At 36.9% G+C, this 64,315-nt stretch overlaps 6 protein-coding genes across 6 annotated transcripts; 3 read left to right on the top strand and 3 right to left on the bottom strand.

The window, feature by feature from the left end:
• Positions 1–11,975: 11,975 nt before the first annotated feature.
• LOC130933790 (uncharacterized) lies at positions 11,976–12,891 on the bottom strand. Its single transcript, XM_057863403.1, has 2 exons — positions 12,104–12,891; positions 11,976–12,048 (listed from the first exon to the last, which is right to left on the bottom strand). The coding sequence occupies exons 1-2, from the start codon at positions 12,889–12,891 to the stop codon at positions 11,976–11,978; spliced, it is 861 nt and encodes a 286-aa protein (XP_057719386.1).
• Positions 12,892–13,968, bottom strand: LOC130933789 (uncharacterized). The gene has a single exon (XM_057863402.1). The coding sequence runs from the start codon at positions 13,966–13,968 to the stop codon at positions 12,892–12,894; it is 1,077 nt and encodes a 358-aa protein (XP_057719385.1).
• A 1,911-nt stretch (positions 13,969–15,879) lies between these two features.
• Positions 15,880–17,859, top strand: LOC130932667 (FCS-Like Zinc finger 8-like). Its single transcript, XM_057862056.1, has 3 exons — positions 15,880–16,383; positions 16,478–17,291; positions 17,453–17,859. Exons 2-3 carry the CDS (start codon positions 16,495–16,497, stop codon positions 17,523–17,525), a joined length of 870 nt encoding a protein of 289 aa, XP_057718039.1. The 5' UTR covers positions 15,880–16,383; positions 16,478–16,494; the 3' UTR covers positions 17,526–17,859.
• Positions 17,860–21,002: 3,143 nt separating this feature from the next.
• On the bottom strand, positions 21,003–23,788 carry LOC130935452 (uncharacterized). Its single transcript, XM_057865207.1, has 3 exons — positions 23,590–23,788; positions 21,352–23,374; positions 21,003–21,250 (listed from the first exon to the last, which is right to left on the bottom strand). Exon 2 carries the CDS (start codon positions 23,089–23,091, stop codon positions 22,456–22,458), a length of 636 nt encoding a protein of 211 aa, XP_057721190.1. The 5' UTR covers positions 23,092–23,374; positions 23,590–23,788; the 3' UTR covers positions 21,003–21,250; positions 21,352–22,455.
• A 32,106-nt stretch (positions 23,789–55,894) lies between these two features.
• On the top strand, positions 55,895–57,773 carry LOC130936487 (late embryogenesis abundant protein D-34-like). The gene is made up of 3 exons (XM_057866560.1): positions 55,895–56,308; positions 56,992–57,213; positions 57,306–57,773. The coding sequence occupies exons 1-3, from the start codon at positions 55,985–55,987 to the stop codon at positions 57,399–57,401; spliced, it is 642 nt and encodes a 213-aa protein (XP_057722543.1). The 5' UTR covers positions 55,895–55,984; the 3' UTR covers positions 57,402–57,773.
• A 4,430-nt stretch (positions 57,774–62,203) lies between these two features.
• On the top strand, positions 62,204–62,908 carry LOC130933788 (transcription repressor OFP16-like). Its single transcript, XM_057863401.1, has one exon. The coding sequence runs from the start codon at positions 62,204–62,206 to the stop codon at positions 62,906–62,908; it is 705 nt and encodes a 234-aa protein (XP_057719384.1).
• The last annotated feature ends 1,407 nt before the right edge of the window (positions 62,909–64,315 follow it).

Here is a 64,315-nt window from a genome sequence, read left to right as displayed (position 1 = left end):
TTGGTGCTTTCATTGTCTCCATGGCCGTGGCTGATAATACTAGGATGAAAGGGATGGAAGCGGATATCAAGCGACTCTTTCAATTGCTTGGGTCGGTAACGAAGGAACACCGAGCTGAGAGGGCCAGAACTTCTGAGGCTACGAATCTAAAGTTTGATGCGATTCAACACTCTATTGCTCAGCTCGCTCAGTCCAGAACTTGTAGCCGTTCTCCATCGCGCGAGCTTACGCATGGGTCAAACTCTGAGGGTGATCTCCAACCCCGATACGGGCATCCTCAACGAAAGGTGAATTTTGATTTACCAAAATTCGATGACGGTGATGCGCTCGGCTGGATCTTCTCGATGGACCAATACTTCGATTTTTTTCGGGTGCTTGAGGAGGAGAAGCTTTGTAGCTGGGATCCATATGACAGGACCGGCAATTTCTTGGTTTCAAATGTCTCAGTGCGCTGCTCAATTTCGTTCATGGGAGCAATTGAAGCGGGTAATAGAAATTGAATTTGGTCCGTCTCTCTATGAATTGCCACAGGAGCTTTTCTTCAAGCTGCAACAATCTGGGTCGGTGGGTGACTATTATTCCGAATTTGCAGCATTGGCGAATCATTCACGTATTGAACCACCTGAGGCTCTTTGCGATTTCTTCATCAGTAGTCTCAAGTCCGATATTCGCCGCGAAGTGAAGGCCCAGTGCCCCCCGTCACTTATGCACGTTGTCGCCCTCACCAGACTTTACGAGGATAAATTCTCTCCATCTCCACGTACCACCTCTAGCCCTTCAATTAGTCGTCCAGGGATTCCTACTGTGGCAGCGCCGCAACCACGTGTAAATAATCGTGGTCCTCTTCCGCCCTTGCTTCCAACACCGAATCAGCGTAACTCTCCTACTCCAACCAAAATCTCGATCCGAAAATTATCACCAGCGAAGATTCAGAATAGACGTGATAAAGACTTGTGTCACTGGTGTGATGAGAAGTTTTCAGCTAGCCACAGGTGTACAAATCACCAGTTTATGTTGCTGCAACTTGGATATGATGATTTGGAAGACATTGATCCATCAACTGGGGATATGCTGCCTGAGATGGAGATTTTACCACAATTAGAGCAGCAAGTCTTGAGCCACCATTTATCATTTAATGCCATGCTAGGTACCACTGGTCCTGCCATGATCCGTATCAGAGCTTCAATTAATGGGTTAGAAATTTCGGCATTGATCAATGGGGGGAGCTCTGATAGCTTTATACAGCCTCGAATTGCAAAGTTCTTGAATCTGCCCATTGAGCCTGCCCCGGGGGTCAAGGTCATGGTGGGTGATTTTGATGTGTTACTTGTGGAGGGCTACCTTACGGCCTTAAATGTTAATTTGTCAGGTTACTATGTGACAATTCCGGATGTCTTTGTGCTCTATATTGCAGGGGCGACTTGGTTATCGGTACAACCTGGTAAAAGACTCTAAAAGCTCACATTGTGGATTATGACTCTTCCTTTCTCAGATTTTTACACCGGGGCAAGTTTGTGACTGTGAATGGTGAAAAATCAGGGACCCCTGCTCAAGCTCAATTTAACCATATAAAGCGGTTGGTTAGTACTGACGCCATTGCAACGGCTTTCACTCTTGAGGTGCAACCAGCAGCGGAGGCTACTATGCCCCAGATTCAACTCCCTGTGACTATGAAACCTGAATTGGGGCAGCTTCTTTGTACCTATGAGGGGAGTTTTTGCTACACCATCAGGATTACCTCCACAACGCACTCATGATCATAGCATTCCGTTGGTTCAGGGTGCTGCACCAGCGAAGTCCAGACCTTATAGATATTCTCATAGTCAAAAGGCGCAGATTGAATTAATGGTTCAGGAGATGCTACATGAAGAAATTATCCAGCCTAGCAAGAGCCCATTTTCATCACCAATTTTATTGGTTAAGAAGAAGGATGACACATGGAGGTTTTGTACTGATTATAGGGCTCTCAATGATATCACCATCAAGGATAGCTTTTCAATTCCCACAGTTGATGAATTCTTAGATGAGCTTTTTGGTGCGACAGTGTTCTCAAAATTAGATTTGCGCTTGGGTTACCACCAGATATTGGTTAGGCCGGAGGATCATTTCAAGACTGCTTTTCGGACACATCAAGGGTTGTACGAATGGTTGGTGATGCAGTTCGGCTTAACCAATGCCCCAACGACATTTCAATGTTTGATGAATGATGCGTTTCATCCATTCTTAAGGCGGTTCGTGCTGGTATTTTTTAACGACATTCTCATCTATTGCCTGACGTGGGACCAGCATTTACACCATCTCGAATTAGTTTTGAAGCTATTACAGCAGGAACAGCTTTATGCCAGGCTTTCAAAGTACTCCTTCGGCTCGGCAGAGATAGATTATCTTGGCCATACTATATCTGGTAATGGGGTTCATATGGAAGATGCAAAGGTGCAAGCAGTTATGGAGTGGAAACAACCTCAGAACCTCAAGCAGCTGCGGGATTTTTTAGGCTTGTCAGGTTATTATGGACGCTTCATCAAAGGTTATGCCTCTATTGCTGCCCCGCTGACTGTTCTACTCAAGAAGGATGCATTCGACTGGAAAGAAGAGGCTGAATCTGCCTTTCTTCAACTCAAGATGGTCATTTCTTCACATCCTATTTTGGCTCTTCCTAATTTTGAGTTGCCCTTTGAGTTAGAGACAGATGCTTCAGGGTTGGGCATTGGAGCTGTATTGGCTCAAGAGAAGCACCCTATTGCTTACTTTTCAAAAAAAATTATCTTCCTCTATGCAGCAGCAGTCAGCTTACATCCGTGAATTCTACGCAATTACGGAGACAGTTGCCAAGTTCCGGCATTATTTACTGGGTAAGAGGTTCATCATACGCACTAACTACCAGAACTTAAAGACCCTCTTGAAACAGAATCTGCACACCCCAGAGCAGCATAAGTGGCTGCATAAGCTTTTCGGGTACGACTTTGAGATACAATATAAGCCGGGTAAGGAGAATCTTGCGGCCAATGCATTATCACGTTCCTTCTTTGCGGCTTGGTCCACTCCAAAATCTAAATAGCTACATATTCTAAAGGAAGAGATTGATAAGGATACATTCCTTCAAGATATTATCCTTCAGTGCTGTCACAACATGGTAGCTGATAAGAATTATTCATATCGCAATGGCATCTTGCTTTGGCGGGAGAGAGTAGTGGTACCCCAAAATAGCAAACTCATTGATCTCATCATGAAGGAATACCATGATAGTGCTGTAGGCAGTCATGCGGGTATTGCCAAGATCGTGGAGCGCATTTGTTCTACTTTTTATTGGTCGAATATGCAGCGGCAAATAAGGGGCTATGTGCTCTCTTGTGGCACTCTTCAAAAGAAAAAGATAGAATCCAAGTTACCCGCTGGAATGCTGCAACCTTAAATAAAATCCAAATTACCCGCTGGGATGCTGCAACCTCTTCCAATTCCCTCTCGAATTTGGGAGGACATATGCATGGATTTCATTGTGGCCTTGCCATCGGTTAATGGTTTTTCGGTGATCTTAGTTGTTATTGATCGTCTCACCAAATTTGCTCATTTCATTCCACTCAAGCCTGACTTTAGTAGTAAGAGTGTTGCTGAGACTTTTGTTAAGCATGTTGTGAAGCTTCATGGATTTCCTAAATCAATTGTATCGGATAGGGATAAGGTTTTGTAAGAAAATTTTGGCAACAGTTTTTTGAGATGCAAGGCACAACATTGGCCATGAGTTCTGCCTACCACCCTCAAACGGACGGTCAGAGTGAAGCGCTGAATAAGACTCTGAAAATGTATCTCCGTTTCTTCTGCTTTGATGCTCCTAGGAAGTGGCTCAAGATGCTTCCATGGGCGCAATTTTGGTATAACACTTCATGGCACCAGAGAATTAAGATGTCTCCTTTTAAGGCCTTATATGGTAGGGAACCGCCGTTCTTGGTGAAGTATAAATTCTGCCCAGATGATGAACCATCTCTTCAAGACATGCTGATAGCACGGGATCATATATTAGAGCAGCTAAAGCGTAATATGGCTTGCTCCCAACAATTCATAAAACACTTTGCAGACAAGCAGTGACGTTTGGTTGAATTTGAGGAGGGTGATTTCGTGTTGGTAAAGTTTCAACCTTATAGACAGCATTCAGTTGCTTTGAAGAAGCATAAAAAATTGGCGATGCGCTATTTCGGGCCATTTAAGATCTGTCATAAGCTTAGTGCCGTGGCTTATAAATTGGCACTGCCTCCTGAAGTCAAAATTCATAATGTGTTTCACATATCAACTTTAAAGAAATTTAAGGGTGAGAAGGTTGACCATTATCTTTCCCTTCCTCTATGTACAACAGAGTTGGGACCTTAACCGCAAGAGATTTTAGGTACGAGAACAGTAATCAAAGATGGTAAATAGATTCTTCAACTGCAGGTCAAATGGGGTCAGGGACCGAGTGCCGACACGTCATGGGAGAGTGCTGATGATCTGCGCCATACTTATCCTGATTTCAACCTTGAGGACAAGGTTGTTGTTGATGAGTGGGATAATGTAACGAATAGGAAGAAGAAATAGTAATAACAATCATGCCTTAGAATCACATATGTTGGAGGAGGAATTAGTTACAAACCAATGATAAATGACAAGCATAGGGGTAAATCAAGGTCCAAGAAAAAGTGCAAGAGTGAAAACTACTAATAGGCGGTTAGAGAAATACGTTCATTAGCGTGATGTGGTCATTCTTACTCCTTTTTATTATTTTCTCTAGTCTTTCTATTCTCTCTCCTTCTCTTTCCTTCTTTATGTCATAATGATTTCACCTTTCTAAAATTCTGTACAGGTCTTTGGATGAGTAGCGTGAAATTGTCTTTAATGCCATTCTTTCATAATTTTTTTTCTCTTTTTTATTATACTGATTCTATTCTTGTTATATTGTTATATTGAGACTTGAGTCTTCTATAATATGTTATACTTACTATTATTTTATTCAATAAAATTTATATTAGACCCTTCCAGATGACTTATTAAATTTTTATGCTTCAAATTATTACTTGTTGCTACGTATGTTAATTTATATTGAAATGGATTTACTTAAAAAGTGTTCTAAAGATATTGATTAAGAGAGTAAAAAGTTTTAACTCTTTTAATACATTTGTAATGCATTTAATGCATTAGAAAGTGTCTTTACGATGCTTATTAATATAAGACTCTATTTATTTTTATGACAATTTTTTTCGATGATTAAAGATGCAATTACACATTGACAATTACATTCAAATTTCAATTAGGCTTATATGTATATAAAAAATTAATAATTAAATTATTTATTAATATAAAATTATAACATATATATTTTATATACAAATACATGATTAATTTAGTAGCTAATATATGCATAATATACAGAGTAAAAAACCATATTAAGCCAAATGAGTCAAAAAATAACGTAAATACGCCAAAGCAAAAATCGTTTCAGCAATAAGCCAGAAGCTATTTTTATATAATTCGAACCAACTTGGTTCGAACTCCATTTCTACATAATTCGAACCAGCTTGGTTCGAATTATATACAAACACATACACACACATAATTCGAACCAGCTTGGTTCGAATTACACACAAACACACGCACACACTAATTCGAACCAGCTTGGTTCGAATTACACACAGTAATTCATGGTATAATTCGAATTATGCTGTTAAAAAATTACACACAGTAATTCATGGTTCGAATTATGTGTGTGTATGTGTTTGTATATAATTCGAACCAAGCTGGTTCGAATTATGTAGAAATGGAGTTCGAACCAAGCTGGTTCGAATTATATAAAAATAGCTTCTGGCTTATTGCTGAAACGATTTTTGCTTTGGCGTATTTACGTTATTTTTTGACTCATTTGGCTTAATATGGTTTTTTACCCTAATATACACATAATATTTTTAGTTAATAAAAAAATTATATGCATATAAAAAATAATTACTAAATATTTTATTTAATTTATTTTTAATCTATATTTTATATTATTACGTAATGTAGTAATTAATTTTTGGTGTACATTTAGTATATATAAGAAGGAAAACAGCACACATGCATTATAACGATAGATAGAGAGCTTAGTAATGTATAGATCATAGACCTTTTTGTTGTTGCATGCAACAGTGCGTTGATTGAATGCTAACAATGACATTTTATTGCAGCAAAAGACCAAACACCTTTAAGTTTTGGTTGAGTTTGGTAATGTTTTATCTTTTCAAAAGTTGTAACAAGAATGCTGGTAAATTAAAACTAAAATATTTTTAATAAGTCCAAATTACAAAAAAATATACTTGAGAAAATTATTTTTAAATATTAAAATAATTTTAGTAGATAGATATACATATAATAAAGAATTGTAAATGTAGATATTTATTAATATAAGTTATTTAGATTTTTGGTTTCACTATAATAAAAATTACTTTTGGTGACAAATTTTTAATGACAATAATATAATAGTCATTATATGTCTTATTTAATTTATATTTTTGTGACAATTATATATTTATCATTATTATTATAACATATAATATAAATTATATATTTTTTGCGGCTATTAAAAAGATCTTTTTACAATTATATAATTGTTGTTAAAATTTTTTATGGACAAAATATAAGATGACTAATATCTTATTACTGTTAAATATATTAGTGACTATTTTTATTACTACTAAAAATAAAATAAATAATAGCCACTAAAAATAATTTTTTTAATAGTGCTTTAAAAAGCATTTTTATAAATGCTTTCAAGATTACTTTTAAATTTTCAAAATTAAAAACATATATACATGATTCTTTTTGTTGATCAAATATAAAATAAAGTATTTGTATTTTTCAAAAATACAAAATACTTCTTAATAAAAAATTATACTAAATGGGAGTTTTCTCATCCATGGTGTTTCCTTACTAATTAATTGTTTCTTGCTCCATCTTCTGGTTTTTCCAATATCTAATTTTACACTTTGCCGCAATCGCAGACTTATAAGTGAAGAAACAGGGTTGTGGCATGATTGAATCATGATTTGAGAACAAATTATTTGCCCAAGTCATTAACATGCAAATATTTCACGCATTTATTTAAAAGATTACCTCAACTAATTAACTACCTTAAGAGATTCATTTATATATAATTTTATAAAAATATTATTTAGATACTAAAATTAGTTATTAAAATTAATTATTAATATATTTGTATATAATTTTGTGTATAATTTAATTTACTTTTAGTGTATTTATATTTTAATATATAATTTATATTAGTCATTAATTTTAATGATTGATTTTAATGTATACGTAATATAGTTATAGTTTTATACTCAGGTGTTTATTTTATTTATATTCTACGATATGAAAAGATGGAAATAATTTCATTTTTGTCTACTAGTTTAGTGTCAGCTGGAATATTTTGTAAGGTATTTAAGAGGTGACATATTATTCTTTCCATAAAAAAACTAGAAAGTTCAAGAAAAACATTTTATACATTTTAAAATAATAAATGTAATACGCGTTATTAAGATGAAATTGAAGAGTGTATATTATAAAGTGTAAACTATATAACTTGCTTCAAAAATAAACAACTCTAAGAAAATAACAAGTAATTGAAAGTTTGAAACTGATGGTAGGTGGAAGATAAAACCTGTACGACATTATGACGGCGATGACGATGATGCTCCGATCCATGTACTGAGGTTATGAAGAAGATAAAAACAAGACAGGTTTGGTTGACCTAAGTTTTCGGTTAAAATTGCGTGAGCTGCGTGTTTATATATAATTTTATTTTAATCTAATTAATCTAACTAACTAATTTCAAAGGAGGATGGATTTTTTTTTTTTTAGACAATTTGTAAATAAAGTCATGATAAGACACGTTGTCATGAATCATGTCATTTACTTTTACTTATCCATCCGGGACTAGCACCCAGATATTTTGTTCCTAGATCCAAAATTATTTTACTTATGAACAAATTTTAATTAAAAGAATCATATTTTTTTTTGCGAGACAGATTGAGCAGTCTCCAATCCAAAATATGACATCACAAACTCATATATTATTTACTCACACATAAAAAAAAAATTCTAATATGTCATCTCAACAGCAAAAATAATGCATATTTAATAAGTACTTGTGCAAACAAAATAATGTTCAATGAGAACATCTTTTTGAACTTTGAAGGAAAAAATGTACAAATAATCCATTAGATTTTAGTTTTGATGAATGCACTACTAATCGTGTGTTTATTTAGTGCTCTTCTATCTAGTATCTAGGCAAAAGTAGGATTTTTTATTTATAAATAAAATACATTTTTATTTATCAATATGTAATTTTTATATTATTTACAAATTTAAAATCTAATATACATTTTAGACGCAATACATATAAAATAAATATACATATAAGTCGGATACACTGAATTCGAGACATAAAAAGAATTTACACATTTTGTCAAAAGTAAATTCTTTTTATAAAAAAAAAACCTATAACTTTTAACGATGTGAAAATATGTTTAATTAGTTAGGTTTGGATGTAAATTTTTTTAACACGGATAAGTATATATATATATGATGAATTTAATTGTTATCTAATTTGATACTTATATTTTTATAGCTTTTTAAACATTCAATAATAGTGTTTAACTTTTTTATTAATATAATATAGATAATTCAATATCTACGTAGAACTTTTTAGGATAAAACTGTGTATACAAATTAAATCTTAATGGTAATGTTAATTAGAGTCGCTTAAATAAATTTAATGTTACATAAAGTACGTTGTTTATAAATAAATAAATAAATAAGGAGAACAGCTTTCGTTTCCGTTCCCTTGTCTTACGTCACTATTGAAGCGAATATGGACAAAATACATTCCATCAAATGAAGAAAGAATTAGAAAAAGACAAAAACTAGGCTGTTTAATGACACACTTATGATCACAAGAGAGAGAAAGAAATATAAAACAATTCAGATTGGAAATGGGAGATAAAGTTATGCCCATGCCACCCCTTTATATGTGCTAATTTATAATTAATCACCTTGTTATTATAAGGGCAATTTACTTAAATAAATAGAATGGGAGAGTTGTTTATCTAAATGTGCAAATCTGTTTGTTGTTATGTTTATGTGCAAAACCGGATTTATATGTAAACTGTGGCAACCTACCACGGTTTCTAAACATGCATAAACTGTGGGAGGTCACCACGGATTAGGAGCAAATGTATTTATATGTAAACCGTGGTAGGTCATCACGGTTTACGAAGAGAAATTGGCGTGCATAAACCGTGGGGAGTCACCACGGTTTATGAGGAAATATTGTTGAACGTAAAACCCGGTAATCCACCGCGGTTTACGTGTGTCTACATATATAAGTAATCCGCTGAAGGCAGGGACGGATTCATTAGGCACATCAGGAAAGATAGGAGGTTGGTGGGTTGTAGAGAGAATTTGGAAAAAGTTTGGAGGTGTGAAGGAGAAGTGGGTGGTGGGGCCAATAGAGGATGAGGATCGATTGTACCGACTAAATGACATCGCTCACGTGGCAGGATATATCGACGAAGAGGTTAGTTACTGTTATTGTTATTATTATTGTTATTAAATTTAATTCTAATATAGCAATTGATATTATTAGGAATATTGCTAGTAAAAATATTTTATTACGTTTATTTGTTTTGTGATTCTGATTAATATTATTTACATAAATATTAATGTTATTATCGGTACTGTTAGTAATGCATATTTTATTATGCTTATTTATCTTCTTAGTGTGGTTAATAGTATTTTTGTACAATATTTTATTATAAATATTAATATTTTATTCAAAGATATTTTTTCTGTATTTATATTGTTAATTTGTTGTAATGAGTGCATAGTTTTCTTAGCTTCAGTATTTAATACACAATAAGAGAATCAATGAATTTAATGTGAGCAGTCTAATAAATTCTACGAAAATTATGTTTGTTGTTGTTTGTAATGGTTGTATGTTAAGGGATTTTGTTACCGACATTTTGCAGCCTAGTAGGGTTATTACCGCCGTTAGGCGGCAGCAGAATATGCCCTTACATGACCGGATTATACCGTATCTGGAGACTGCGGGCTTGTATCATCTTGGTAGGCTAAACAGTCAATGGTTCTGGGTTGATGAGTCTCTGCTTAGCGCATTTATTGAGCGGTGGCGTCCGGAGACCCACACGTTCCATATGCCGTTTGGTGAGTGCACCATTACTTTACAGGATGTTGCGTATCAGCTGGGTTTGCCGATTGATGGTGCACCCGTTAGTGGGTGCTTGACTGAGTTTGAGAATCTGATGGAACACGGTAGACCAGCATGGGTGTGGTTCCGGGAGTTGTTCGGGGAGTTACCTCCACAGAGTAAAGTGAAGCAGATGACAGTGTGCTACACATGGTTCCACGAGAGGTTCCGAGTTCTCCCTGCAGATGCTACTGATGAGACCGTGCGTGTATACGCACGCGTTTATATCCTGATGCTGTTGTCGTCTCAGCTGTTTGCGGACAAGAATGCAAACAGGGTACACCTTCGCTGGTTGCCTTATTTGGCATCATTGGATGACTTGGGCAGATATAGCTGGGGCTCCGCTGCACTAGCCTGGTTGTATAGGTGTCTTTGTCGTGGTACAAACAGAAACGTCGTTAACTTGGCTGGGCCGCTACAGCTACTACAGTCTTGGATTTTCTGGAGGTTTCCCACTTTGAGGCCCACTGGTTTTGACCGGTTCGGTTTTCCGCTTGTTTCTAGGTATGGTTTAAAAATATGCGTTCATAAATTGTAAAAAATGCATGTGTTATGGTTTGTTTTGACATCATTTCAATTTAAATTGTAGGTGGGCCGAGTTTGTTCCGAGGAACGATGCAGGGGCACAGAGATTAGTTTCCGCACGCCTTGCACTTGATCGATTGCGTGTCCACGATGTGAGTGATTTATTTATTACTGATAGTTGTACTAGTTTTTCTTACATGCCACTGCCTCATGAAAGTCTTACTGTTTCTATGCAGTTTGTGTGGGAGCCTTATTCTTCTGCTGATGTTGCTGCTGTTATTCATCCGGAGATACTAGCTGACGAGCACCGACGGCTATGGACGGCCGTCACTAGCCTGATATATTTTGCTGCGATCGAGTGGCACCAGGTGGATAGGGTTCTACCCCAGTTCGGCGGTGTTCAGCATCTCCCAGATGTAGCTCTGAACATAGATTGGCTACATGCGAAGGATGGTAGGGGTGGGGACCGGTGGTTTCCTACATATTATCAGGAGTGGCACCAGTTTTGGGAGAACAGGCATCAGTCAGTCATATGGGTCGATCGAGTCCTCGACCCTGGTCCATCAGCAGATTACCTAGAGTGGTGGTGCCGTGTGGCGCACAGGTTCCTATCCCCAGATGTAGCATTTCAGGATCCGAGACCGATTGTGTTGACTGAGGAGGCGCGTCACAGAGGGTCGTCCCAGGCACCTCCTAGAGTGCACGTTTATGACAGACCAGATAACAGACGAGTCGATCGGCGTCGCCGTATTGGGACCCGGACCACCGATCGCGAGTGGAGAAAGTTTGTCAATCGATTGGAGCAGGACGTTCCTGGAGCTGAGGCTGGGGATCCAGTGGACTACCGTGTTCCTCGACGTAGAGGCAGACGGCCACCTGCGCGGCCTGACCGTCGAGGTGCGCCTGATGGAGGACCATCCGAGCAGGGCGGCGGCACTGGTCACGTGGCCGCTGAGGATGTAGTTGGATCAGCATCAGCTATGGATCAGCCGACGTTCGACGTGGGTTCTAGCTCACAGCTGTTTGGGAACGTGAGCCCATATGGTTTTGCCGAGTTTACTACCGCGGCTGTTGGGGTGGACATTGCTGATCCTGTTACTGAGTCCGAGTTTTACAGAGATATAGCTGACATGCTTAGGGATGATGATCAGACCCATTATAGGCACAGTGAAGCACCTAGAGTCTCTTAGGTTCTGACCAATAGCCTTGACCAATGCCTGACAGAATTCATGGCCGGATCCGAGTTGTGCCTCTGCTGTCTGTCCCCGGACCACAAATAGCTGAGCAAGCCTCCCGTAAGTTGACTTAACCAACGATGTGACCGGCAGGTTGCGAGTTCCCTTTAGCACGGAGTTCACACATTCACTGATGTTTGTGGTCATGTGACCGAACCGTCGACCAGCATCCTCATGTTGGGTCCATTTGTCATACTCCATACGGTTGGCCCAGTCACACATTGCTGGATTCTCAGTCCGCATGATGTCGAACCAGTAGTAAAACTCTGCCTCAGTCTTGGCGTAGGCAGCATTGACCAGTAACCGCCTTGAGTCCTTACCTTTGAACGTTAGGGCGAAATTCGCTGCCACATGCCTTATACAGTAGGCCCGGAATGCACGAGGAGGCAGCCATCCAGTCTCAGGTGCCTCGAGCGCTGCCTTGATCCCATTATGCCTGTTTGAGATAACAAGGATACCCTCCTGAGGAGTCACATGCTCTCGGAGATTGGACAAGAAGAATGACCACGACTCTGCATTTTCCCCTTCCACAAGGGCAAATGCTATCGGCAGGATGTTCGAGTTTCCGTCCTGAGCTATCGCCAACAGCAGCGTCCCTCCATACTTCCCATACAAGTGGGTACCATCAATACTGACGAGTGGCTTGCAATGCTGGAATGCCTCGATACAGGGTGGAAATGTCCAGAAAAGTCGGTGAAAGTACACCGTTGACTCATCAACTCCACCACCAATCTGAACAGGAGACGTCTTCAGCACCGTGATTGTTCCCGGCATTGTCGCCTGGATCCCTAGCATCCAACGGGGCAACTCCGCGTAAGACTCTTCCCAATCTCCATATATTTGTGCCACTGCCTTCTGCTTAGCCATCTAAACCTTCCTGTAACTAGGCCTGAATCCGTAATCAGCTTCTGTCGCTTGTTGAAGTACCTTTACCGTAACCGCAGCATCCGTCCTAACCATAGGAAGAATCCTCGCACATATAACGTTATAATCCAGCTGACGGTGATCACTTGAAATAGAAGTTGCGAGGCACGTGTGTGGCCCGTTGTACCTCCTAACCTCCCAAGTTCCCTTTCGTGCACGAAGCGCTACACGAATCAACCAAGTACAACCCTTGCCGAATTCCTTGCATTTTCCATGATACTTCAAATGATCCGATTCGATGACTCTGTACTCAACACCTCGCCGGATGCTATAGTCCTTCACACTGAGCACAGCTTCATCTTTACTCTGGAACGATTGCCCAATCTCAAATTCTGTAGAAGATCTACCCACTCTGTTACCACTGTCTTCCTGTTGACCAAGAGCTTCCAAGTTTAGTGTGGAGAAGTGTGGAGGGTATTGATGAGAACCAGAACTTGAAGGCCGATGCTGCGCATGTGGATTGCCGCCTGTGTTTTCGTCGCTGTCACCATCGATATGAACAGGCTCCTGGTCAGACTCATCGTCACGCATTGCATTCTCTACTTGATCAGGTCCACCAAATTCTTCGATATGAGGCACGAGGCCACCACCGGTGCCCACAACGTTGGGAGGCTCAATGACTGCTGCATGCTCCAAAGGGACAGAACCAACAACCTCCGTTTGGTCTAAATCAGCCGCAAAAGAAGGTGATTGAACCGGTGGAAGATACGGTCTGACCGCAGGCATCGAACTAGATGCACCACCCGCGGAAGCTGGGCAAGGAACTGGAGCGGATGCCCCAGAACTATCGACACCAACCTCCAACTTCGCGAACAACTCATGGATTCTGATCTCCGGAAAACTCCTTACACAGTAGAACAGAACCCTAATATCTTCATCAGCCTTAACCGCAAAGGTTTCATACTGAACACCGGTCGAGACAACCGCCATGGGAATCTTGTAGAATAGTTTCTTCACCCACTTGCAACCCAACATGCCAAGCTTCTCCAAGATGCTGTTCTTCAAGTCTGACAAACTCATCGACGAACTGATAAAAATACTTAGTGGTTCTCTGTCCGTGAACTTCACACCTTGGCTTTTGCTTTTTTTTATTTTTCCAGAGCAATGCACCAGAGCAAGAAAGCTCTCTTCCTCACTAGCCATTGTGAGAATGATCTCTTATGGTGCTTGAATCACCCACATATATATAGAATTCCCGTCATAGTAAACCGTGGAAACCTACCACGTTTTCTGCCCATTATTCTACATAAACCGTGGTAACCCACCGGGTTTTATGTGATTAAATGTTTTCTCATAAACCGTGGTGACTCCCCACGGTTTATGCTTGCCAAATTGCCTTCATAAACCGTGGTGACATACCACGGTTTACTCTTACAAATTTTTGCTCCTAATCCGTGGTGACCACCCACGGTTTATGCATGTTTAGAAACCGTGGTGGGTTGCCACGGTTTACATATAAATCCGTTTTGCACATAAACGTAACAACAAACAGATTTGCACATTTAGGTAAAGAAATCCCCCTTTTATTTATTTAAGTAAATTGCCCTTATTATAATATTGAGTGTATTTTTTAGTTATAATGTAATTTATATCCAACTCTATAGGACTTAGATAATAAATTTTTATTAAAATAATGCTAGATATACATTTAAATTAATATTTATTTGGAATATTAAGTTAAATATACAGTCTAATTATGAGAGACAGAAACTTAAAGGGTAAAATATTAAATTGGTCCTCTATATTTGGGCATAATTTTGTTTTAGTCCTTAAGATTTAAAGTGTCCTATTTGAATTCAAAAAAGTTTTATTTAGCATCAATTTAGTCCCACAGTGATGTCAAACTTAAATAATTAACGGAATGTCCTACATAACAATAGTACAAGAACAAAATCGATAATCTACAGAACAAGTACAAGCTTCAGAGACACAAAATCAACCGTTGATGCATCAATACATTTATTTATTATTTTTCTTATAATATAAATAAAATATTTTCTATAGAATTAAAGAGAATGATAAATAAATATATTAATGCATCAACGCTTGATTTTGTACCTCTAGAGCTTGTACTCGTTCTCCAAATTATCGATTTTGTTCTTGTACTATTGTTATGTAAGATATTCCGTTAATTATTTAACTTTGACCTCACTGTGGGACTAAATTAATGCTAAATGAAACTTTTTTAGATTCAAATAGGACACTTTAAACCTTAAGTATCAAAACAGTCTAAATATAAGGACCAATTTAATATTTTATCCGAAACTTAAATGTGTAAAAAAGTATTCTAGTCTTGTAGATATAGATAAACTTAAATTCAAGACTTCTTAATTAAAACATTATTATTTATATTTTAATTAATTTCGTATTTGTTATTATATATTTAATAATTAAAAATGTTAATTAATAGTATTAATTAATTAATTTACTAATATAAATAATGATGACAATTGTGCAGTTAAATACATAGGTGTACAATTAAAATATTTATAAAAATTAAAATATAGAGAAAAAATAACTATGGTAATATATATTAAAATTAATTATTATATATTTTTATATAAATATATAAGTTATTTAATTTATTTTTAATATATATTTTATATTTATAATTAATTTTAGTGGTTGAATTTAGTGTACAAATAATATTTTTATAAAAAAATAAGAAAAAGGTAAAAAGTAAAAATGTATGAATAATATTAAGGATGTATAAAATAAAACACTTATTTTAGAATCCATAAGAGATATTTTGTACTAAGAAAACAATATTATAGGGCTTATTAACAATAATTTCTCAGTTTAACCAGATCCGATTCGTGTTTAACAATTATTTTGATTTTCATGCACACGACTCTCTCTCTCTCTATCTCTCTCTTAAGCTCAAAGTTTCTCTCTTTTTTTCCTCTCTTTCTGTTTCTTCTCCATAAAGCTGCACACTTTCGCAGCATCAAAATTGAAACTCTTTTCTCTCTCTCTCTCTCTCTCTCTCTCTAAAAAAATAAACCATGAATTATGGCGATTCGTGAAATTGCACTTAGCTTAGCTAGGTAACAAAAACCAAACGAAAGGGTTCAATAATTTTGAGTATCCGTTTCATGGTGCCTTGTATCCATCAAAAACCGTTTCTTTATCTTCTTCTTATTCTGTGATCTACTATTGGTTCCTGAAAACACATGTCAATGGTGTTATGGTGCTTGAACTGTTCTTAGATCACATGTCTCACACTGTTTCCTCTCTTGTTCATTAACATTCACTAAAAACCAATACGCAATTCAGTTTCCCTGACACTACTCTCAGATCACATAACATAGCTTCTCTGTTAAGTCCCTTTTCTCTGTTCTTGACATTCTCATCAGTATTCAGTGCTCTATAGGATTCTCACAAAAAAGGACCCGACTTTGATCCTCAATCTCAAACTGAAAAGACCAATTTTGGGTGAGTCATGAGTGAGTTTCTTCATGGGGCATGGATGAATAATATCTTATTCAATTATTATTTATATAATTGTTATTGTTTTTGGGTTTTGTAGGACTGAGTTTGTTCCTTATGCTGCTGAGGAACAGATCAAGGGCAGTGACCAAGCCAAGTTTGATGGCTGATCACAGCTCTTCTTCACAGCAATCTTCTCAAAATCAAAGCTTTTCAAAGAGGACAATCCCTTCCCTTTTTGGGTCACCAAAGTTCATCAGAGATTTCACCTCAAAGTGTCTTTCTCTCTCACCACCACCGCCAACTGAATCCTTGAGGAGCCCAACTTCAATCCTTGATGCAAGGGCAGTGTCCCCTTTTGCCTTTGGGAACCCATTTTCACATGAAAACAACACCAAAAAAAAGTGCACACAAACTGTTCACCAAAATGCCTCATCGGAAAACACAGCCTCTGCTGATGATTCCAGAGGCATTGGCCTTGCTCTTGTAAAAAATTCTGCTGAACAAAACAAAGGGAATGTCCTCTTTGGGACACGTCTTAGAGTGAAGATCCCTCCCCTTCCACCACCCTCCACATTTTCCCCACAAACATGTGATGCTGATGATGTTCTGGTTGGAGGCAGAACCAGCAAGGATTCTCAAAATTCAGGAATCTATGCAAATGATTCTCCTCCTACCAAGGTTGTTTTTAAGGATGGTGTTCTGTCTCTGAGTGAGATGGAGCTTTCTGAGGAGTACACACGTGTCATATCCCATGGACCTAACCCAAGAACAACCCACATATTCAACAATTGCATTGTAGAAGGCTTTTTTTCCCTACCCAGAAAACCTCCACCTCCTTCCGGGAATTTCCTCAGCTTCTGTTACACTTGCAACAAACACCTTGATCATACACAAGACATTTTTATCTATAGGTATAAAAAATTCCACTTTATTTTCAGTTCTTAATAATGTTCTATATATATGTTTATCACTATCCCAAAATGAAAAATAATTGTGTATGTGATCTTCTATATTTTCTTCTATATATTGATTAGTTTTATTGATCTTAGATTATCTTTGTTACTTTTTGCAGAGGAGAGAAAGCTTTTTGCAGCCCTGAATGCCGCCACAAAGAGATGGTGTTAGATGGTGTAGAAAATATTTAGTAGGAGGATTTTGATAGTAACAGACGTTATTATTCTTGACTTCAACATCCTTTACATGCACCTTTGCCGCAAAGTCCTGCATTTTGAGGAGGATAAGAATAAGATAACCAACCAGCAGCAACAGCAGAAAAAGTCAAGTCAAAATTTTTCCCATTTCTTCATCATGGGTTTCATGACCTGTAGTATATATATGTTTCATCATGTAATCAGTGTATGATCTTTTACCCTTTTTTGAAGTCTTTTTTTAATCCTTTTTGCCTCTCCCTGCAAATAAAGAGATAAGAGAGGATGTAGAGTTCAATCCAAGTGAAGTAATGACCAATTTGATTGCTTCTGGTTTTTGCCCCCATTGTTTTCGGCTGAAGCAGATGATGATGTGTGATTGATGAAAACTGAAAACAGTGTCTTTTTTTCCCTTTCTTTTTTCCTTTTTTAATCTTTTTCTTCTGCTATAAGTTGATGATAATGATGATGCTGCCTATTATCTTAAGATGGGGACCGGTTAATTATTTCTCACAAAGATTCCCTCTTTGCATGAACTCTATTATTATCTTCCCTTTCCTCTCACTATTCATCTATGGGTTGAGAGAGAATTCAGCAAACTAATATAATACTCTAAATAACTCTGACATTGACAGAAAAATATACATTTTGTTATGAGTCCTTTTCCTTACCCATTACTTCATTATCCAATTATTTGAATATTAGGTTAATACTTAGAAACTTTGATACGTATATGACAGAGAGGATCCCCATATATTTTTCAAACTTGGGAGGGTTAAGAGTTAAGACTTAAAAAGCAGTTCCTGATTAATTAAATTATCCCTCACTCCTAACTCCTAAGCCATTATAAACAATGATGGGAATAATTACTGTGTGTTCTGATCAGGCATAGACAAGAAAAAGGTATAAAATAACTGGAGTCATCATTAAAGGGAACCATCATAGCAGAAGTAAATGGACTTGAAAATGCAAAAAGGGTTATGTACCACAAAAGCAAAAAGCCAAAAGAGTTATGGTTAAAGGTGTCTATACTCTATACCATGATAGGCCTTAATAAGCTTCTTCATTCATCTTTTTATTTGATTATTAGTTATGCTTTGATTGAATCATATTTGGCTTTGAATCTCGTGCAATATAAGTACATTTTGTAATTTGGATTTAAAGTTGATAACTGCTTAATTTAGAGCCTGCCACAAGTGAAACATAATGCACACTTGTTTTGAAATAATGATCACTACAATCAAATTGTTATACTCTTGAAATAAGTTAATATACAAACCATCATTCATTCTTTGACTTACATCCAATTCTAAACATATAAACAACACGTCTCATAAACACACACTCAAAATGGTATTAGTCCAAACCATGAGTTACCACACATGTGTCCAATAACTAAAGAAAAGGGACAACATATAATTATTATATAATAAGATTATTTAACTAACAAATGATCTTATAATACAGGTTATGAAAACAAGCAGCAACCTGTGAACACATTGGGATGGGGATGGGACCCATGGAAGCAAAAAAGCGCGCATGCTAATATGCCAAGATGCTCAGGAAAATGATGATAAAGAACAAGGCAAGCTAATAAGGAAAAGGAACCTTAGAGATGGCGACTCCTTTGGCATCTTTCAGTGTCCCTGACACACATCATGAGATTGATTGAGAAACAGTTAAATGCATGTCGTTCTGACATCTATGGACATGCTTCATGTATTTTCATAAGAGAAATCATCTCAAGGGTGGTGTGGTAACATAAATAAAACCAATCATTCAATTCAAAACCATCACTAGAGTAGTTGTAAGTTGAAGCTTTAAATTAAACAAGTGTCTATGCTCTAAATTTGTAAACATTAGGCGTAGTAGTAACTAACATAACCTCCAAAATCGGCTGAGTCAATAAGATAATTGCATTCAGACTTTGGCAAAGTCCGACAGGAAATCAAATCAGTGGGTGGGCCAAAGTTATTTTAGTTGATATGATGGATAAGACAAAGGAGGAAAAAGAAAGAGTTTTCTTAATCAGCTTTTAAGATGCTCATTAAATTTTTAATAATAAAAACTTTCAACAAGAAAATTCATTGATTTGATCCTTATGAAGAGTATCTATAAAAGCTATTCCAGATATAGTAGGACATGTTCTCTTCGAATGATTTCGTGTACTTTGAAACGGATAGAAATACATTAATTGAGTATGTATTTATTTTATCAACATTGCTAGGGAACCAACTCTATATAAGCCAAGAATCAGCCAACTGGTAAACCAGAGGCACCGGTGATTTTAACCGGATGTTGCTACTAATAGGCACACGGATGTTTCTTTTCTTGTAAATTGGATGGTTTTCGATATGATTTCTATGTTTCATGTGTTACGCATTAATAAAACATAATTAATTATATGGAACCAACTAATGAATGATCAAAGCATCTGTTCCGTGATTCTCTCCTATCACTAGCGTATCTTCCCTCATGTTTTGAACGTGGTCAACAATAATTTAAAAAACAAATTAAATTATAAATTAATAAAACTAATTATAATTAATTATGTTGTTCCATTCTTGGCTTATTATTAGTTGGTTCCATATACTTTTCCTTATTTTATTTCTAAGATATTTTATTCTTTAATTTACTCAATAAATTAACTCTTTATTAAATTATAAGATTAAATAAATTCAATTTTTTTTTCAAATGAATTGGACAATTCCCAATTTTAAAAATTAAAAAAAAAATTTTCAATCGATTACAAGTTCATTGGATTCAGGTCATTTAAAACGGATAAGACACTTGTTCCTACTAGGCCCAAGACTAAAGCCCAAAACTCCACTAAGTCTATCTATTACACTACCAACGACACCCCTTAAGGTATCAACTTAGGCCCAACGACACGTGTCACTTGGCTCAAAAATAAAATTGGATCGCATCAACACAATTGGGTTTTAGCTTGGATCCTCCTGACTCGACACCAAGACTCGTCATTTCTAATATTTTTTTCCTTTCAAAATCGTCCCTAGTCATTCCGTTAAGAAACCTTGATTTTTCAAGTCATTTACCATAGTAAATAAAGATTTAGTTAATTTGTACACTAAAAATACATTATAAAAATATAATAATAAAAACCTTTTAATACTTGATATTCAATGCATTAGAAATATGAAAACGTTCATTTTTTCAACTTTTATAAAACATTTTCTTATATGGTGTTCTTAACTCGTGCCCTTGTAGCACAAACTAGCAAAATCCAAAATCCATTAGTTAATTGTAGTGCGTGGTATTGTTCATCGGACTCCAATAAATTAATGAGATCAGAACCTTAATTGGCGTTCAGTTTCTATTGTTTTGTACCGTTTTTTATTTCCTCGTGCAGAAGGTATATACATCAATACCAGTCAGAGTTTATTTCGGTTTATCAACACCGAATCATAGCGATATAATTCCTTTATCAAAATGCTTAAGCCATGGTGTTATGGATTTCCAAGAAATGCTATATAAATAATAAGTACTTAATTCTGATAATAACATAGTAGAATTACAGATACCAACATAGTAGCATTATAGATATCATAGTCACAAACTCTATTTCCAAAGGATTATCGAACTATAAAGCACATAAATAGAACACAAAACAAAGAACTGAACTGATTTGCATTCTAACTAACAACTTTAGAAGGCCATGACCACACCTTCGAACAAAGCAGCATTGATGCCATTTCGCCAACCTGATTCACATATTGAAACGATTTATCATTAGCAGTGATGAATGAATAAATAGCAGGAACAATTAAAGCAGAATATAAATGATCACAAAGTAGGATCTTACCTTGATGTTGGGGCATGGTATGATCAACATTCTCCATGGAAGATAAGCCGAGTGAAGACTAAAGGAAAGAAGCATTTACCAAAGGCAGAATAATGGAAGAACATCAAGGGCTTACTATATTGCTAACAGGTAATGTAACATGGATTGACCCTAAAAAACTAAAGCAGTCAGCTATAGAAGATTATGACTAAAGTAGAAAACCCTTCCAACTTTTCTTTGAAAAAAAACCAGAAAAGATTGTGAAGGGGAAAAGTGAAAGATGACTAGAAGAGGAGGATCAGTAGGCAGGGGAATAAAACTAACTAGCAAGGTGAAATATGAGAGAGAGAGAGAGAGAGAGAGAGAGAATATTATCAGACAAGAAAGAGAGCAAGGTAGTAAAACACTAGCTTACTAAGACAAAGGAGAAGGAAGGAAAACACGATGAAATAAGGAGTAAGAAAGGCAGATAAAGTGATTAACTACTAGATATCTAAACATTAGATCACCTATGATATTGAAATATATGTTAGAAAAGGTTGAGAGGCCTAAAGGATTTCTGCAAGCTCGAGATTCTACAACCTACAATATGTACTAGTATAAAAAGGGTACTAAATCCTATGTCAATTTAGAAGTTAACCATTTCTACGAGGAGATTATGCCTTTAAGCATATCTAACATGAAACCATGAGTATGCTGGAATATATAATTTTCTTCAGGATCCGTATAACCAAAGTCTATTCCATTCCAAGCCACTCCAACCAGTTACCATCATTCAACTTCTATAATTTCCCAACCATTTTCATGGCAGCTTCTTCCCAACCATTTTGATGGAAGCTTCCATCCACATCACCTGAGTCACGAGTCATAGTAAACCCTGTGCCCCCCATAAGAGCCTTGATTACCTCTCTCCACTACTAAGCTTGATCCAATTCCCAAAAGTCTGGAGATTGTTGACCCACCACACCACAGCCATCGATCAACATTGTCATCACACCACTACTGAAAACTACACAAACTCAAAAGCTAAGTACTTTTATTTGGTCACTCTATATACATCTAACACTAACCCAGCTTCACTGAAAATAAAAACATATTTACAAGAAACCAGTTTCCCCTTCAACCTCATTCCCCATCCAAGTTAAGATTGAGAATTCGACACAGGGTCTTCGTGGCAGAATCAGCATTAGCAAAGATGCCTCTGGTGGAAGGGGAATGCTCCCTGCGTGGGGATGAGGGAGCAGACTTGGCAACCGGATGCAGCTCAATCTCAGGGGGCGACCGAGGCAGCTCAAGGGACACAGTCCTCTTTGGCCTAACTGAGAATTTCGGGATAGGCAATGAACTAGGTGGCGGCGAATTTGAATAGGTAGGTCCAGCCCAAAGCTCTGAGAGAGAAATGCATCTTCCCCCAGGAAAATGATGCCCTTCACTGAAATCAGCAACCTTTCTACACGGTTTGCCATTGATAGCAACTGGGGCACTCTTTGGTGTGGCAATTTTGCTGCGGGGTTTGTTATCTGGGACAATAGTAGATGGTGTTCTAGGGGAAGGTGATGGTGGAGATGCCATTTTGGTCACAGGTGAAGTAGTATCAGATTTCAATGGTGTTGGTAGAATACCAGTTCCAGTTTGAAAAGCTCTACAATTGATGCCCCTAAAATCCCTAGAAGGAGAAGAAGAACCAAACCTAGCATGGCCTTGGGTCTTAGACCTGTGGAATTGGTTCCTATGCTGTGCCACAACAACAAGCGTTTCCATGGTTCACAAAAGAGCACAAATTCACAGAGATTCAAAACTTATGTTTTTTCCACTAGATCTCACTGCTACAACAGCACCAACAAGAAATGAGTGTGTTTCACAAAACCAAACGTTGTCGCCACGATTACCAACACAAATCTTCTTCCACTAAGTGGATCCAAAACTGAACATGCAATTTATCCAAAACCCCGTTTGTTAAACCACCCTAGATTGTTACGAATCTCAGTGATCCAGATCTCCCAAGTAACGAATCGGAACCAGAGATAAAAAGCTTTTTCAGACACTGAAAACATAGAAACGAAAACAAAAAATTAAAAATGAACGAACAGTAAATCATCATCTAATAAAACAGTTGGGGAAAAAAGGGGCAAAAAACCCGGAAATGATTTAATCGGATAAAAAATCAGAACTTGGAATTTGGATATGAACAATTTTGTTTCGAAGTGAACGAAGCGAGAGAGAGAGAGAGAGAGAGAGAGAGAGAGAGAGAGAAATTACCTAATAGAAATGAAAGTTTAGAAGACTGAAAGAGAGAGTGTGACGGTAGATGTCGGTGATTGTTCCGTTTTGTTGGAGCTGGTCGTGTGTTTGTTTCAGATGGAACTGCCACGGCAAATCGGAGGAGGGGTTGGTGGTGTGGCCTTGAAGAAGAAGAAGAAGAAGAAGAAGAGGTACAGAGAGGGTTTGATAGGGATCTGAAGAGAACAGTGAATAGTGGTATTATATATATTGATATTTTTTTCAGTGTTTGCCAAATTGCACTTAGGTTTTGAGACTATTTACAAAACATGCCATTTTCTACTCTACTCACTCACTCATCATATAAAACGACCACTCTTTGCTATCCTATATTTGCCCCCCATACTTCCTTGTTTCTCGGCCAATAAAGTTAGATATTTTTTGTTTGCTTGTTTGAACTTTAATTTAATTTTGCTTTCAATGGAGATGATGTAACCAGGCGAACCAATGCCTAATGTCATGCCATCTTCTTGACCAAGCTTTTGTTTACTCATTCCTTTACCTTAAACCCTAAAAATAAAGAAGAAAATATCCAATTTATTAATTTGAATTTGATTTATGTATTCTATAATATTGTGTTAAATGGACTTTAGATAGTGGATACCAATGAGGAACAACAAAATAGGTCTTATGTGGATATATTGCTATATTATTGAAAAAATAAAATAAGTATCTAGCATTCATTATTTTTTACCTTCAATATTTCGTTTTTTTTTTTATTTTGATATTGGGATACATATGGAGTATAACAGAGTGCAGGAGACTTCACGAGGATATGAGTGAGCAAAAAATTGAACGGTCCAATTTAGATTATAGTAATTAGCCGGTCTGATTAAAAATATGATAGGTAGGGGTAGAAATAGGTCAGGTCAGACTTTATTCTTAACAAGCCTAACCTGTCATATAGTCAATTGGTTTAAGTCTGGCCTGTGGTCCTGACAAAAAAAAAAAGTCTGGTCTGTGACTTATTATAGGCTTATTTTAAAGTACTAAACCTAACCTGTTATTTAGACTGGTCTGGCCTAAAACCTGTTAAAAGATCTGTTAATTTTTTTTACAAAAATAAAAATATTATTTAAAAATATTATTTTTTAATAAATATATTTATATATAATATGTCATATTTAATATTTATAAAAAAGTTTAAATTTTAAAGTATTTAAAATATACAAAACTATTTATAATTAAATATAATAAATTTAAAATATCTTATAATTTTGTTAATAATAAAAAAATTATTTATATATGTAATTATGTATTAACAAGCTTAGGCAGGCTTGATAGGCCAATAATGCTAATTAGTGAACCTGGACCTAGTCTATTAATATAATAAGGTTTTTATAAGAGTTTGAACCTGTGTCTATTTTATAACAAGTCAGGTCAGGCCAAACATAGGCCAGGCTACAGGCCCCTGGCAGGCCGCCTGACCTTTTTCCATCCCTAATGATAGGTACATAAATCAAACGGTTCGATTTGCGCATCACAGCCACGTGTCAAACATGTATGCATCCCGAACCCTCCTGCTTGTATACTTCCTGCTGAATACCTCATCCCTTTCACTCTCGTTCCAACCTTCTCTCGCTCACCCCAAGTCCCCAACCCCACCTTCAACCCCACTTATTTCATTTTTCATTGTTGATGAAATCAGACCTTTGAACCAAAAAAAAAATTAGACCACCAGCCTTTAACAATGTAAAGGAGAAGGAGAATAAAAGACGTCATGAAACTCTACATTACTAATTATCTTTATCATCTTAATTATGTAAGTTTTTATTTTTAAATATTTTGATTTAATTAAAATAATAGTGATGTTACGTTGGGTAACCGAAGATTAATGGGTTGGACTTGTGAGGTTGGCTCAAACGTCTAGAGGAGGTGGTCTCCGACTCAGTTTGTGTCTGGGAGCCGCCGTCCGACTTGTGTCTATGAAGGAATGGGGGTGGTACCTGCAAAGACACTCTGATGCCTAAGTCAGCAAGGGATTTGAGCAGGTTTAGAGAGTATTGGAACTTAAATATACCTGAGGGGTGACAGTGTATTTATAGTGGTGAACCAATAACCACCGTTGGTGTAGCTCCACCTTTTAAGGTGGATAACTGTCATTTTATCTTAGGAAAGTTGGGATATGGCTCCTGGAAGTGGGTTGAAAGATTTTATGAGCAATTACTTATTTGAATAAGGGTTATTTGCCAGCTAATCATCAATCCCGACTTCCTTAAAGTGGAGTTTGTGTTGAATCTGACCTCTTCTGAGGAGGTCGATGAGTAGCGAAGGCCAATCTTTGGATTGGACCTTTTTGGCTCATTTGGACCTGGGACTTAATGTTGGGCCAGGGTATAAACAGTGCCCCTATTCGAGTCCGATCTTTTTTGCTTATGAGTTGGGCTCGAGTATTTGAACTCGGGCTTGTAGCCGACGTGATGTATATACCGACGTGATTTTTGAAACCGACGTGATTTAAATTTCTCAACAGTCGCGTCTAATCAAAATGTCGCATCCGTTAGAGGTTTCGTATTTACACGTGGGGAGCAATTACATTGGTAACGGCACGTTTCTTTAATGAACGTGCTGATTTTACCATTTTGCCCCTGGCGTGTTTATAAATTCTTTTCCCTCTCTTTCCTCTATTTTTTTTCGTCTTATGAAATTCTTTGCCTCGAATCCTTATTCTTTCTAAGGAGAAAAAGTTTCTTAGCCTCTCTTCACAGAGTGCTTCGTTGCTGCCGTTTTCTGCTTCCTCTTTGCTTTTATTAACAAAGGTTAGTCTCTTCTCTTCTCTTCTTCTGTCGCTTATGTTGATACTTTGTTCTGTGTTTAAAGAAGATTTCGCATGCTGTTTGTATTTTCTTGGTTTCCTTAGTGAGTATGTTGGTCAAGTGGTTTTTGTTTTTCTGGCCCTTGAGGGAAGTCGTCCTGTCTCTTAGAGGTTCTGTGTTTGATTCTTTTCTTATTTTTCTTTGTAGGTCTTTGCCTATTTCTTTTTATTTGGAAAGGATGACTTCTCACATTTCTGAGTGGGTAGATGTCACTGTTCTTGAGGAGGGTCCCCTAGTAGATACAGACTATCTTACCGACCTCCGTACCCACCATAGACTCTGTAGTGATGAGGCTGATGAGCCTAAGTATGAATTGGTTGCTCCGAGTCCTGAAGACCGGGTTTGATTTGGGAGGATTTCTGACTTTGACTCCCATTTCCTCTTTATATATGATTGTCTTTTTACCCGCCTGGGGGTTTCGTTCCCCTTTTTTGATTTTGAGATGGAGGTTTTGAATCACTGTCGAGTTGCCCCTACACAGATCCATCCCAATTCTTGGGGGGTTTATGAGGATTTACCAACTCGTAAGCCGAGAGCTAGACTTCCCATCTTTCTTAAAGATCTTTTTCTATCTTTTTCATCTGACTAAGCCCTTTAGTGGGCAAAATAATAAGTAACAGTGGGTGTCTTTCTGAGCTATTCAAGGTCGGAAAGTTTTCTCTATGTTTGACGAGTCTTTCCATGACTTCAAGAATTTCTTTTTTAAAGTTCTAGCACTAGAGGGTCACCATCCCTTCTTTCTTGATGAAGATTCCAAACCCATCTTTCCTCTGTACCGGCTGAAGGCTTCTCCTGTAGAAAAGTACAACCTTGACGATTTGGATGAAGTTGAGGAGGCCATAGTAGGGTTCTTCCAGAAAGCTTGGGGAAGAGCCCCTTATTTGGATACCAAAAAGTTTCTTCAGGGGTCTCCAAATTTTGTGCGGACCCAATTAGGTAGCTTTGTTGATTATTTTGATAACTTCCGACTTGTAATCTTTTGATTTGTTGCTTCCGACTTGCAGCCTTTCGATTTGTAGTCTAACTCTTTGTTTTTCTCTTTTTCAGAGAGAGTGAAGAAAGGATCCAGCGCCTCTTACCAGAAGGTTCAGGAGGCCAAGAGGAGGTCTCGGGCCCGGGTTGATGCTACCAAGGCTGCTGGCACTCCTCCTCCTCATCCTCCTCCTCCTCCCCCTCGTGATATGGGGACTTCTTCTCGTCCGATCTTGGTATCTTTCTCTTCTTCTTCTCCTCTTCCTCCTCCCATCCCCCAGCCTGTTCTTCCCCTGAACCCAAGAAGAAAAAATGCAAGACTTCTGGCTCCTCTTTAGGGGATTCCACTTTCGATGGTCCCAAATTCATTTGGAATCACATCTTTTTCCTATACTCAAATTTTTATGGATGATGTTTTCATTCGAAACCATCTTAATATTATGGTTCAGGGGAGTGTTCAGATTGTTGGAGTGTGCACAAAACTCCTTGATATTTTGGACAATACTCTCCTTAACTCTTTGGATTCTACCCAAAAGGTTGAGGAGTTAGAGGGGAGGATTTTCCTTTATCAAGAGGAAGAGAAGAGGCTCAAGGAGGAGGTCGCGGAGCTGAGGGAGGAGAGAACCCAACTCCAGAAGAGGGAGAAGAGGTTGATGGGCCAGTATGCCATGGTGGAGGGCCTTAAGGAGAAGGCAGATTAAAATTATGTCAGCCTCTTTGGGGAGAATCTTGACCTGAAGAAGGAGCTAGCAAGAGGTTGGGAGGCTTATCAGGACTTGGAGGACTCCGTGGTGGAGAGCTCGAATGAGGCCTGGAGGATCTTCAAGGAACAGGTCGGAGTTATCGCTCCTTATCTGGACCTTTCTCCTCTTGATCCTGATAAAATTATAGTGAATGGGGCCATTGTTTCTCCTCTTTATCCTGAGACGGACTCCGACCTGAAGACTCGTGGACAAAGGATTATGGAGTCTCCTCCTCGTGAGGATCTACAAGAGGGGTCCCAACTGATGTCTTCAGATGCTCCGACCCCTGCTATAGAGGAGGCCGCTCCGTCTTCCCCTGCAGCAAATCCAACTTCCCTTCCCGCTGGTGATTCCAATCCTTCTTCCACTTAATTAATTTTTGGCTATTTTGGGGCCCGGCCTGTGGGTCCCCTTTTTTTTTGAACAATTTATGTTTCTATGGTGGTTTGCTTATGACTCTTTTTGGCCTTTTACGGCCGTAAACAAAAATCGTGTTTAATGTTGGCTCTTTTTGGATAAGGGTTTTTGAGATTAATTAGCGTGTTGATGCTTTTTGTAAATTTTCGTTAGGTTTTTATGAAAAAATCCCTTTTGACCTTTTTGGAAAACCCTTTTTTTTGGGCAGGCTGCATTAAGTTTGTTTTGGATTTTTAAGGACTTGAGACAGCTTCTGCCTTTATTTTGGATGATTTTCCCTTTATCTCTTTTTGTACTCCTCATAGATTCAAATTTCCCCATTTGAATTGTTCATAACTTAAAGTTATTTTTGCGATGCTTTTCAATTCTTCTCGGTTTTTTCCGACTTGTTGGTCGTAACATTTTCGAGTTATCATGATCTGCTTTTATAATCTCTTTACACCGACTTGTACCTCATCGTTTTATCCTGCCGTCTACGTAGGTCGGGCATGGGATTTTTATGTTTGTCAAGGTTAAGTCGGCGCGTTTCATAGAAAAAATGATAATAACTTAATGGAATTTAAAGAGATGTGCAAAAGATCTTTATTTATTGGCAAAGGTACTTTTTGCTACCAAGGGGTTAAGAATGATTGCCCCTTAGTCTCCACTTTGATGCCTCGTTAAAATCCCCTTCAGAAAAACCCTTTTTTTTTTTGGGGAAAAAACCATGAAGGCGGGAAAAAGAGTACATCAGGGAGTGGAGTTTTCTTTTAACTATAGTACCTTTTCATATTACAAGCATGCCATGACCTAGGTAATTTGGTGCCGTTCAAGTCGGTCACCTTGTAGTAGCCTTTTCCTAGGACCTCTCTAACTTTGTATGGCCCTTTCCAATTAGCAGCAAGTTTTCCATTCCCAGACTTGTTGACTCCAATGTCATTTCTAATCAAGACCAAGTCGTCTGGAGTGAAGCTTCTTCGAATGACTTTCTTGTTGTATCTGTTTGTCATCCTTTGCTTAAAGGCTGCTTCTCTTATATGGGCTTGTCCTCGGACTTTGGGGAGTAGCTCGAGTTCTTCTTTATGCCCCTATACGTTGCCAACCTCGTCGTAGAAGCTCACCATTGGACTTTGCTCATTGATTTGCACTGGTATCATGGCTTCTATACCATAAGCAAGTCGGAAGGGTGTTTTTCCTGTAGCAGACTGAGGTGTAGACCGATATACCCATAGTACTTGAGGGAGTTTCTCAGCCCATGCTCCCTTTACATCTTGCAACCTTTTCTTCAACACTGCCAGTATAACTTTGTTGGCTGCCTCGGCTTGCCCATTTGCTTGTGGGTGCTCTACCGAGGTGAACTGATCTGCATGTTGGCTACCAGGTTTCTGAAGGTAGAGTCGGTGAACTGAGTGCCATTATCAGTGGTGATGGAGTGGGATACCCCATACATTGTGATAATATTCTTGTAGAGGAACTTTCGACTTCTCTGGGCTGTAATGGTGGCTAATGGTTCTGCTTCTATCCACTTCATGAAGTAGTATACTCCCACTATTAGATATTTTACTTGTCCAGGCGCTTGGAAGAACGGTCCTAATAGGTCCAATTCCCATTTTGCAAAAGGCCATGGAGAAGTTATGCTAATGAATTCCTCAGGGGGAGCAACGTGGAAGTTTGCATGCATTTGGCATGGCCGACACTTCTTCACGAATTCGGTGGCATCTTTCTGCAAGGTCGGCCACTAAAACTGGCTCGGATGACCTTTCTTGCCAAAGACCTTGCTCCGAGATGATTTCCGTAGATACCATTGTGAACCTCATCAAGTACTTCCGTCGTCCTTGAGGTCGGGACGCACTTCAATAATGGTGTTGATATCCTACTTTTATACAGGATATTTTTCACAAAAGTGTAGTTCTGTGCTTCCCTCCGGATTTTCTTGGCCTCTTTTTTCTTTTTGGGTAGGATGTCAAATTTCAGGTATTCAATTAGTGGGTTCATCCATCCGAGGTCTAATCCGGATACTTCAAAGACGTCTTACCTGCCCTCTGTTTTTGTAACTGAGGGTTCTCAGAGAGTTTCTTGGACCAGGCTTCTATTATTCACTCCTAGCTTGGCACTTGCTAGTTTGGAGAGGGCATTTGCTCTACTGTTCAGATATCAAGTTATGTGTTTGACTTCGGTCTCTGCGAAACGTCTGAGATACTCCAATATTTTATTCAAGTACCTTTTCATATTGGGGTCTTTGGCCTGATACTCTGCATTTATTTGGGAGGTCACCACCTGAGAGTCGCTGAACACGACCACTTTAGTTGCCCCGACTTCTTCGGCCAGTTTTAGCCCTGCAATCAAGACTTCATATTCTGCCTAGTTATTGGACGCTGGAAATTCAAATTTGAAGGAGACTTCTACTTGAGTTTCCTCTTGGTTGACTAATATTATGCCCGCACCACTTCCGACTTTGTTGAAGGATCCATCTACGTATAGCTCCCACGTAGTGGAGGCTTCCTCCTGATCTCCTGAATATTCTACCTCGAAGTCGGTGAGGCACTCGGCTTTAATTGCCGTCTGAGTTTTTATTAATAACATTATTATTAATTGTTATTAATAAATTTATTGTAGAAATAATTTTTATTAAGATTATACGTGATAAATTAATTATTATAAGTTGTTATTAATATAGTAATAATTTTTATTAAGATTATAGGTATGATAATAAATAAATTAATTAACGAATTGTCTGATGTTAGGTGGCATAACTGGGAGCGTGCGGATCTTGAAAAATGGTGGTTCTAGTACAAGTGTGACTATCATTGTACCTCTTTATCTCTTAGCAGTACTTCCTGGACATTTTGTTAACCCTGATCAGCCAATCACAATCTGCGCCGTACTGGGTACATTTAGCATAGAATGTTGTTGGTTCTGACTCATCCACCCGATAATTTATACCTCTACGGATGGTATAATCTTTCATCGCCTTAATTACTGCCTCCCTAGAGTTGAATTCCATTCCCACGGTGAATTCACCATCCGTCATAACAGGAAGCTCTGCTGCAAACACGCCACAAAATTTATATTTCGATAAATGCTATTTAATAAATTAATAATCACATAAGAATGCAAAATACTAAATTTCTCAACATACGTGTTTACTTGATAATTAAAAATTAAACAATTACTAATTATATGTTATATTTTACGTATTTATCGTTGCCTTAAATATTTGTCTCAAACTCAAAACCTACGTATAAATCATAATTTAAAATGATTACTGTTGAGTTAAGAAATTAACTAAATTAATTAGTGATGAAAAATATTATTTTTGGGTAAAATAAATAATTAAGTGTTGATTATTTATATCTACATATTAATTAATTGTTTATTGTTGCAGGCCAAATGTTAATAGCCCAAAAGGAATAAAAAGCAATCAGCAAGAATATTGGGCTGAAAGCAAAATTAAGAGCCCAAGCAAAAGCAAAGAAAGAAGCCAAAGAAATCAAATCGGGCCAAGCATACCAATACCCGATCCAAGCCCGATCTGGTTTCAAAAAAGCAAATCCCTCTCTTTTGCTTAACCAAAAGTAACGTTCCTCTCCTCTCTAATCAAGTCACATCAAGGCTTCAGAAAAGTAAGAAAGAGAAAGAGAAAAAGCTTCCTCCCTAATCTAGTAACCAAAGAAGCAAGAGAGAGAGAAATTTAAGCTTGAAGCATAGAAAGCTAAAACAGAAAATCCAAACCAAATCAAGTTTTAGTTAAAGGTAATCCATCTCATCTTGCATGCATCAGATCTTCTTCTCTTCTTCCCAACTCTCTGCTCTATCCGAAAATGGCATTCAAGGGAAAGTTGTTCTCTGCCCTATTCTGCTTCACATCTACGGTCACAAGTGATACTTGGGGACCAAGTAGTTTTTCAATGGCTAAGATCAAGTTGACCATGAGAAGATTTCTATGGTTGCTGTTTTATGGCTTTCGGTCAAGATGAGGAAGTCAGAAGTAAAGTTTCTACTCTGAGGATTAAAGAAGAAAAATGAACATGTGGGTTGGTGAAGCTCAAGGCTCAAGGTGTTGACCTTGGAAGAAGAATCCAGCAACATGCAAGGAGATAAAAGAAGCTTGATGTTCATTCAGAAAGTAAGGAGAGAAAACCAGAGTGTGAGAAAAGTGTTCTGAAGTTTCTCTACTTGGATAATGCTTACTTTCAAAGAAGCATTCGGCCAATACTGAAGAACTGTATCTGAGGTTTGCGAATCTGGTTATGCACATAGCAAAGAGGCTGCTGATGAAGTCAATCTCCTTCATGTTTTACTGATTGTTATGTACTTTTCCAAGTTTATCTTTCTGTAATTTCTTGTGAGGAAAGGCATTGTGAGAAAGCTCAAGTAAAAGCCATGAGTGGAAAAAGGCTGAGTGATACACTTGAGAGAAAAGCCTAGAGTTATTTTTCTGATTTCTTTAGGTTGGTTAAGTGTCTTGTATCTTATACCTGTTTGGTATCCCTTTCTTAATTGGGTTAGCACTAAGAGTGAATAGTTAGGAGTTAGCATAGCCAATGTCAAGTTAGGTTAGAATTTGAGTGTGAAATTGGTGTATGTAATACTGTTAATTATAGTGAAATTCTTCCATAATTGTGGAGGAGACTGGATGTAGGTTGTATAGCACAAGGCAACCGAACCAGGATACATGCTGGTGTTCGCTTTTCTCTTCTCTGCTGAGTTCTGTTTTTTGATATTCATGAGACAAAAATAAATTGTCTCATAAATTTTTGCTGCTGAGTTCAAACAGAATCAGAATTATAATTTTGTTTAAAAGGGTCATAACAGCAACTTAAAAAGGAAGGCATAGATTCAACCCCCCTTCTCTAAGCCTACCACAACCTTCAATTGGTATCAGGAGCTAAGGTCTCAAGAATCAAGCTTAACCGCTTGGAGCAAAGATCCAATGGCGAACAACTTGGGCACAACCACAGTTGCTTACACCCTCACTGAAGGCCAGTCAAACAACTGGCCACCTTTCTTCAACGGGAAGAACTATTCCTACTGGAAAGAAAGGATAAGGATCTTCATCCAATCCATTGACTACAACATATGGAAGATCGTTGTGAGTGGTCCCAAGATCCCAACAAAAATAAGTGCTGATGGAGTGGTGACTCCAAAAGAAGAAGCTGAATGGAATGAAGATGACAAGAAGAAGATAGAGCTGAACGCTAAAGCGATCAACCTTCTTCACTGTGCTATCAGCTTTGAAGAGTACCGGAAGGTGTCTAGATGCAAGACAGCCAAAGAAATCTGGGAAAAACTCCAGGTTACACACGAAGGAACTAAACAAGTCAAAGAAACGAGGATTGATATGCTGCGAAAAGAGTACGAGATGTTTAGCATGAAGGATGAAGAAAGCATTGATGAAGCGTTTGAGAGATTCTCAATCATAATCAACAACCTTGATGCTATGGGTACAAACTATGTAGAACAAACCTTGGTGAGAAAACTCCTTAGAAGTCTCACAAAAGAATGGAAAAACACTGCCACTGTCCTAACCGAGAGTAACAATATAAGTCCCATAACCTATGATGAGCTGAGAGGAAAACTCCTTGCTTATGAAGCCACACACACAAAAACAGACTCAAAGAAAAAGGGAATAGCCCTCAAATCACAGATAGAACCGAAAGAGAGTGAGTCAAGTGATGGTATTTCAGATGACGAGCTTTTGTTTTTTGCTAGGAGATTTAGAAGGATGATGAAGAGCAAGGGCAAATACAAGGGTTCAAGTTCAAAGGAGCACAAGATAGACTTTAGCAAGGTGACGTGTCATCATTGCAAGGAGGCTGGACACTTCAAGTCAAACTGTCCAAAGCTCAAAAAGGAGGACAAAGGAAAGAAGAAAAGGAAGAGAGTACTCATGGTAGCTTGGGAGGATCTCGAGAATGACTCAAATGAAGAAGAAGAATCTGAAGGAGATAACAAAGACTGCTTCATGGCTGGAAACAACAATCTTGATGAGGTAAATTATTATGATTTGACCATTGAGGACTTGCATGCTATTATTGATGATCTTACCTTAAACACCTCAAAACTGCTTGACAAATACAATGAATGCAGATCTGAAAGAGATGTGTTAAGAGCTGAAAATGAATTTTTTAAAAAAAAAGTAAAGGAAATTGAATGTGCTTTGGACATCATTGAAGAAAACAGATTTCTAAAATCTGAACTTGAAAAATTAAAAGGAAAGCACATTGTAGATCCTTCACATGAGTTAATTGCTGAAAACAAAAGATTAAATGATATGATTAAAAGGCTGAACGGTGACTTAGCAAAATTTGCTCAAGGATCTAGTAACTTGGACAAATTACTTGCAAGTCAAAGACCATTGTTTGAAAAATCTGGTTTAGGCTACATAGTCAAGGAAGATGCAGTTTCTAATATTTCCTCTATAAAATTTGTGGCTTCTTCATCAAATACCAAAACTATACCAAACAAATCTGGTATTGAAAATATTTCAACACTTGAAGAAAAATTTGATGAAGTATACACAAGTGAAACTGAGCCTTCACCAAAAACTGAACCGAGCTCAAACCGGCCAGGTTTGGGTTACATTTCAAAAAATGAGGCCGTTTTCAAGAAACCACCATTTTACAACAAAACCTCATATTCGAAAGATAAAAATGTTCAAAAAAATTCTGGTGAAAATGCTTTTGTAAAGAGGAATAACTTTAATAAAAATCAGTTTGTCAAAAGAAATGCATTTCCTCCTAAAACCAGAAAATTTCAACACTTTAATCATTTCAAGCAATATAACTCACCTCAAGTTCAGTGACACACGTCAGAAAGTCATTGTGTCAATTGCAAGAAATTTGGTCACTCATATGTGCAATATTTCATTGAAAAAAGAGTTGTTGGAAACAAAGTTTATAATATTGTTTGTGATTTCAATGCACTTGAGCAACCAAGATGGATTAACTTCAGAGGATCCAAATTAATTTGGATACCTAAGGCTACTTGAAACTCATCATGCAGATTTGCCTAGCATCCAAGAACAAAAAGGGCATGTGGTACATGGATAGTGGATGTTTAAGGCACATGACTGGAAGGTCAACCTACTTCATCAAACTAAATCAGTATGATGGAGGTTTTTTAACCTTTGGAGATGATGGTAAAGGTAAAATCATTGCTGTTGGAAAAGTAGGAAATGAGCAATCTACTTTCATTAATGATGTACTGTTGGTATGTGGTTTAAAGCACAATCTTTTGAGTATAAGTCAGCTGTGTGATTTAGGATATTTAGTTGTTTTCAAAAGACTTGAATATTGTGTTGTTAATGAAAAGACAAATGAAGTGATGTTTGTTGCCAAGCGTTTCAATAATATGTATGGACTTACTCTTGATGAACTAAAGGATCAAAATATAGCTTGTCTTCACTCTAAAGAATCTGAAAAGTGGTTATGGCACAAGAGATTGGGCCATGCAAGTATGTTTCAAATAAACAAACTTGTAAAGAAAGAATTTGTAAGAGGTCTCCCTTTGATAAAGTTTGACAAAGACATCACTTGTGATGCTTGCCAAATGGGAAAACAAACAAAAAGTTCTTTTAAACCAAAGGAAGACATCTCTACTAAAAGACCACTTGAGTTGCTACACATTGATTTATTTGGTCCAACAAGAACTCAAAGCCTAGGTGGTAAACATTATGGTTTAGTAATTGTGGATGACTATACTAGGTTTGGTTGGGTTTTATTTCTTGCACACAAAAATGAAGCTTTTTCAGCCTTTGAACCTTTTTGCAAGAAACTTCAAAATGAAAAGGATTTAAAAATTTCTTCTATAAGAAGTGATAATGGAACTGAATTTGAAAATAATTTGTTTAAATCCTTTTGTGAGGAATTTGGAATATCTCACAACTTCTCTTGTCCAAGAACACCACAACAAAATGGTGTTGTGGAAAGAAGAAATAGAAGCATACAAGAGATGACAAGAGCTATGCTTTGTGAGAGTAATGTTCCAACATTTCTTTGGGCTGAAGCGGTCAATACGGCTTGCCACATTTTGAATAGAACAATCATAAGGAAATTTTTGAAGAAAATCCCTTATGAACTTTGGAAAGGCTACCCACCAAACTTAGATTACTTGCACATCTTTGGATGCAAATGTTTTGTTTTAAATAACAAAGAAAATTTGGCTAAATTTGATCCAAAGGCTTATGAGTGTTTATTTGTAGGATATTTCACAACTAGTAAAGCATATAGGGTTTATCATCAAGATGCTAGAATTATTGAGGAGTCCATACATGTTACATTTTGTGATACTAACTTGGTGCAAAGCATTTTGGAAGATTGTGATGCAGGAAATCAAGCTCAAAAGGAGGATGAAACCGCTCAAAATCATCGAAAAGAAAATTCTGGACAAACTGAACCAGAAACTGCAAATGCTGAAAATTTAAGAGACAATTTCATTTTGTCTCATGAACCTGAAGGAAATCCTGCAGCCAGCAGTGCCCAGAATCCTTTGGTGACTGAATCCGCATCCAAGTCCACCAGATCTCGTGAGTGGAGATTCTTGAAGAATTATCCTGAGGAATTTGTCATTGGGGACGTCTCTCATGGAGTGCAAACAAGGTCTTCCACTAGAAAGGCAAATGAAGGATCCAACATTGCCCTTCTATCACAAATAGAGCCTCAAAACGTCAAGGAAGCACTTAGTGACCCTTCTTGGGTTAAATCTATGGAGGATGAGCTTCTTGAGTTTGAAAAGAACCAAGTATGGACTTTGGTTCCAAGGCCAAGTGGAAAGAAAGTGACTGGCACCAAGTGGATATTTCAGAACAAGTTGGGAGAAGATGGTAGCATTGCAAGAAACATGGCAAGGCTAGTGGCTCAAGGATATGACCAAGAAGAAGGAATAGACTTTGATGAATCCTTCGCCCCTGTTGCCCGAATGGAAGCCATAAGACTTCTCTTAGCTTATGCTACATTTTGTGGTTTTAAATTATATCAAACGGATGTGAAATGTGCATTTTTGAATGGTGTGATAGATAGAGAAGTGTATGTGGAGCAGCCTCCTGGTTTTGAAAATAAAGAACATTCTAATCATGTTTTCAAATTGTCTAAAGCTCTCTATGGTTTAAGACAAGCTCCTAGAGCTTGGTATGAGAGACTTAGCTCTTTTCTTTTGAAAAATGGTTTTCAAAGAGGCACCACTGACACAACTCTATTCATCAAAAACTCTAATGATTCTTTTATTCTAGTCCAAATATATGTTGATGACATTATTTTTGGATCAGCAAATGAATCCCTTTGTTCTGAATTTGGAAAACTCATGACAAGTGAATTTGACATGAGTATGATGGGTGAACTTAATTTCTTCCTTGGGCTGCAAATTAAACAAACTGAAAAAGATATTTTTATTCATCAAGAAAAGTATGCCAAGGAATTAGTTAAGAAATTTGGTATGGAAAATGCCAAATCCATGGGAACACCCATGCATCCTAGTTCTAAGTTAGATAAGGGAGAAGCTGAGAAAGATGTTGATGAGACTAGGTATAGAGGAATGATTGGTTCTCTTATGTACTTAACTTCCTCTAGACCTGATATTGTGCAAAGTGTTAGATTGTGTTCTAGGTTCCAATCCAAACCTAAAGAGTCACATCTTTCTGCAGTTAAAAGGATCATTAGATATGTTCATGGCACATTTAATTTTGGTCTTTGGTATCCTAAGATTGATGATTTTTCTGCAGTTGGTTATTGTGATGCAGATTTTGCTGGTGATAGAGTTGATAGAAGGAGCACTTCTGGTTTATGTTGCTTCCTTGGAAAGTCCTTAAATGTTTGGTCAAGTAAGAAGCAACCAACAGTGGCCTTATCCACTGCAGAGGCTGAGTATATAGCTGCTTCTTCTTGTTGTTCTCAGCTTTTATGGTTAAAAACACAGCTTGCTGATTACAAATTAAAGGCTGAAAATATTTCCTTGATGTGTGATAATATGAGTGCCATTAATATTTCTAAAAATCCAGTTTTGCACTCAAGGACTAAGCATATTGAAGTGAAATTTCACTCAATAAGAGAACATGTCCAAAAGGGGGATATTAGTATTCAATTTGTTAAATCTGAGGAGCAATTAGCAGATATTTTTACAAAACCATTAGCTGAGGATAGATTCTGTATGCTTAGGACTTGTCTAGGAATTTTGAGTTATGATTCTTTATTTGAAAATTGTTGATGTATTTGCTGGAGATTTTTGTCTCATAAACAGGTATGAGACAATTCTGGGCAGGTGATGAACGTCTCCATCAAGCCAGCGTGTTCTAGGCTTGTTTCAAATGAAAGATAATCTGGGCCAACCTCAAAATCAGATCTAGAGTGGTCCAATGTGTTTCCTTAAATCCAACTATCTCTAGGCCCATATATGAATGTTACATTTTTTTGGTTGATGGGCTGTGTATTTTTTTGAAAATCACTTTTCATTCAATGTTTATAATCCAAAAAGATTTTTCAGTTTAATTTTTTTTTGGTTTTTCAAAATTCAAAATTCATTTCCTGTTTTATTTTCAAATCAAATCAAATCTTAAATTTATGAGGTCAGGTATTTTCATGTCATTTCAAAAGGTGATGCAGTTGCATGGTTTTGGAAAACCACTTTTGGGTACGGTTACCAACACTCCCTCTCTTCCCTCCATAACTTCTCCTCAAACCCTTCGGTTTCTTCCCTCTCACTCCACTGTATCTCTTCCATCAAAAGCCTCAATCTAACCAAAATGGGGAAGAAAGTTATTGCTAAAAGAGCACCGCGTGAGAAAATCCATAAACTTCCAGGATATCCTAGACCATCAACTCGTTCTCAAGACACCACTTTTACTCCTTCACCCTCTCCTCCTCGCACTACTCCAATGGCACGAACCAAAACTACACCAAGGTACCCTGCACCTGCCAAGCCGACACCACCACCTAAGGCAACGCCATCCAAACCAAGTTCCTCAAAACCTAGTTCATCCAAGGGTAAGCGTCCTGCCGTTGAAGAACCTGTTCCTGAGACAACAAAACCTAAGTCAAGGTCTGTTCCTGTGCGTTCACAAAGAGGTAACCCTCATTGCCCTCTCAAATCTGTTAGAGAACCAGACATTGATCCTTTTGCTCACAAATCACACTTCATGACATCTCACTCAGATTATAACCCCCATCGTTTCAAATCTGCCATGAACCATGATTTTTATGAGGGAGTTATTCAGCATCGTACTTTACGTCCCTCTTTTCTTGCTGATTTACCAGATTTGAAAAAGAAAGGTTTTCCTTTTGTTGAAAATTTGGAATTTTTAGACTGGAATCACCTTTTCAAAATCAAAAAACCTGTATATCCTCAGTTAGTCAAAGAATTTTATGCAAACATGACTTATCATGAAGGAAATATGCATTCTTATGTTAAGGGCAGAGACATTATCTTGAATAATGAAACTATTAGTGAATCCTTGAAGTACACTGATGTTGGGCCGTGTGCTTATACATCTGTGAAGTGGGATGAAGGTGTTGGTATCTCTTACCATGATGCTCTGGCTCACATTTGTGAATATGTTTCCCTAATTGATGGCATCACACCCACTCACAAAGCCCTCGGATATGAACGTGCTCAGTTGCACCGTATTGTCAACCACATTTTAATTCCTCAAAGTGGTTCATATCAAAGGGTTTCTTACACGGACACACTTGTTTTGTATGCCCTAATCACTAAAACAGAAATCTCTTTTGCCTATTTGATGGCTAGATACATGTTTGATTCTGTTAGAAGTGTGAAAGATAAAGCACTACCTTATGGCATATTTTTGACTTGCATATTTGAGACTTTTGGTGTTGACCTGTCAAATGAGGCTTATGAAAATAAACATTCATACCTAAAAGGGGGTGGTTCAGTGAAACAGCAAAAAGGACCAACTCGACCTGAGAGAGTGGTTCTAGATGATGATGATGAAGAGTACATCTTAAATGACTCTCCTCCTCCTTTCACTGAGGGTACTTCCATTTCCACTGGGAAGAAATCTGCTCTGCTGAATGTGGTCAAGGATGTTGCTCAAGAGTTTGTTTCCCAAGCAAATCATTTGATTGCCATGAGCAAGGAACAAAGGAAGCTAGCTAGCAAGCATGAAAACTTCCTGAAGAAATCAAGAGATAGGGTGGCTGTGCTCATGACCTTCATTGATAACCTTCATAATGATGAAGACATTGCCACTGATATTGACGAGGAAGCTGCTTCAGAGGGGGATGGTTCTGATGCCTAGGATTTGTCTCATAAAAAGTGCTGCAGCTGCTCTCTTTTTGTCTCATGAACTGTGTTTTATCTTGTTACTGTTTGCTCTACTTTTGATACTTGGATGACTGTAATAACCTAGGATTCTGATGCACTTATGGTAGTTTAGTTAGCTATTTGGAATATGATCTAACCTTTCTTGCAGGGCTTCTAGTATTGTTTTTTGTTGATCCGCCCTTGATGACAAAAGGGGGAGTAATAGTTTATGATTTTTCTGATTAGAACTGAACTGAACTTTACTACTTTATTTTGCAAATTACTTTTGCTGTTGTCATGATAGGAAATACTGGGCTGAATATGTGTTGCTAGTTATATAGAATCCTTTAGCCAAGTTACATCTTGAATAAGCTCCTTTTTAAGCTTAATGTAAACAGGAACAAAAAGGAAAGAGCATAGATTCAGGGGGAGCTACTGTTGAAAAAGAAAGGGGGAGCAACACATTAGCAAGCAACATCATTCAAAGGGAGTTTCTAAACCTTACTCAAACTCAATGTCCTTTGATTATTGATTAAATCATGTTTGTCATCAAGGGGGAGATTGTTAAGTTAAGAAATTAACTAAATTAATTAGTGATGACAAACATTATTTTTGGGCAAAATAAATAATTAAGTATTGATTATTTATATCTACATATTAACTAATTGTTTATTGTTGCAGGCTGATGAGCGGATAATTTGTACGCTTTTTGGCATTGTTTTTAGTATGTTTTTAGCATGATTTGGTTAGTTCTTAGTATATTTCTATTAGTTTTTAGTTAAAATTCACTTTTCTGGACTTTACTATGAGTTTGTGTATTTTTTTGTGATTTCAGGTATTTTCTGGCTGAAATTGAGGGACCTGAGCAAAAATCTGATTCAGAGACTGAAAAGGACTGCAGATGCTGTTGGATTCTGACCTCCCTGCACTCGAAGTGGATTTTCTGGAGCTACAGAAGCCCAATTGGCGCGCTCTCAACGGCGTTGGAAAGTAGACATCCTGGGCTTTCCAGCAATATATGATAGTCCATACTTTGCCCAAGATTTGATGGCCTAAACCGGCGTTCAAAGTCACCTTCAGAATTCCCAGCGTTAAACGCCGGAACTGGCACCAAAGTGGGAGTTAAACGCCCAAACTGGCACAAAAGCTGGCGTTTAACTCCAAGAAGAGTCTCTACACGAAAATGCTTCAATGCTCAGCCCAAGCACACACCAAGTGGGCCCGAAAGTGGATTTTTATGTCATTTACTCATCTTTGTAATTCTTAAGCTACTAGTTCCCTATAAATAGGACCTTTTTCTATTGTATTAGACGTCTTGGAATCTTGGTAGCTATCTTTAGTTTTATGCTATCTTAGATCATGGGGCTGGCCTCACGGCCATGCCTAGACCTTGTTCTTATGTATTTTCAACGGTGGAGTTTCTACACACCATAGATTAAGGTGTGGAGCTCTGCTGTACCTCGAGTATTAATGCAATTACTATTGTTCTTCTATTCAATTCCGCTTGTTCTTGTTCCAAGATATCACTTGTTCTTCAACTTGATAAATGTGATGATCCGTGACACTCATCATCATTCTCACCTATGAACGTGTGACTGACAACCACCTCCATTCTACCTTAGATTGGGTGAATATCTCTTGGATTCCTGATATACGATGCATGGTTGATCGCCTGACAACTGAGCGCTCGCCTGACAACCGAGCCAGCCATTCCGTGAGATCAGAGTCTTCGTGGTATAGGCTAGAACTGATGGCGGCATTCAAGAGAATCCGGAAGGTCTAACCTTGTCTGTGGTATTCTGAGTAGGATTCAATGATTGAATGACTGTGACGTGCTTCAAACTCGCGATTGTGGGGCGTTAGTGACAGACGCAAAAGAATCACTGGATTCTATTCCGACATGATCGAGAACCGACAGCTGGATAGCCGTGCCGTGACAAGGTGCGTTGAACATTTCCACTGAGAGGATGGGAGGTAGCTACTGACAACGGTGAAACCCTTGCATAAGCTTGCCATGGAAAGGAGTAAGAAGGATTGGATGAAGACAGTAGGAATGCAGAGAGACAGAAGGGACAAAGCATCTCCATTCGCTTATCTGAAGTTCTTACCAATGAATTGCATAAGTATCTCTATCTTTATCTTTATGTTTTATTCATCATCTATACCCATTTGAGTCTGCCTGACTAAGATTTACAAGGTGACCATAGCTTGCTTCATACCAACAATCTCCGTGGGATCGACCCTTACTCGCGTAAGGTTTATTACTTGGACGACCCAGTGCACTTGCTGGTTAGTTGTGCGGAGTTGTGATAAAAAGTTGAGATTGCAATGAGCGTACCATGTTGATGGCGCCATTGATGATCACAATTTCGTGCACCAAGTTTTTGGCGCTGTTGCCGGGGATTGTTTCGTGTATGGACAACTGACGGTTCATCTTGTTGCTTAGATTAGGTATTTTTCAGAGTTCTTAAGAATGAATTCTAGTGTTTCAAGGTGATGTTCTTATCATCACCAAAGCTAATTGATTATCATCAATTTAGCTCTTGAATGCAATGTCCTGCTGAAGCTTGGCTATCCATGTCTAATTCTTTTAGACTAAAGCTTTAGACTAACATTGCATGATTCCTGGAATTCTCATTAAGAATTTTGATACCTTTATTTTCTTTTTCCACTTAATTTTCGAAAAAAATCCAAAAAAATTACAAAATCATAAAAACCAAAAATATTTTATGTTTCTTGTTTGAGTCCAGTGTCTCATTTTAAGTTTGGTGTCTTGCATGTTTTGTTTATTTGATCTTGGTTCTATTTTCAAGTCAATAATACAGAGAACTGAAGATTCAGTACATGCAGCAGAGGAATTATACAGAAAAAGCTGGGCGTTCAAAACGCCCAGTGAAGAAGGCAGACTGGCGTTTAAACGCCAGCCAGGGTGCCTGGCTGGGCGTTTAACGCCCAAAAAGGTAGTGCATTGGGCGTTAAACGCCAGAATGTGCACCATTCTGGGCGTTTAACGCCAGGATGGCACAAGAGGGAAGATTTTGTTTTTAATGCAAATTTTTTTCAAGTTTTCAAAGTTTTTCAAAATCAAATCTTTTTCAATCAAATGTTTTCGAAATCAATTTCTTTCCTTTTTCAAAAATACTTGCTATCAATTAATGATTTGATTCAACATTTCAAGTATGTTGCCTTTTCTGTTGAGAGATGTTTAATGCTTGAATCATATCTTTTCTTGTTAGGCAAGTCATTAATTTTTTTTAAAATCAAATATTTTTTAAAATTGTTTTCAAATCATATCATTTCAATCATATCTTTTTAAAAGCATAACTTTTCAATCAAATCTTTTTAATCACATCTTTTTCAAAAAAGTTTTCAATCATATCTTCTTCAAAATCTTTTTCAAAATGATTTTAAAATCTTTTTAATTAATTTTCGAAAAATCCCTTCCCCTCTTCTCACATCCTTCTATTTATGGAGTACCACTCCTCCTCAATGCACAAATTCGAACTCTATCTGACTAAGTTCGAACTCTTCTACCTCTTCCTTCTAATTTTCTTTTTCTCTGACACCTCAAGGAATCTCTATACTGTGACATAAAGGATTCCATATTTTCTTGTTCTCTTCTCTTTCATATGAGCAGGAACAAAGACAAAGGCATTCTTGTTGAAGCTGACCCTGAACCTGAAAGGACCTTGAAGCGAAAGCTAAGAGAAGCTAAGGCACAACTCTCTGCAGAGGACCTAACAGAAATCTTCAAAGAAGAAGAACCCATGGCAGCCGAAAATAACAACAATGCCAACAATGCAAGGAAGGTGCTGGGTGACTTTACTGCACCTACTCCCGACTTCTATGGGAGAAGCATCTCTATCCCTGCCATTGGAGCAAACAACTTTGAGCTTAAGCCTCAATTAGTTTCTCTAATGCAACAGAATTGCAAGTTCCATGGACTTCCATTGGAAGATCCTCATCAGTTCTTAGCTGAATTCTTGCAAATCTGTGACACTGTCAAGACTAATGGGGTTGACCCTGAGGTCTACAGACTTATGCTATTCCCTTTTGCTGTAAGAGACAGAGCTAGGACATGGTTGGACTCACAACCTAAAGAAAGCCTGAACTCTTGGGAAAAGCTAGTCAATGCCTTCTTGGCAAAGTTCTTTCCACCTCAAAAATTGAGTAAGCTTAGAGTGGAAGTCCAAACCTTCAGACAGAAGGAAGGAGAATCCCTCTATGAAGCTTGGAAAAGATACAAACAATTGATCAGAAAATGTCCTTCTGACATGCTTTCTGAATGGAGCATCATAGGAATTTTCTATGATGGTTTGTCTGAACTATCCAAGATGTCTTTGGATAGCTCTGCGGGAGGATCTCTTCATTTGAAGAAGACGCCTGCAGAAGCTCAAGAGCTAATTGAAATGGTTGCAAATAACCAATTCATGTACACTTCTGAAAGGAATCCTGTGAATAATGGGACAAATCAGAAGAAAGGAGTTCTTGAGATTGATACTCTGAATACCATATTGGCTCAGAACAAGATATTGACTCAGCAAGTCAATTTGATTTCTCAAAGTCTGTCTGAAACGCAACATGCACCAAGCAGTACTAAGGACGCTTCATCTGAAGAAGAAGCTTATGATCCTGAGAACCCTTCAATGGAAGAGCTGAATTACCTAGGAGAACCCTATGGAAACACCTATAATTCTTCATGGAGAAATCATCCAAATTTCTCATGGAAGGATCAACAGAGACCTCAACAAGGTTTCAACAACAATAATGGTGGAAGAAACAGGTTTAGCAATGGCAAGCCTTTCCCATCATCTTCTCAGCAACAGACAGAGAATTCTAAGCAGAACCACTCTGACTTAGCAACCATGGTCTCTGATCTAATCAAAACCACTCAAAGTTTCATGAATGAAACAAGGTCCTCCATTAGAAACTTGGAGGCACAAGTGGGACAGTTGAGCAAGAAAATTACTGAACTCCCTCCTAGTACTCTTCCAAGCAATACAGAAGAAAATCCAAAAGGAGAGTGCAAGGTCATCAACATGGCCGAATTTGGAGAGGAGAAAGAGGCAGTGAACGCCACTGAGGAAGACCTCAATGGATGTCCACTAGCCTCCAATGAGTTCCCTAATGAGGAACCATGGGAATCTGAGGCTCAAAATGAGACCATAGAGATTCCAATGAATCTACTTCTGCCATTCATGAGCTCTGATGAATATTATTCCTCTGAAGAGGATGAGTATGTCACTGAAGAGCAAGTTGCTAAATACCTTGGAGCAATCATGAAGCTAAATGACAAGTTATTTGGAAATGAGACTTGGGAGAACAAACCTCCTTTGCTCACCAAAGAACTGGATGACTTGTCTAGGCAGAAATTACCTCAAAAGAGACAAGATCCTGGGAAGTTTTCAATACCTTGTACCATAGGCACCATGACCTTCAAGAAGGCTCTGTGTGACTTAGGGTCAAGTGTAAACCTCATGCCTTTCTCTGTAATGGAGAAGCTAGGGATCTTTGAGGTACAAGCTGCAAGAATCTCACTAGAGATGGCAGACAATTCAAAGAAACAAGCTTATGGACTTGTAGAGGATGTTCTGGTAAAGGTTGAAGACCATTACATCCCTGCTGATTTCATAGTCCTAGAGACTGGGAAGTGCATGGATGAATCCATCATCCTTGGCAGACCCTTCCTAGCCACAGCAAAGGCTGTGATTGATGTTGATAGATGTGAACTGATCATTCAAGTGAATGAAGAATCCTTTGTGTTTAAGGCTCAAGGATATCCCTCTGTCACCATGGAGAGGAAGCATGAAGAGCTTCTCTCAAAGCAGAGTCAAACAGAGCCCCCACAGTCAAACTCTAAGTTTGGTGTTGGGAGGCCACAACCAAACTCTAAGTTTGGTGTTAAACCCCCACATTCAAACTCTAAGTTTGGTGTTGGGAGGTTCCAACATTGCTCTGAGTATCTGTGAGGCTCCATGAGAGCCCTCTGTCAAGCTACTGACATTAAAGAAGCGCTTGTTGGGAGGCAACCCAATGTTATATTTTATCTATTTTCCTTTGTTATTTTATATTTTCTGTAGGTTGATGATCATGAGAAGTCACAAAATCAATTGAAAAAGCAAAAACAGAATAAAAAACAGGAAGAAAAACAGCACACCCTGGAGGAAGATCCTGCTGGCGTTTAAACGCCAGTAAGGTTAGCAGTTGGGCGTTTAACGCCCAGTCTGGCACCATTCTGGGCGTTTAACGCCAGAAAGGGGCACCAGACTGGCGTTAAACGCCAGAAAAGGGCAAGCACTTGGCGTTAAACGCCAGAAATGGGCACCAGCCCGGCGTTTAACGCCAGAATTGGCTCAAAACGCATTTTTGCATGCCATTTGGTGCAGGGATGACTTTTCCTTGACACCTCAGGATCTGTGAACCCCACAGGATCCCCACCAACCCCACCACCCTCTTTCTTTTTCACCCATTCACCAATCACCTCAATACCTCTTCCCCAAAAACCTTTCACCTATCCAATCCCATCTTTCTCTTCACCACTCACATCCATCCTTCATAAAACCCCACCTACCTCACCATTCAAATTTAAACCACTTCCCCTCCCAAACCCACCCATAATGGCCGAACCCTACCCCTCCCCTCACCCCTATATAAACCCCTCTTCACTCTTTCATTTTCACACACCCTAAACACTACTTCTTCCCCCTTTGGCCGAACCACATAGTCTCCTCCATCTCCTCCATTTTCTTCTTCTTCTACTCTAGTCTTTCTTCTTTTGCTCGAGGACGAGCAAACCTTTTAAGTTTGGTGTGGTAAAAGCATTGCTTTTTGTTTTTCCATAACCATTTATGGCATCTAAGGCCGGAGAAACCTCTAGAAAGAGGAAAGTGAAGGCAAAAGCTTTCACCTCCGAGTCATGGGAGATGGAGAGATTCATCTCAAGGGTGTATCAAGACCACTTCTATGAAGTTGTGGCCTTGAAGAAGGCGATCCCCGAGGTCCCTTTCAAACTCAAAAAGAGTGAATATCCGGAGATTCGACATGAGATTCGAAGAAGAGGTTGGGAAATTCTTACCAACCCCATTCAACAAGTCGGAATCTTAATGGTTCAAGAGTTCTATGCCAATGCATGGATCACCAAGAACCATGATCAAAGTGTGAACCTGGACCCAAAGAATTGGCTTACAATGGTTCGGGGGAAATACTTAGATTTTAGTCCCGAAAATGTGAGGTTGGCATTCAACTTGCCCATGATGCAAGGAGATGAACATCCTTACACAAGAAGGGTCAACTTTGATCAAAGGTTGGACCAAGTCCTCACTGACATTTGTGAAGAGGGCGCCCAATGGAAGAGAGATTCAAGAGGGAAGCCGGTTCAATTGAGAAGGCACGACCTCAAGCCCGTGGCTAGAGGATGGTTGGAGTTTATCCAACGCTCAATCATTCCCACTAGCAACCGGTCTGAAGTTACTCTAGACCGGGCCATCATGATCCATAGCATCATGATTGGAGAAGAAGTAGAAGTTCATGAGGTTATAGCCCAAGAACTCTATAAGGTGGCGGACAAGTCCTCTACCTTGGCAAGGTTAGCCTTTCTTCATCTCATTTGTCACCTCTGTTATTCAGTAGGAGTTGACATAGAAGGAGACATCCTCATTGATGAGGACAAGCCCATCACTAAGAAAAGGATGGAGCAAACAAGAGACCCCACTCATCATGAAATCCCTGAAATGCCTCAAGGGATGCACTTTCCTCCACAAAACTATTGGGAGCAACTAAATACCTTCCTAGGAGAATTGAGTTCCAACATGGGACAACTAAGGGTGGAGCACCAAGAACATTCCATCCTCCTCCATGAAATTAGAGAAGATCAAAGAATCATGAGAGAGGAGCAACAAAGGCAAGGAAGAGACATTGAGGAGCTCAAGCACTCTATAAGACCTTCAAGAGGAAGAACAAGCCATCACTATGGTGGACCCGTTCTTTAATCTCCTTGTTCTTTACTTTCTTATTTTTCGAATTTTATGCTTATGTTTATCTATGTTTGTGTCTTGTGATCATTAGTGTCTTAGTGTCTATGCCTTAAAGTTATGAATGTCCTATGAATCCATCACCTCTCTTAAATAAACAATGTTCTTAATTGAAAAAGAAAAGAATTGCATGAATTTCAGATTTTATAACAGATTAATTACTTTGATGTGGTGGCAATACTTTTGTTTTCTGAATGTATGCTTGAACAGTGCATATGTCTTTTGAATTTGTGGTTCATGAATGTTAAAATTGTTGGCTCTTGAAAGAATGATGAAAAAGGAGACATGTTACTGAGGATCTGAAAAATCATAAAAATGATTCTTGAAGCAAGAAAAAGCAGTGAAAAAAAAAGAAAAAAAAAAGAGAGAAATAGAAAAGAGAAAAAGAAAATAGCAAGCAGAAGAAGCCAATAGCCCTTTAAACCAAAAGGCAAGGGTAATAAAAAGGATCCAAGGCTTTGAGCATCAGTGGATAGGAGGGCCTACAGGAATAACATCCTGGCCTAAGCGGCTAAACCAAGCTGTCCCTAACCATGTGCTTGTGGCGTGAAGGTGTCAAGTGAAAACTTGAGACTGAGCGGTTAAAGTCGTGATCCAAGGTAAAAAGAGTGTGCTTAAGAACCCTGGACACCTCTAATTGGGGACTCTAGCAAAGCTGAGTCACAATCTGAAAAGGTTCACCCAATTATGTGTCTGTGGCATGTATGTATCCGGTGGTAATACTGGAAGACAGAGTGCTTTGGGCCATGGCCAAGACTCATTAAGTAGCTGTGTTCAAGAATCATCATACTTAACTAGGAGAATCAATAACACCATCTGGATTCTGAGTTCCTAAAGAAGCCAATCATTCTGAATTTCAAAGGATAAAGTGAGATGCCAAAACTGTTCAGAGGCAAAAAGCTAAAAACCCCGCTCATCTAATTAATACTGATCTTCATAGATGTTTTTGGAATTCATTGCATATTCTCTTCTTTTTATCTTATTTGATTTTTAGTTGCTTGGGGACAAGCAACAATTTAAGTTTGGTGTTGTGATGAGCGGATAATTTGTACGCTTTTTGGCATTGTTTTTAGTATGTTTTTAGCATGATTTGGTTAGTTCTTAGTATATTTCTATTAGTTTTTAGTTAAAATTCACTTTTCTGGACTTTACTATGAGTTTGTGTATTTTTTTGTGATTTCAGGTATTTTCTGGCTGAAATTGAGGAACCTGAGCAAAAATCTGATTCAGAGACTGAAAAGGACTGCAGATGCTGTTGGATTCTGACCTCCCTGCACTCGAAGTGGATTTTCTGGAGCTACAGAAGCCCAATTGGCGCGCTCTCAACGGCGTTGGAAAGTAGACATCCTGGGCTTTCCAGCAATATATGATAGTTCATACTTTGCCCAAGATTTGATGGCCCAAACCGGCGTTCAAAGTCACCTTCAGAATTCCCAGCGTTAAACGCCGGAACTGGCACCAAAGTGGGAGTTAAACGCCCAAACTGGTACAAAAGCTGGCGTTTAACTCCAAGAAGAGTCTCTACACGAAAATGCTTCAATGCTCAGCCCAAGCACACACCAAGTGGGCCCGGAAGTGGATTTTTATGTCATTTACTCATCTTTGTAATTCTTAAGCTACTAGTTCCCTATAAATAGGACCTTTTTCTATTGTATTAGACGTCTTGGAATCTTGGTAGCTATCTTTAGTTTTATGCTATCTTAGATCATGGGGCTGGCCTCACGGCCATGCCTAGACCTTGTTCTTATGTATTTTCAACGGTGGAGTTTCTACACACCATAGATTAAGGTGTGGAGCTCTGCTGTACCTCGAGTATTAATGCAATTACTATTGTTCTTCTATTCAATTCCGCTTGTTCTTATTCCAAGATATCACTTGTTCTTCAACTTGATGAATGTGATGATCCGTGACACTCATCATCATTCTCACCTATGAACGTGTGACTGACAACCACCTCCGTTCTACCTTAGATTGGGTGAATATCTCTTGGATTCCTGATATACGATGCATGGTTGATCGCCTGACAACCGAGCGCTCGCCTGACAACCGAGCCAGCCATTCCGTGAGATCAGAGTCTTCGTGGTATAGGCTAGAACTGATGGCGGCATTCAAGAGAATCCGGAAGGTCTAACCTTGTCTGTGGTATTCTGAGTAGGATTCAATGATTGAATGACTGTGACGTGCTTCAAACTCGCGATTGTGGGGCGTTAGTGACAGACGCAAAAGAATCACTGGATTCTATTCCGACATGATTGAGAACCGACAGCTGGATAGCCGTGCCGTGACAGGGTGCGTTGAACATTTCCACTGAGAGGATGGGAGGTAGCCACTGACAACAGTGAAACCCTTGCATAAGCTTGCCATGGAAAGGAGTAAAAAGGATTGGATGAAGACAGTAGGAATGCAGAGAGACGGAAGGGACAAAGCATCTCCATTCGCTTATCTGAAGTTCTTACCAATGAATTGCATAAGTATCTCTATCTTTATCTTTATGTTTTATTCATCATCTATACCCATTTGAGTCTGCCTGACTAAGATTTACAAGGTAACCATAGCTTGCTTCATACCAACAATCTCCGTGGGATCGACCTTTACTCGCGTAAGGTTTATTACTTGGATGACCCAGTGCACTTGCTGGTTAGTTGTGCGGAGTTGTGATAAAGAGTTGAGATTGCAATGAGCGTACCATGTTGATGGCGCCATTGATGATCACAATTTCGTACACCACAGGCCAAATGTTAATAGCCCAAAAGGAATAAAAAGCAATCAGTAAGAATATTGGGCTGAAAGCAAAATTAAGAGCCCAAGCAAAAGCAAAGAAAGAAGCCAAAGAAATCAAATCGGGCCAAGCATACCAATACCCGATCCAAGCCCGATCTGGTTTCAGAAAAACAAATCCCTCTCTTTTGCTTAACCAAAAGCAACGTTCCTCTCCTCTCTAATCAAGTCACATCAAGGCTTCAGAAAAGTAAGAAAGAGAAAGAGAAAAAGCTTCCTCCCTAATCTAATAACCAAAGAAGCAAGAGAGAGAGAAATTTAAGCTTGAAGCACAGAAAGCTAAAACAGAAAATCCAAACCAAATCAAGCTTTAGTTAAAGGTAATCCATCTCATCTTGCATGCATCAGATCTTCTTCTCTTCTTCTTAACTCTCTGCTCTATCCGAAAATGTCATTCAAGGGAAAGTTGTTCTCTGCCCTATTCTGCTTCACATCTACGGTCACAAGTGATACTTGGGGACCAAGTAGTTTTTCAATGGTTAAGATCAAGTTGACCATGAGAAGATTTCTATGGTTGCTGTTTTATGGCTTTCGGTCAAGATGAGAAAGTCAGAAGCAAAGTTTCTACTCTGAGGATTAAAGAAGAAAAATGAACATTCGGCCAATACTGAAGAACTGTATCTGAGGTTTGCGAATCTGGTTATGCACATAGCAAAGAGGCTGCTGATGAAGTCAATCTCCTTCATGTTTTACTGATTGTTATGTACTTTTCCAAGTTTATCTTTCTGTAATTTCTTGTGAGAAAAGGCATTGTGAGAAAGCTCAAGTAAAAGCCATGGGTGGAAAAAGGTTGAGTGATACACTTGAGAGAAAAGCCTAGAGTTATTTTTCTGATTTCTTTAGGTTGGTTAAGTGTCTTGTATCTTATACCTGTTTGGTATCCCTTTCTTAGTTGGGTTAGCACTAAGAGTGAATAGTTAGGAGTTAGCATAGCCAATGTCAAGTTAGGTTAGAACTTGAGTGTGAAATTGGTGTATGTAATACTGTTAACTATAGTGAAATTCTTCCATAATTGTGGAGGAGACTGGATGTAGGTTGCATAGCACAAGGCAACCGAACCAGGATACATGCTGGTGTTCGTTTTTCTCTTCTCTGCTGAGTTCTATTTTCTGATATTCATGAGACAAAAATAAATTGTCTCATAAATTTCCGCTGCTGAGTTCAAATAGAATCAGAATTGTAATTTTGTTTAAAAGGGTCATAACAGCAACTTAAAAAGGAAGGCATAGATTCAACCCCCTTCTCTAAGCCTACCACAACCTTCAATTACATACCTACATTTATATACTGAGAAAACTCCGGTGTATGCATGGCCTCCAAATCCAATGACCGCATGAAAGTCGGCTCCTCAAACAACTGCTGGTTTACTAGTGCATTTGCCATATACGCCACATCTGCCGCTATAGCATTGTCAGCTTGATCTTTGTCTGCACCGGAATCAACGACCTCATAGTTACTTTTAAACTCTTCCTCGCTATCACTGTTGTAATCTTCCAATTCAATATCTCGGTCCGCTGCAGGTTGCTCGAACTCAATATAGAGTTCGATGAACGATATTCAGGACCGACTTTCAAGATACACTGAAAACATTTCTTGCATGCTTGTTTCACTGGTCACGTATTTCGTTTAAAATTGAACGAACCCGCCAAATACAGATATAGGATATCTGTACAGAATACACGATACTCTCCTAGATATTTGAGAATCCATCATCTCACAAATCACACATTTTAATTCTTCAAATGATAGTGTGAATCAAATTATAATATCTAATGGATTTTCACACACAAATTTTACTCTTTCAAATGTTTGTAATAAAATTTGATCATGATAATACACATTTAACATAACTCTATCATCCATGATAATATACTCACATTGCACACTCTCAACTTTGGTTTTAATCTTTTTCAAACAATAGAGAAGAAGAGAAAGATCAGAGACAAGCTCTAGAAATTTGAAGAGTGTGAGAAGAAGAAGATGAAGTGGATAGCTTGGTTATAGAGTTGGTATATATAAAACTGAAATCGGACTGTCCGACCGCCTTCTTGATAGTTCAATTTTTTTTAAACTTAAATCGGATAGTCCGATTAAAGACATGACCCGCCAAAAAATTTTGTTTACATGAAATTGGTGGATTCGATTTCATTGTTCAACAAAAATTTTGTCCTGCAGCCTAAAAATAAGTGAATCCGATTTTTTTGGACAAAAAAAAAAAATTCACTCTGCAAGTTTGAAATCGACGGATCCAATTTCTTTGCAAAAAAAATGTATGTCCAACACAAATTGAACGGTCCGATTTATGTCCCTTCTCACTTCTAACAAATTAGACCGTGTAATTTTTTTTCGTCAATTAATTATCGTCGCAATAATGTAAAATACCCCTAACTTCTATAACACATCGTTATACCAATTTAAGTGTCATATCCAAAAAAAATTAGCTTCAATATTCAATCCTCTTTTTCTCATTAAAAAAAAATGGTAAACAACCATCTTAACTTTAAGAGATTGAGTCATATTATTATACAATGAATAATATCATAAATTCATAATTAATATATAGTTAATAAATAATTAAAATAATAATGAAACTTCCTCTCTGACTAAAAAATTATAAATTTTTTTTCCATGTAAACTTACACATACAAATTAGTAATTTAGTACATACAATATATCACATTTACCATAATACTCTCTAAAATTTCAGTTCTATTTGTCATGTTTATATCCATAACGAAATCCACTAGTATTTGTATCAAATCATCCTTGCACCAAAGTCCAAACGACTATATATACTCGAGATAGAAAGCAATAATACACTGATACACTGATACACCAAAGGATGTAATGCACAATAGATTTCACCTATTTGCCTTCTTTACACGTAACCTTTGAGGATGGAATAACGTTGTGCTTCATCATCACATTAACATGCTTATATACATGATCTATTCCATCCTTTTTGTTGCAAAACCCAACAGTCCCCACAAACAAAATTTTGTTAATACAATAATAAATGATATCACTCAAACAAGGATAATAAATAGCTAGAAAGAAAATTAAAAAAAAAAAACATAACTTCTTATTATTATTCATAGTTTATTATTTCATGCATATGTGTATGTAAAATATATAAACCGCTATTGAAATTTAGAAAAAATTAAGATGTTCTTGAATTTTGATAAAAAAAAGTCAAAATTTATTTTAATATTATTTAATATATATTTAATAGGCAAAAATTTTTATACGTATTTTTATTTTCATTTATTTATTATATATAGAAGTGATGAGTCATGAATTAGGATATGAAACAATCAATGAGAATTTGCCAAGCAATCACCAGGTGTCGCAATTGCTGCATGCGATTCAAATGCTCTCGGTCGCCGCTTACTCTAACCACACCATCATACGACACCTATGAACTCCTAACACTCTCAATTATAAGTTCATGATCTTCTTGGGAAGGTATACGAATATATTTAGAATAATATATACTTTAAGTAGGCAAACAATGCCCTTAAATTTGATCGCCTAAATGGAAATTCAACTCCTATATTGTAGCTCTCTGCTTTGGAATTTACATAGACTCACGTGAATTTTGTTCGTAGTCATAAAATTAGAAACTCCTTAACGGTCAAACCCACTGTTTGACTGCAACGAACTACGATGGACTTCTTTAAAAGAAATTTGATCCTTCTTGAGAAGAAAGCTAATTAACACTGCATAATAAGCATAATAAGTCACAGTAACACTTAGGGTCTATTAGTAAAGGCCAATTCTCCTGCTTTTAATTTTGGTATCGAAATTACCGAATTTGTTTATTGTAGAAAATTTTAAATATTAAAAAATTATTTATTTTTATATTTTTTAATTTAAATATTAATTTTTATCTTTTTTAATAAATTAGACAAATATATATGAACACCGTAACATACACTATTAATAAATTTGATAAACTATCATTTAATTATAAAAATTTAAAATATTAACAAATTATATTATAAATAGAATTAGTTTTCTATTTAAAAAACATGTATATAAATTTTTTAATTATATTAAATATATATTAAAATTAATTATAAAAATTAATTAATAATATAAAATACATATTAAAATATAAATATATTAATAATTAAAATGTAATATGCAAATAATACTTTTAAATAATTTTTATACATAAAAAATGTCTAATATTATTAAAGTTTCCACAACAATAATATAAAATATATAATTCTATATATGTGTGCAGAATAATGTGATAGTTATCCACTTCAATTCCTCTTATAAAAGTGACCATTTCCAGCAGAAAAGGTAAAGATGAAGGAAAACAAAATAGCTGAAATATAGGCAGAGAAAGTTATTAGTATACAATATCTTGATAATAATTATGAGCCAGCATCAATCACGGAGAAATAAGGATGAAGCAATCAAGTATGGGGAAGTGTTCAACGTGTCTGGGGAGTTAGCACGCCAGCCTATCACCCCAAGAGACGCAGCCACACTGCAATCCGTGGAAGGCCAAATTCTCGGAGAAACCCGAAAGGGTGGCCCTGCTGCCATGATGGAATCTGCGGCTGCAAAAAACCAAAGAGCTAGTGTTGTTGACCGTAAAGACGTCACAAACATCGCCCGAAACGAAGGGGTTACCATATCAAAACAGAAAAATGAAAGGGGCAACAGTAGTGTCGTCACCGAAACTCTTGGTGGACAGGTATATATATATATATATATGCTCAAAAAACGGTGAAAACTCACAAATAATTAAATGAAAATTGTTAAATTATTTAACATATTTGAATAAATTCATAATTATTAATTATTAATTTACATAAAGGTAAGAGTATTCACCTGATGAAATATATATGGTTGGAATTTAACTTTTGTAATATTTGTTTAAGATGAGCATAATTAAGTAGATGAAAGATAAATTACTTTATCGATTCGAAGAGAAAAAAAAGAGTTTTTATATATTATTTGTTGAATAATTTTATAATATTTTTATTTTGATGTTTAAATTTTTTAATTTATTATTTAAAATAAAAATTTAAATATTTAAAATTTATTAAATGTTATTTTTTTTAACAAATTAAATACTAAGTTAAAAACTCTATAACGAACAATCACTCAATTTATTATATTATCTAAATATTTATTATTAATAATGTTATGTGGTTAATAAATATTATTATTTTAAATTAATATTTAATTTTTAATCATTTATATTTATATTTATAAAAAATAATATATATAAAAATTAATAAAATTTAGTTTTTAATGGTAATTTAGTATTTGTGTTAGTAAATTATGGGATTAAATTACTAAAATGTTTTGGCCCAAAACTTTAATTTCTGATTTTTTAAAGCGACGAAAAGTATATTTAATTTCGGGAAATAGGTTGTGGGGCAGTACGAAGAAGCAGATGAAGCAAAGGATGAGTTAGATGTTAATTATGGTGGTGGTAGCGGCGACAGTAGTTTAATCCAAGCTCCACACGTGAAACCAACAAAAGATGATGAGTACGATTTTATAAGTAATCAAGATGATGCCACTTCTCTTAATCCGCGTCTTTCTGCCGCTGACCACCTACAACAGAATATACTGTCTACTATTTTAACGGTATATCAATTATTCTATTTCTGCTTTATTAACCTGAACATTTTTTGGGATAGCAATATATATTGATGAATTTGACAATTGCATGGAAACAGGGGCAGGAGAATCCGAATGTTACTCTAAGTAGCGTACCTGGTGGCATGGGAGCATCCATGGCCACCGCTGATCAGAGGCTCACAAAAAATAAGTGACACACTTTCTTAAACTTGATTACTCTCTACCTTGCCCTTTTAAGTTGTAATCTGGTTGTGCTTTTTTATCTATGCGTGTATATTTTATAATTATGTGATAAATAAATTAGGGTGTTTTTAATTACTTTTCTTTTGTATATATTTTATGATTCCCTTAATTGCTACCTTCATATAGCATATTACCTGAAAATATAGATACTCCATTAAGTATCATCCAAATTTTTGCATATATAGTTGTCCTTGTTTTGGGCCCATTCGTTTCGGTTAGAAGGCCCATAAGCCCATGTTGGGTGACTTTATCCTGTAGCCCAGGTGTTTCGCCCATGACTCCATGAGTGAGAGTAGGTAGATTGAGATTTAGCATTTGGTTTAGTTGTCACGTACATTCAGATATTTTAAAGCTGAAAATTATTGGATGCACGGATTGCGAAATTAGTTTGTTCAAACTGCAACTTACATGTTGCTGATTTACTTTAAAAAATAAGATTAATGGATTAATTAGTTTGTAATTTTAAGTGGATAGGAGACAATTAGAATTAGTATGTATATATATAAGAACAAGGGAATACGGCCCTATATTGACGTTATTGAGAAAGACGTACACTTCCATCCTAATCATCCTTCCATCTTCAATTAATTGGTGTCCTTTTTTCCCATAACAGAGAAAACCATATTTCTTTCACTTACCGCGCACATGCCCTATGTTTGTTTCAATTTGCAATTAATGCAGACGCACCAAATCATTCTTTCGGTCTTTCCCCAAAACTTAATCCAACTTAATATCTTTGTGTGAAAAGCAAAAATATGAATTATGCATTGCATAGTTTAATTTGGAGCCAAAGCATTTCTTCATCAGATTTTGTAGTATAAATTAATTAACCGAATGATGTGGAAGAAAAAATTTTGATGTCCTCATCGTTACAAGAATAACTTGTATACATTATCTTATTGTGTATATACGTCACCTTGTTAAACATTAATATAGAGTATTCTATCCTCTACCAGCTGTACTCAGGTTAATGTCCTTCTCCATACCATACTTCATTAATCCCAGTGCATATTGAAAACGGCATGCCACCTATTATGTTCGTATCAAACAGACAATTAAGGCCCTGAAATATACATAATTAATCAAGAAAAATTAAGCTAACTAACTTCGAGTTATATACATAATTAAATTTTTAATTGTTTAATCCGTTGTTTGCGATGAGAATTGACTGACGTGGTAAAAATTGAAAAATAGATCATACAAAAAAAAAATAAATAAATATTGCTATTTTTATTTTGATAATATTACTTTTTTTTTATAAATTTATATAAGCATATGTAAAGTGACATTATAAAAAATTATCAAAAATAGGAATGATAATATTAATATATATCTAAGGCTTTTTTAGTAGATGGTATATATGTAATTAGTTTTGTAATAAGCTAGCACTTATTGTTAAATCAAAAGACAATGTCACGAGTCCCTCGTCGGAATGTCTATAACTGAAAAATAGCCTTATCATTAATGTCTAATGATACGGACAACAAACTTACCCAAACTTCTATTATTCACATTTAAAAAAAAAACTGTTTAACAAGATTATTATGAAAAACGTTTTGACTTGGTGGCATAAACTTTGATTTGATGGTTATGACCAACAGAAGGAGTGAGATGAGATCTTGGATGCAGATTGAAGCAAAGTGTGTTCATCCAAACGGTAGATTAACTCAGTAGTTAATACCAAGCCAAACACTCCCACACACATGCTTGCAGCGAACATAGCTATTAGCAGTTATAAAGTTAGTTGGACCATCCAGGACTTAGCTTCTACTAAGTCGTGCATATTTTTCTTCCAGTGCATTCAGATAATTTTTAAAAATTATCTATTATTTAGTCTTTAAAAGATAAAAAAATAAAAAATAAGTAATTTTTTATAAAAATAAATATTTAAATTAATTAAATAATATTATTTAAATTAAAAGATTGACTAAAACTAAAAATTTAAAAGACAAATAACATTTTTTTTTCTCTTTAAATTCTCCACGTATATATGTTTTTTGGTTTTGTTAGGGAATCAATTAGAAATATAACCAACTAAAGTTAATTAGTTAAAAAATATGTTTGTTTTTTTTTTTTAAAAAGACACCTTTACTATTTTAATTTTTCGAATTTTAAAACTAAAAATATAAAAAATTAACTTGAATTGGCTTATATAGTTAGTTCTCTAAACTTTTTCTACGTTTCTAATAGAAAAATAATATAAGAAATTAACTTTTACATGGATAAGATTAGATTTTTATTTTTAAAATTATGTTTGTAACTATTATTTTTAAAAAATTTAAGATTTTATAATTTAGGAATGTTAAAAATTCAGTAAAATTTATTATTTTTTATCAACAATAAAATAATGTTTAAAAGTATGAATTAAAAATATATTATTAAATTATTAGATTAAAAAAATTAAACTGATAAAAATACTTGCAAAAAATAATAAAATTCTACTGGTTCTTGAATTTTTCTCTTTACAATTAGAATTTAGGTATAGAAGAATTTAAAATTTAAAATAGTTTAAAATTAAAAATAAAAAACTAAGCTTATATTAGCCAAAATATATAATTGGGATATATTTGATGAAGAAATTTTTTTATTTTATTTATTTTTAGTTTAACACAGTGGTACATACTTTTTGTTGGTATATTATATAGTAGACGCGTCTACCTCTAAATTTTTCATACCGACAGATATAATTTATTATGTTATATATAGTTACATATGAATGGATCGGAAAACAGCATTTATGATCAAAATAATATGGGGGATGCTCCCATAAAGATGCGTAAAACGTCTTTTTGTAAAGATATTTACGTGTCGAATTATTATTGGACGTATTAATGAACCGGTTATTTTTGAATTTTTTAACAAATTAGAATAAAACCGATTTTTTTTATAACAATAACAATAAACCAAATTTTTTTAAGAATTTAATTGTATTTTTAAATTTTTAGGAATTTAAATGTCCGAAAAACAAAAAAGTCAGGAATATAATTGTCTTTTTATCAAAAAATTTAAAGATATTCGATTTAAATAGTATAATTCGATTGGATCAAATCGAATCTAATAATTATAATGCAGATAATTAAGTTTATTATTATTGCTATAATAAACCGATTTTATTCTGGTTTATTTTTATTAACCGGTTCAATAATAATGTCCAATAATAACATGACATGTGTAAACGTCTTTAAAAAAAAGACATTTTTAATGTCTTTATTAAAGTGGTCTCCAAATAATATATAATCTGTTTTGTAGATGAGTGGTTTAGCGCAAGCAGACCATACTAGGGTTCTATAGTTAAGAAACTTATATTGCCCTGCATGCTATTTGAGGCCACATAATATAAACACACACATGGCCAATCAAAGTGACTAGAGCATTTGGTTTGTCTGTCGTTTATATAGCTTCCTTGAAAAGTAACTATATATGTATTCGATACATGATAAATATAGCCATAATATATATAAATCACCAGTAGCATGCATATTATATTCCTCCAAAAGAAAATGTCTTTAGCTACTTCATTATTTCTTCATCTGGTGTGTGTTTATATATTCCAATCCAGCTCCCACTACTGTTGTGTCACGTACATTAATATATCATCGGACTTTAGAACGAAGTAGGGGTCGGTTTTTGTTGTGTCACGGAAATTGCAGGAAGATGCAGATCTAGCTGGCCAACCTATATGATCATCGTGTTTCAACATGGATAAGACATCAAATAATGTCGTTACTCTAGATCTCTCTATACCATATCCTACTTATTACTATTTCATTATTTTTTACAACACATTAACTTTTCTTTTTGTTGAAACACCCGATTGAATTGTGTACAATACAATGTCGTCATAATGGATAAAGATGATTTTGATCGATATGATATATGTAGGTATGTGGTTGAACTTATATGCATGCATGCGGCAAGATTATATTATTATTAGGATATGTAGTAGTCCTCACTCCGATAAAATCTTGCAATACATGTACATCATCACTATTTTGCTGTGTGATGATTTCAAAATAAAGTGGACCAATGCATTAAAATTGTCTCCTAGTGTTTGGAATGGATGATCTTTATTTTCATGTGTTGCATATAGTGGTATATTTGTTTTGGTGGAGGGTCATTCCTCAATATAATTCGGATTCACCATATGGCAATGATTTGTGTGCGAGTTTTATTTTGTTTGATACCTCTTAACCGTTCCCCATGTGGTGCTATTCTTGCTTTCATCCCAAACAAAATCTGCTCAAAATCCAAACGGCTTCTCTTTAGTAGTAATTAACTGTTACGCGCTCGCTACCTCTTCCAACTTCCAACCCCTTCATCCATATTATGACTTATGACTGAAGTATCTATCTTAGTGCCTGTAAGCGTTTCTTTCCCTTTTCTACATCTAGTTGGAGCGTGTGTGTACGCGCTTTAAGAGGCAAGGGAGGGGAGTGGAGAAACAAACAGGGGTCCAATTGGAAAACTACAGTGTTTTACGGCTGTCGCGTCACCGTTGAACTCACAATATCCATATATTCGTACGCACAAAAAAAAAACTACCGATTTTCTTTCACCAATTTTTAAATTTTGAAAGAGAAGGTCTTCTACTACTTTACTTATCCTTGCTATTGGGTTGTTTACATTGATTTGATTATTACTCTAGTGGGGGAAAATCAACAGTAGTACTAGCTGTACAATATATATAGTTAGTAGTAGTTTCTATATTTTAAATCTTCCATTATTCATAGTTTCTTTGAAACTGACACAAACTATGCGAAGAAGGAGAAGGAACAACCTCACGCACTTGGACCAATGCTTCTCAAATTTCATAAACCCTTTCATTCTTCATCAATCTCAATTATCCCCTAATAATAATAATTCCCCGCCATCATCCATCGTTCATCACGATCGCCAGATCAATCACAACCGTCCATCATCATCAACCTCAATCATCAAGAACTTCAACACTATCTACGACAATAACACCACCGAACCCGAACCGGAACCTGAACCCGAGCCTGCAGACTTCGCCACCGCATTTGCCTCCCAACGCTTCTTCTTCTCCTCCCCCGGCCGATCCAACTCCATCGTCGAATCCACCCCGTCCTCTTCCTCCTCTTCATCACTAACTTCGTCGTTAACCACCACTGCGCCGGCGGAAGCTTCCTCGGCTTCGGCCGGCGACGAAAGTAAGGCGGTGTTGTTTGAGGGGAGCGTGGCGGTGCCGACGTACTCGCCGGATCCTTACTTGGACTTCCGGCAATCGATGGAGGAGATGGTGGAGGCTCGACCGGAGCTCATGGCGGACGTGAAGTCCAACTGGCACGTGCTGCAGGAGCTTCTGATGTGCTACCTTGCTCTGAACCCGAAGAGCACGCACAAATTCATTCTCGGTGCCTTCGCTGATCTTCTCGTTACACGCATGGCGTTTTCTGACGGTGGCGGTGGCGGTGGCGGTGGCGGTGGCGAAGAATAAGTTGTGTGGGTACGTAACGTAATTACTCTATATTGCATATGTAAGTTGAGAAGGTAACACGTGGGTGACAGATAATCATTGTCTCATTAATTAATGCACTCCCTTCACCAATCACCAATCACCATTCACCATTTTATTATTATTATTCAATTGTGAGTATGTACCGCCAAGTGACGTCTTTTCTTTTTTATTATATATATCTCTTCATTTTGTGGGTGGATGAGTAGAACTGCGATGTGGATCCTGAACCCAATTTTAGTTGCGTTGTTGGTCCCCGTAGCCATGCATTTCTTGTCTTCTACTACTCCCTTATCCCTCCATCTCCACTTCATTTATAATTCTTGTTTTATTTCACAATTTGGAAATTCAACAAGGCCTACCTTCATCATCAATCACATGCATTAACACTAAATCTTGTAAGGAGAAACTATATATTACTGTTAGCTCCCCTTTAAACGTCATATAAATTACACTATCCATCTCTATTGTTACTAGTATTTGGTAACGTAACTCTTCAATCATGCGTACTCACTTGTTATTTCTCACCAATTTTGGCCTGGGACCACTATAGTCTATATACATACACACTTTATGTATAATATATAGTGCAATTAGTTTAATTTTGACGTGTTCAATGTAATTTAGGGTGTGCCTAGATAAACAAATACGGAAAACTTCCCCAACTTGGTAAGTTAACTAGCTAGGGTGGGCTTATGAGAGAAATTAAAACACATGATTATTGTCTATTAATAGAAGCTCAATTTAGCTAAAATATGCTTGTTATTTAATTCACAAGTTATTATCAAACCATTTGTAGCCATACAAAAACAACAGTATATGTGTGATCTGCAATGGTTCCACACAAGAGCACAACACTAATTGAATTTGAATCCTCTAAATTTTGAATTTTTATTTTAGAAGTTAAAGTGTGATATCTTATTATTGAATGATTTTTCTTTCGTATTTTCTCTTACTCTCACCTATAAAATAAATAATAAAAAATTATACTTTATTTTTTAAAATAAAATTTAAAATTTAAAAGATTTAAATGCAGATTAATTAATTAAGCTAAACCCTCTATGATTGCCACCGTACCACTGCTATTAATTATACACCAAATCCCAGTTAGGTTTGTTGGTCAAAAGATTTATTAGTTAATTTCAAAATATGCAAATTGCAATTAATAACCATGGTTTCTTAGATCTTGAATCATTATTAACACGATGATCTTACTTTACTTATTATCACTACTCTGCCTTCATTATTGTGCAACTTGTTGTCATATTCTGGTGTTGTGTGTGGCCTAATATAACTAAGAACTGTTGATTTATATTATTGAGGCGATTTAATTTGTCGTAATTATATTTTAGTTGCTGTTACGGTTGTTGGACATATACAGTGAAAATT

This window comes from Arachis stenosperma, chromosome 6 (assembly GCF_014773155.1).
Source record: "Arachis stenosperma cultivar V10309 chromosome 6, arast.V10309.gnm1.PFL2, whole genome shotgun sequence".
NCBI lineage: Eukaryota > Viridiplantae > Streptophyta > Magnoliopsida > Fabales > Fabaceae > Arachis > Arachis stenosperma.
The sequence above is the reverse complement of the archived record's forward strand: the minus strand, read 5'-3'. Positions and strand labels throughout refer to the sequence as shown.

Excerpts from the sequence above, each read along its gene's own strand:
- LOC130932667 (XM_057862056.1), top strand. The coding sequence starts at position 16,495 with ATGCTGCTGAGGAACAGATCAAGGGCAGTGACCAAGCCAAGTTTGATG. Across the intron at positions 17,292-17,452 it reads CAAGACATTTTTATCTATAG|AGGAGAGAAAGCTTTTTGCA; the intron begins GTATAAAAAATT and ends TACTTTTTGCAG.
- LOC130933790 (XM_057863403.1), bottom strand. The coding sequence starts at position 12,891 with ATGGCTAAGCAGAAGGCAGTGGCACAAATATATGGAGATTGGGAAGAG. Across the intron at positions 12,049-12,103 it reads CGCAACCTGCCGGTCACATC|ACAGCAGAGGCACAACTCGG; the intron begins GTTGGTTAAGTC and ends GTCCGGGGACAG.
- LOC130933789 (XM_057863402.1), bottom strand. The coding sequence starts at position 13,968 with ATGAGTTTGTCAGACTTGAAGAACAGCATCTTGGAGAAGCTTGGCATG.
- LOC130936487 (XM_057866560.1), top strand. The coding sequence starts at position 55,985 with ATGAGCCAGCATCAATCACGGAGAAATAAGGATGAAGCAATCAAGTAT. Across the intron at positions 56,309-56,991 it reads CCGAAACTCTTGGTGGACAG|GTTGTGGGGCAGTACGAAGA; the intron begins GTATATATATAT and ends TTCGGGAAATAG. Across the intron at positions 57,214-57,305 it reads TACTGTCTACTATTTTAACG|GGGCAGGAGAATCCGAATGT; the intron begins GTATATCAATTA and ends GCATGGAAACAG.
- LOC130933788 (XM_057863401.1), top strand. The coding sequence starts at position 62,204 with ATGCGAAGAAGGAGAAGGAACAACCTCACGCACTTGGACCAATGCTTC.
- LOC130935452 (XM_057865207.1), bottom strand. The coding sequence starts at position 23,091 with ATGGAAACGCTTGTTGTTGTGGCACAGCATAGGAACCAATTCCACAGG.